The 60,666-nt window shown below is 46.3% G+C and overlaps 2 protein-coding genes across 4 annotated transcripts in view; one reads left to right on the top strand and one right to left on the bottom strand.

Annotated features, from left to right (window-relative positions):
- The first annotated feature begins 5,286 nt into the window (after positions 1-5,286).
- TSPO (translocator protein) lies at positions 5,287-27,513 on the top strand. 3 transcript variants are annotated; one of them, XM_068278159.1, is made up of 4 exons: positions 5,287-5,391; positions 18,680-18,869; positions 21,528-21,666; positions 27,089-27,513. In XM_068278159.1, exons 2-4 carry the CDS (start codon positions 18,688-18,690, stop codon positions 27,257-27,259), a joined length of 492 nt encoding a protein of 163 aa, XP_068134260.1. In that variant the 5' UTR covers positions 5,287-5,391; positions 18,680-18,687; the 3' UTR covers positions 27,260-27,513. The 3 variants fall into 3 exon arrangements, with proteins under 3 accessions (XP_068134260.1, XP_068134262.1, XP_068134263.1); XM_068278161.1 differs by having other exon boundaries at positions 5,362-5,386; XM_068278162.1 differs by lacking the exon at positions 5,287-5,391 and adding an exon at positions 5,401-5,421.
- Positions 27,514-38,355: 10,842 nt separating this feature from the next.
- TTLL12 (tubulin tyrosine ligase like 12) overlaps positions 38,356-60,666 on the bottom strand; it is a 52,974-nt gene continuing 30,663 nt past the window's right edge. The window contains exons 6-14 of the mRNA XM_068278158.1: positions 60,147-60,223; positions 59,450-59,566; positions 59,140-59,334; positions 52,340-52,451; positions 49,098-49,249; positions 46,400-46,481; positions 44,466-44,534; positions 43,217-43,355; positions 38,356-39,654 (exon numbers count right to left, since the gene is read on the bottom strand). Coding sequence (XP_068134259.1) covers positions 39,503-39,654; positions 43,217-43,355; positions 44,466-44,534; positions 46,400-46,481; positions 49,098-49,249; positions 52,340-52,451; positions 59,140-59,334; positions 59,450-59,566; positions 60,147-60,223 — 1,095 coding nt within the window. The 3' untranslated portion in view covers positions 38,356-39,502. The remainder of the gene's footprint in view (positions 39,655-43,216; positions 43,356-44,465; positions 44,535-46,399; positions 46,482-49,097; positions 49,250-52,339; positions 52,452-59,139; positions 59,335-59,449; positions 59,567-60,146; positions 60,224-60,666) is intronic.

The following is a 60,666-nucleotide window of genomic DNA, read 5'->3' as shown; positions in this document are numbered from 1 at the left end:
CGCAAAAGGCAATTGCTCCAAAATTGCTTTCCTGTACAGTGAAAAATTGCAGGAAAATCGCTTTTCAAAAACGTAGCGATTTTGCTAGCGTTCTGAGATTCCCAATGTGAATGGGACCACATACATGGGCAGCACGGTGGCGTAGTGGTTAGCGCTCTCACCGTGCAGCGCTGGGTCCCCGGTTCATATCCCAGCCAGGTCAACATCTGCAAGGAGTTTGTATGTTCTCCCCGTGTGTGCGTGGGTTTCCTCCGGGCACTCTGGGTTTCCTCCCACATCCCAAAAACATACAGATAAGTTAATTGGCTTTCCCCTAAATTGGCCCTAGACTAAAATATACATGCACTACACAATACATACATAGACATATGACTATGGTAGGGACTAGATTGTGAGCTCGTTTGAGGGACAGTTAGTGACAAGACTATATATACTCTGTAAAGCGCTGCGGAAGATGTTGGCGCTATATAAATACTAAATAATAATAATAATAATAATAATAACATGGGGTGTCTGACAGAGAGGTAGCACAAGGCAGCACGGTGGCATAGTGGTTAGCGCACTCGCCTTGCAATGCTGGGTTTCCTCCGACTCCCAAAAACATACAGATAAGTTAATTGGCTTGCCCCTAAATTGGACCTAGACTACAATATATGCACTACACCACAGACATACATAGATATAAGACTATGGTAAGCAGGGCAGTTACTAGGCTAAACTGAGCCAGGGCGAGGGTGTAAAAATTGCACACCCTTCCACCCCCCCCCCCCCCCCACCACCACCACCACCACCACCACCCCCATGGACTCACAAACCCTTACTCTTTAGGGACTGTCACACAGCCACGGGTCACAAGTAGATCTGCCTAGTTACTAGTGACCAGCCACTCATCCAGGAGGAAGCAGGGACCAGGAAACCACAGGCGAAGAGAGCCCAGATAGCCGACTCCTCCATGGGTGCCGCACACTGACAGCCTGCAGTACCGCTACAGGACATTAGGTGTTATATCACGCGGTGGTGACGTAATGATGACTTGACATCTGCCGCAGGCAGCCCAGAAGGAGTCAAGAAAGGTGATCGTGCTGGTAATCTTCTTTCTTCCTCCATTTGGCTGTACCGCACGTCACCGGCTCCCTAGCGGTTATGTCCTTCTGCCTGCACCCCCCTTCTTATACTTGCCGGTCTGCGCCCAGGGCGGTCACCCTATCCGCACTACCCAAGAAACAGCCCTGATGGTAGGGATTAGATTGTGAGCCCCTCTGAGGGACAGTTAAGTGACAAGACAATATATACTCTGTACAGCGCTGCTTAAGTTGTTGGTGCCATATAAGTACTAAATAATAATAATAGTGCAATGTTATGCATGCAAATATGATCATGCGATTTTACAGAGAAAAACAGCAATTCAAGTCTGCAATAGGTCCATAGCGTAGGGTTTCATTGGTTTCTCTGGTGGGGTCGCAAGACCAAGAAGGACACACTAGGAGGAGACCTGGTGCAAGGCTTATAATCTATATGGGACGGGAGAGGGACACAATCTCCTTGAGAAAGCAGGGTACCTGCACAACTAGTGGGGTCCATAAGAGGAATTCTCTGTCCCTCTTTGCCACCCCCACACAGTACTTCTGTCTTGGGCTAAGTATTCTTCTCCTCACTATGCACTTTTTTTTTTTTACACTATAGCATAGCTCCCAACTGTCCCTCTTTTGGAGGGATAATGCCTCTTTGGGAGCCCTGTCCCTCTTTCCTCCTCAGTTGTCCCTCTTTCAAGGCTTTGTCCCTCTTTTTATGTAAATATAAGTATTTATCTACTGAAATATGTGTTTAATTTTTTAAAGTTTTTGTTCTAAACTTTATTCCCATCTTTTCAATTGATATATTTCTTATTTTCAAATGTTAATATGAAGGAAAATGAACCAGGATATAAAGGACCAGTGTGATTTGAATTATAAAACAACATATTTTTCTTAAGAAATCTTTATGGTATGCGTGACTAGGGTTGTGCTGGGGCGTAATTAGGGGTGTGGCAGGGGGAAGCAGGAGATTTGGGCGCATGAGACAAGTGGACAAAAAGGGCGCCCCATTCACTCCCATTATAAATATCGTTTACCGGGCGCGGAACAGGGAGAAAAAGGCGCCGGAGATTATTAACGTTTTAACAAACGGCGCCCGGAGATTTTTAAGGATTTATAACTGTGCTTGTGATGATTTAACTTTACAAAATGAGCCCGTGACGAATAACGTTTATAAAGATACTAAATCACTATTTCTAAAACATTTCTAAAACATTATTATTCACCCAAAAAAATTAATTACATTTTTTTATTTACATTTTTTATTTATTAATGTCTGTAAAACATTATTATCCATAGGGGGTCTTAGGTTTAGGCACCAACAGGGGGGTCTTAGGTTTAGGCACCAACAGGGGGGTCTTAGGTTTAGGCACCAACTGGGGGGTCTTAGGTTTAGGCACCAACAGGGGGGTCTTAGGTTTAGGCACCAACAGGGGGGTCTTAGGTTTAGGCACCAACAGGGGGGTCTTAGGTTTAGGCACCAACAGGGGGGTCTTAGGTTTATTCACCAACAGGGGGGTCTTAGGTTTATTCACCAACAGGGGGGTCTTAGGTTTAGGCACCAACTGGGGGGTCCTAGGTTTAGGCACCAACAGGGGGGTCTTAGGTTTAGGCACCAACAGGGGGGTCTTAGGTTTAGGCACCAACTCGGGGGTCTTAGGTTTAGGCACCAACAGGGGGGTCTTAGGTTTAGGCACCAACAGGGGGGTCTTAGGTTTAGGCACCAACAGGGGGTCTAGGGGTTAGGGATAGGTACAGGGAGGGTTTTAACAAACGTAAATATAAGTTTCAGTTTACAAATAGGGAAGATTAACGTTTTAAGAATTGCCGATCTCATACACATTATTTAGTGATTTATAAATTCTTAAAACACTATTTCTAAACGAAATTCTACACAATATTTCAATAAACGATAATACTGTTTATCGTTTACACCATGCGCCCTTTTTTCCCGACGCCCTTTTTTGATGTACGCGTGGCAGGGGTGTGGCTTAAAGGAATTCTGTAGAGGGGGGTCGGGGGAAAATGAGTTGAACTTACCCGTGGCTTCTAATGGTCCCCCGCAGACATCCTGTGCCCGCGCAGCCACTCACCGATGCTCCGGCCCCGCCTCCAGTTCACTTCTGGAATTTCAGACTTTAAAGTCTGAAAACCACTGCGCCTGCGTTGCCGTGTCCTCGCTCCCGCTGATGTAACCAGGAGCGTACTGCACAGGCCCAGTATGGTCTGTGCCTTGCGCAGTACGCACCTGGTGACATCAGCGGGAGCGAGGACACGGCAACGCAGGCGCAGTGGTTTTCAGACTTTAAAGTCTGAAATTCCAGAAGTGAACGGGAGGCGGGGCCGGAGCATCGGTGAGTGGCTGCATGTGCACAGGACGTCTGCGGGGGACCGTTAGAAGCCCCGGGTAAATTCAACTCATTTTCTCCCGACCCCCTACAGTATCCCTTTAAGTGTCCCTCTTTCTCATCTCAAAAAGTTGGGAGGTATGCTATAGGCTGCTCCCTTGGTATTTTGTAATATTTATGCTCCACTTGGGGCTCTGCATAGGGAAGGAGGGAGGGAGGCACTCGGGGAGGGAAGTGAGCCGCCTTTCCATCATCAGGCACCTGTAGGCACGTGCCTACTACAATGCCTTATGGAAAACCCGGCCTTGGCTACACGGGAAAAACATACAGATAATTTAATTAGTTCCTTCCTAAATTGGCCCTAGACTATGATGGACATGTGACTATTGTAAGAATCAGTGGTGTAACTACAATTCATGGGGCCCCCTAGCGACACTTTGAAAGCCCCCCCCCCCCAAATGTCCACACCCCTTCCCTTGGTGCCTTTCACAGCCTTGTGGCCCATCCCACTCGGGTCATTTGTTCACACCCTTTCCCTTGCCTCCCCTTGGTGCGATTTATGGGCTTGGGACCCATCTCACAAGGGTCATAAAACAAGTGTGGCCATCATGATCTTCGTGATTATCATGATCATAACAAGTGTAGCCATATGAACACCTGATATGAAGTATAGTCCCCTGTATCAGCGGAAGGGAAGGTTAGTAGTTGGGTCCTCAAAACAGCACCGGGCCCTCCTGCAATCATGGGGGCTGCTCCCCTCTAGGAATAGATTAAAGGAAACCTGAAATTACTTAAAGCGTTTCACTTACCTGGGGCTTCTGCCAGCCCCCTGCAGCCTGTGCTGTACGGAACGATCCTCCGGTCCCCCCGCCGCGGCTAAGTTTCGTTATTGCCACTGCGCCTGCGCGGCCCTGGCCATGCGCGTCCTCTTTCACGCTCCCCTTGCCGGGAACGTCCTGCACAGACGCAGTACAAGGTTTTCTCGTACTGCACCTGCGCAGGACGCTCCTGGCGATTGGAGTGCAAACGAGGACGCACATGGCCAGTGCCGCGCAGGCGCAGCAGTTGTCGACTTGCAAGTCGATGATAACGAAACTTGGCAGGGGACCAGAGGATTGTTCCATGACGGCGTTGGCACATGGCGGCTGCAGGGAGCTGGCAGAAGCCCCAGGTAAGTGAAACTTTTTTCTCATTTCAGGTCATACCTCCCAACTTTTTGAGATGAGAAAGAGGGACACCTAAGCCATGTCCCTGCCACACCCCTGATCACGCCCCGCCACACCCCTAATCATGCATACCCTAAAGATTTCATAAGAAAAATATGTTGTTTTATAATTCAAACCACACTGGTCCTTTCTATCCGGATTCATTTTCCTTCATATTAACATTTTACAATTAGTAATATATCAATTTAAAGGATGGGAATAAAGTTTAGAGTCAATCAAACACATTTTTCAGTAGAGAAATATATATATTTACATAGAAAGAGGGACAAAGTCCTGAAAGAGAGACAAATGAGGAGTAAAGAGGGACAGGGCTCCCAAAGAGGGACTGTCCCTCCGAAAGAGGGACAGTTGGGAGCTATGTTTCAGGTTTCCTTCATTACTAAGTAATGACAACTATGGGAATGTCAAAGATATCTTTTTTTGGGGGGGGGGGGGGCACAACACTTGTGTGCAGTTATTTATAATTCAGTCCTAAAACACCGTTGTTTTTTGTTTGTTTTTTTAGAAGAGAAGAAAGTTTAGCTTTTGCCCACAGTTAAGATGGCGGGCGAACCCTGGTGACGACTGTGAGGGCAGTTGAAGCTGTCCTGTGAAGAGCAGAGCCCGGACCCCGCCCCCGTCACATGACTTGTAACATGCACAGCTGTGAGGCGTGTATCCCGCGGACCCCGCCCCCCTGGTCACACCCAGCTGTGAGTTGTGTCACGCTCGTCGCTCAGTGTCAGTTGCTGCGGATCAGGTGAGGTGAGTGTGATTTCTGGACTGCTGTGCAGAGTTGGGTGTGCATGCTGGGACTTGTTGTTCTGCATGCAGGGGGATCATATAACTAATATTATATTACTACCATCTATGTATGTACTGTTCTGTTCATCCCCTGTCTGCAGGCATCTGTGCTGGTCAGATGTAGCTGAGGGCTGAGTAACTATGGAGGGGCAACACTAGCAACTTATTTCCCATTACTTAATAACATAAAAAATTATATATATTTATATTTTTTTTGTTGTTACAGCAGTTTTCTTATTTTTAATGCAGGTATTTTTATTTTTTAATCAATGTGCAAATGCTAAGCTGTTAATGTTTTCAGATGATTGTGTGTAGTCCCCCTGGGTGCTCAGGTGCTCCCAAGTATTGCCTCATCCATTGGAATCCAACAGTCACCCACTAATTCATGTTCCCTTTGCTGCAGTTTACCATAAAGCCTCAGACCCTGAGGGAATCCTGAAGACAGTCAGCACTCCAGGCAAAGTAACCTCATTGGTTGTTCAGGGTCTATGGCTAAAAGTATTATGCAAGGAATACGCGGTTTGTTTTTGCAGCAGATAGATGGCTCTATAGATAATTTCTGACATGTCCGATCTCCCATTCAATCATTTCGCCACTCGATTTCTCATAGAAGTGAATAGAAAAAGATAAAACGGGCGAAAGATACGAGAATCGAGTGGTGAATCGAGCGGCAAAATCTATCAAGCGCCTGCGGGTACGAGCATCAATCGATACGCGCGGACGAGCGGTGACGCGCTGGCTCGATACTGGCGCAAAAACTGTCCGTGTAGGCCCAGCATAAGAGGCAGAGGATCAGCAGGACAGCCAGGCAATCTGAATTGTTTAAAACAAAATAAATTTGCCAGCCTCCATATCCCTCTCAGTTCAGGTATAATGGAATTAGAGGCAGAAGTGAGACTTTGCATGAGTAATTAGAGTTTTAAAGCTAATAGCTGCCAATTAATTAATCATTTGCTGGCAAATCTGATTAGCCATGTGCAGAGATCAGAGTCTCCCCCCAGCTAATGTAAAATCCATGTGAAAGTTGTTATTGGCTAATCTCTACTAATGCCGACTGTTGCTTTGCTGAAGTTCCCTGTGGATTGGGAGTTTCCTGGTTGTCTCCATAGAAAAGTAAGTGCTGCCTGATGACACAGTGAGCCCAGCAATGCATAGCAATCCTACAAAGACTTTCATACTAGGAGCACACCGTACAATTTCGTGTTAAATGGTTCAATAGATTATTTCCGTTTTGTTTTTCTGGTCGATTTCTCGTAGAAGTGATTGAAAATCTATAAGAAGAGATAAGAGAATTGAGCGGGAAATCGACTGAAAAAAACGCATCGTGTTCCTAGCGTAAAGATTACCTGAATTAGATAATCGTTCATGAAGGTGTTCATCCTGTGCCGCAAAACACTTTGAGATATGAAACTCCTTGTGTGATGCGCCTGCTCTTGGGGAAAGGTATATTGTTGTGCTGTAAATGTAGCCATACATCAGGCAACTTGGCAGCCGATCGACCATCCGATTAGTATAATTGAATCGGATGAAAATCGGTGCTGCCAAGCGCATGCCTGATCGACTATGCGACCAATTTCTGGCCGAAAATTGGTCGCATTAACCGGTTAGACATGCTGCATGATGTAGGGCCGACCTGATTGATCAGGTACGCGGCAGTAATGGCAAGCGATATCGGGACGAGTGACGCAACCTCCAACGCTGTCCCCCTTACTGTGCAATTGCAAGCCCCGCCCCCCCATGCCCAGTGGCACTATACATTCCTGTCCATGGCCCCTGATTGTCCTCCGCTGGCTCTGGTGCAGTCCTTCAACCATACACGTGCCCCACGTGGTTTCCGGAATAATTGGGCGTATCTGTGATGTAACACATGTACTTTGGCAACTGCATGGGGTGCGTGTATGGTCGAAGGACTGCAGCAGAGGACAAGCAGGGGCCAGGGAATGTATAGTGCTTTGGGCACCTGGGGGGTGCACATTGTACATTGGGGGGCAGTGGCGGATGTGTCGTCACAAGGCAGATTCCGGATAGATTTCAGCAATTGATCGGAAATCGGCCTGCGATGTATGGGCAGTTGATTAGATTTGATTAGAGAAGAGAGCTGTATCATTGGTCGAATGTGCCCATCATCGCTAGATTTATATGGCTACCTTAAAACATTTCTTTGCAGCTGATACAAATCCTGCAATAAACCTGCACTGTTTCTACTTCCTGCTTTCATGGAGGCAGATATATTGTTAACATCCTGTGCTTTCAAATGAGCTTTGTTTTATCTGCTGTGGCAGTCAGCTGACACGGGAGAGATCAAGTTACACTTGTGATTAGTCACAGATAAGGAGACATTAGACAGGCTAAACTCTCTAAATATGTACAAGGTGCATATTCTCTCTGTTTTCCTTCTGTCCTGTGCAACAGTTCAAGTCCACTTTAAGCTCACCTGCAGGCTGCTATCATATAGAAAGCAATGGGACATTATCTGTACCTGAATGAACTATTACTACATTATTACATAAAAAGAACTCAGCCAGAGGACTCGAGTGTCAAATAGCTGCTAATGTCCTCTTCAGGAATCAGGAGAGCTCTTGAAGGTGAAGAATGGCCACTTCAGCCATTAACTCTAAGCGCTCGTTCACACTGAGGGCGTTTTTGCCCTTTTTTTTTTTTTTCAAACGTGGGCGATTTTCAAAATCGCTCTAAGAATGCTTGTGCAATGATTCTCTATGACAGAGTTCACATCTGAGCGGTTCGTTTCCGATCCGCTCAGAGAAGCATGGCCATTTTGGGGTTGATTCCACCTCAATAGAAGGTATAGGAAAAACGCAAAACGCTCACAAAATCACTTTCTGCAGCGATTGCGATCGCTTTTTTTAAGAATAAATATATTGTATTTTCCGGGTCAAAGAGTTCACGTCCTGACTTGCGTCAAAGTGAGTAACAAAAAAAAAAAACTCTTAGAAAACCACTTAGCACAAAAACGAATCACCCACCCAAGCGCCAGGAACAGGGAAAAATAAAAGTCAAAAATCACCCACCGCTAAAGGCCACGCGAACGGAACGCAATGTGAACAAGGCCTTAAAGTGTGGACAGTCAGTATGGACTGCAGCCCAGGACACAGAGATGGTCAGTGTTCTGAGGATAAGTTAGAAGAATTCATGGAAAACATGTGGTCCATTGATAAGAAGTTTGATTTGTGCATCTCTGAAGGCAAAAGTATAACATGACCCTGAAGTGCCAATCAGAGAATATGAACTGATCACCTGATGAACCAGTAATGTGACTTTCCACTGTGTCTTTTGGACTGGAGGGCGGGCTTAGGCGCTAGGGGGTTCTGGGTAGAGGTAGCCGGTTCGAGTTGTCTTTACAGAGAAACTAGCATGTGTACGCTGTCCGCAATGCATCGCCAAGAGATCACCTTGACCGAGCCCCATTCCTTACCACTCCTGCTGGAAGCCTCTCTATCGTGTACTGGGGCATCATCCCACCCAAACACGGCAACAGAACAGGCTGTAGCCTTCCAATGCTTCTGTACAGCACCGGGCCCTGCACTGTGGCCTGGGGGGTCGAGTCTTGATTCCTGCAGGAAATATTCTTTATACGGATGTATGCACCTTAAAGGTAGTTATGCTGTTGCGTATCTTTTAGAGAAGAGAGGAAGTTCTGAGTTCAGGTTCACTTTAAAGAATAAATCTCGCTTCAGACCTCATATATAGCAGGGGCATGTGTGCCCCTGCTAAAATGCCACTATCCCGCGGCTTAACGGGGGTCCCTTCACCCCCAAATACCCTCCGTAAAGCGGGGGAGCGCTTCCGCATTGGGGCAGGGCTAACCGCCTCAGCCCTGCCCCATGCGCGTCTATCAGACGCGTATCTCTGCCTCTCCCCCGCCCCGCTCAGTCTTCCTTCACTGAGAGGGGTGGGGGAGAGGCGGCGATGCGCGTCTGATAGACGCGACTGGAGGCAGGGCTGCAGCCGTTAGCCCTGCCTCCAGGAAGGGAAGATTTACGACCAAGACTACGACCAAGTCTTGCGGGGGTGGGTTTGGGGGTGAAGGGACCCCCGTTTAGCGGCGCGATAGCGGCGTTTTAGCAGGGGCACACATGCCCCTGCTAAGTATGAGCTCTGAAGCGAGATTTAGTCTCGCTTCAGTCTCTTTAAAGGGAACCCGAGGTGAGAGGGACATGGAGGCTGCCATATTCATTTCCTTTTAAAGTGAATGTTTACCTGTTTTAAAAACAAAAAGTCAGATACTCACCTAAGGAGAGGGAAGGCTCGGTCCTAATGAGCCTTTCCTCTCCTCTCCCGGTGCCCGGTCCCGCGCAGGATCCCCCGTGGCAGTATTCGACCAGTTCGGTCAAATATTGCCACTTCCGCATGCCGAATGGAGCTTTCGGAAGGCTTCGGGAGCACTCGGGCTCCCAATGACGCGGCCGCTCCTTACTACGCATGCGCGAGCGCCCTCTATGACGCGCTCGCGCGTACGTAGTATGGAGCGGCCCGTCTTCGGAAGCCCGAGTGCTCCCGAAGACCTCCGAAGTCCCTGCGGCGGCGGACGCGAACGGGGGAGCCAGCGCAGCACCGAGGGCACCGGGAGAGGAGAGGGAAGGCTCATTAGGACCGAGCCTTCCCTCTCCTTAGGTGAGTATCTAACTTTTTTGTTTTTAAAACCGGTACCCATTGGCTTTAAACAATACCAGTTGCCTGGCAGTCGTCCTGATCCTGTGTCTTTAATGCCTGGTACCCACAATGAGATTTTCTGGCAGACTTACTGTCATATCGATTATTTCCAACATGTCTCATCTGATTTCCAATCGATTTTGTGAACAGTTCTATGGAAAATCGATCGGAAATTAGATTGGACATGTTAGAAATAATCTGCCAGGAAATCTCATTGTGTGTACCAGGCATAATACTTTTTAGGCATAGACCCTGAACAAGCATGCAGCAGATCAGGTATTTTGACTCTGCTGACTGGATTAGCCAAATGCTTGTTCCAGGGTTTTGACTCAGACACACTACTTATTCCAGAAGATCAGCAGGGCTGCCAGGCAACTGGCATTGTTTACAAGGAAATAAATATGGCAGACTTCTTTTTCCTTCTCACCTCAGGTTGCCTTTTAATAGCAGAAATCGGTCAGAATAGCAATCATTTCCCCTACTTGGCGCCACCTGATCTCAGATTTAAAGCAAACATGATTTTTTTTTTTTTTTTTGTAAACGTTAGAGACCTCAGTAGAGAGAAGCCACTGGATACCCTAGAAACTTCTCTGATCCCTCTTGAGCCCACCGCTGGTTGGCAGGACCCTCTTTGTGGCTGTGCTGATGCGAGAGGGTTGTAGAAGCTGCCATATTTCCTTTCAAGCTATACCAGTTGCCTGGCAGCCCTGCTGATCCTCTGCCTCTAATGCTTTTAGCCATAGACCCTGAACAAGCATGAAGCATATCAGGTGTTTCTGACATTATTGTCAGATCTGACAAGATTAGCTGCATGCTTGTTTCTGGTGTGACTCAGACACTACTGCAGCCAAATAGACCAGCAGGATTGCCAGGCAACTGGTATTGTTTAAAAGGAAATAAATATGGCAGCCTCCATATTCTTCTCACTACAGTAGTAGATGTAAAATGCTGTTATAAATAACACTCATATATGGTGCATTCATTAACCGTGACCAGCCTGCCACTAACAAATTCTCATGAAACATCCACCAGCGTTATCCAGAAACGACTCCGACTGATGTGCGGTACACACGACGCACGTTTTGCGGCTCATGGCTCCTCATCAGAGATTATATAGCGTAACGGACAAACCGATATACTGTACAGATACATTTGGTTGCACAGCCAGCTCCACACATTATAGATCACACCTTGTGATAGTAAATCAGGAGGAGGAGCCATGGTGATGAGGCCTCAAACACCGAAACGCGTAGAAAAATGTGTTCATTTATGTGGTTTCTCATTTGCGGTTTTCTCTGTATAAGTTTAATCGCAAGAAAATGCATCTAGACGTGTGTTTGAGAGATGAAACGCCTGCAAGCACATAGCTGGGAACGCCACACTGAGTTTGCTGGGGAAGATGCAAGCTCCTGTGGTTTGCAAAAACGCATACGTTTCCAGAAGGGTGTATTTGGTGCATATGAGGGTTCGATGGCCATAAATAACATGAACTGCTTGATCACAGTACTATATTGTATTACTATGTCAGACGCGCCACTATTTATAAATGGACATTAGATGCAGCATATTTTTTTGTTTTTAAAGCATAGCTGAAGTGAGTGATATGGGGGCTGACATTTATTTCCTTTTTAAACAATGCAGATTGCCTGGCTATCTTGCTGATCCACTGTGTCTAATACTTTTAGGCCTAGCCCCTGAACAAGCATGCAGATCTGATGTTTTTGACTGAAGTGTAAGGCCCCGTTCACACTGCACGCGTTTCCAGCCGCGTTTTGGAAACGCGTGCAGGTGGCTGACACGCACGACATCAGACATTGCATAGAGTGCAATGTCTGATGTTCACACTGCATGCGTTCCGGACCTGTGCGGTCCGGGAACGCATGCTGCATGCATTTTTTTGTAAAAACGCATGGCTGTCCCATTCACTTTTCAGTGATGGGATCAGCCACGCAACGCACACAAACGTGGATGGCGTGCGTTCGTACGCGTTGCGTTCCGCACGCATGGCCATCCGCGTTTGTGATGTGAACGGGGCCTTACTGGATTAGCCACATGCTTGGTTCAGGGTTCTGACTCTGACACTACTGCTGCCAAAGAGATCAGCAGGACAGCCAGGCAACCGGTATTAAACCTGAACTGAAAGTGAACTGTCAAAATAAACATACAGGTCAAGTTCCTTGTAAGAAGAAAATGGTGAGCTGAGAGGAACTGATGTAATATTAATTTGCAGGTACAGCATGTGTTTTATTTTACATAATTTTACTCTGTTTACGATCACTTTAGAATGGAATAAATATCCCTCTCCAAGTGTGTTTTAACATTATCTTAAAAGTTATGTTTTCTTATACTTGTGATGGCTTGACTATCGTTTCCACATTATTGTGGCCATGTGCACTGGCGAACTGAGGGGGCTATTCCGGGTGTCTGGAACCTCCCCCCTGCACTGTGTATTCAGCCAGGGAAGCCCGCATAATATAAACAGCCTCATTCTCCCTCCCTTTTAACTTCTGGTGCCTCCCTCCAGCTAATAGAATGAGAGAGGCAGCCCAGCTTCCCTCACAAGAAGATGCAGCCTGCAGTGAGAGAATATTGATTATGGAGTCCTGGACTCTCCACAGCACAGAAGTGTCCGACATGATGAAATTAGAGTGCAGGCAAGCTGGTAAATATGCACAGCATGATGCAGAGCTTGCCTGGACTCAGGGTCTGTGGGCAAACATCTGTCTGGTCTCTCCCCATTGTTATAATGACTGCATGTGTGGGTAAGGTGTTTAACAAGCTGAAAAGTTTTTGACAGTCCCTTGACTCCAGGAGGGCTTCTTTCTGACTTGTGTGAGAGACTGACAGGGACAGGAGTTCGATTACAGGCAAGTAGCCTGTGTGATGTGGGACTGCAATACAGATAAGTTCTCTGCTCCATCTCAGGCTAGTCTCAATTTCTCCACTCCTCTCTCTGGGCTAGTGCACGCCAAAATGACAATAGCAATCGCTAGCAATTTGTGAGTGTGATTTTGTGAAGTGATTTTCAGAGCGATTTTTGAATGAATTGCTCAAAAACATGCTACATGCAGTATACCTGCGATTTTGAAAAAATCACAACGCTGCTGTGGGAACACCCACATAGGGTAACATTAGCCAAGCGCTTTTCAAATCACTGTTGATTTGAAAAATGCTCAGAAGCATTCTTGGTGTGCACCAGCCTCCTTCATTCACTTTTGTTTCCCTCTTCCCCTAGAGCTGGCTGTGTGTTCTTGTCATACAGGAAAGCTAAATAAAAGTGCAATCCTGGTGAGGCAAAATATTATTATTTAGTATTTATATAGTGCCGCCATCTTCCGCAGATGCATATATCCCTGCATCATATGGGTATCGCTTGCGCTATGTGACATTATGTAGCATATTCCACTGAATTGTCCAAACTAAGTCTATCTCCTGTTCCTCTCTTGGGGAGTTGTTCCAGCGCTGTACCCCGTTCACATTTGCTGCTACCAGAAGCCCTCAGAAACACTCGTGTCCTTGAGTACTTCCAAAGATAGGCAGCTCCGTAATACGCCAGCGCACTTTTGTGCATGGGCAGTATGGAGCCACCTGTATTCGGAAGCACTCGGGGACATACGTGCTTCTGGACCTTTCAGGAACCCCCCCCTTAAAAATCCTGCGTTTGCCCCTGATGTGAGCTCTCATCCCACAGCCTTATACACAGTGGCGTAGCTAAGGAGCTGTGGGCCCCGATGCAAGTTTTACAATGGGGCCCCCCAAGCCCTCTATACATAACAATTGATACGGCGCACCAAAACCTGCCACTGTCAACTACAGTGTCAGAGGTGCAAGAAGGGGATGGGGAACAGTTTGTCAATGATTACCACTATTCAAAGTATCTGTCGAAGTGATTATTATGAGCACAAGACCAATTGAGAGCTAATACTGTAGTTGAGAGAGAGCCCTTCGGGGCCCCTCTGGCCCAAGGGCCCCGATGCGGTCGCTACCTCTGCACCCCCTATTGCTACGCCCCTGCTTATACAATATGTGCTTCATAGTTTTGTGTATCTCAAACTGCCATCAGGTGGCAGCAGGGAGCGCCTTGCATAACGTCTGAAAGTTTGCATAAGCAAAGCTGAGCAATGTCCGGCTGCTACACCCTATGACCTTAGACACTACAGGAATGTTTACTCTGCAGCCATTATCTAACCACCCTGGGGCTGCTGCTCCCAAATATGAATGCTTGGTTTAGCAGAGCTTTTATGGTTACAGTTACAGTGAGGGGAGATAAGGGGAGTCAGACATTGCTGGTCCTGCTTATCTCTGGAAGAAATTACCCATATGCATTTTCTACAGTGTCCAAGCAGTCCCCTTCTCTCTCCCCTCCCTGCTGCACCCAGAGAGCAGATCATTGCTTGGTCCAGCAGTGGCTGCATACTGTAATGGTTAAAGTGGGCCTGAACTCAGAACTTCCTCAGCATAATAACCTTAAAGGACATCCAAGGTGAAAAATAAACTGATGAGAAAAACAATTGTATCTATCCTCCTTCTCCTAAAAACTAGGAACTGTTAATTGCATACCTGATTTTTAACTCTTTCAGGCAGAGAAAGTAAAAAAGGAACACCGCATAGTGATTTGTGTGCTAGGCACTGTACATGCACGTCAATCTCATCATGTCACCTCAGGTATCCTTCTCAAGAAAAACATTTCTTTGTTAGGCCCCATTCACACTTGCGTTCTGTCACGCAAACGGACCGGATCCGCATCGGAGCCGGACCTGATACGCATGTGAGCCGTACAGCACCTATCCGCATGCGATGCGGATCCGGTCCGTTTGCATGCGTATTTCTTGCTGTGTGAACGCGGCTGCCATGCAGATCCGGGGGCAAAAAAAAGTACCTAAACTTGTTGGGGTCTGCAGAAGGTGCACCTGTAGAACCAGGTCCTCCACTGTAGGCCTCACCTCCACCTCCGACATACTGCCAAACCGCTCCAGCACGTCTGTCACTGCTGCTTCACTGCTGCCCATGTGTCCCCATCCGAAATGGCCGCTAGAATCCGCATAGGAAGTGGGGTAGAACGTCAGGTGTTTGCATCCTGTGTGTTCTGTGCTTTCCGTTCCCCATAGGTTTCCACATACGCATGGTGCAGTCAGGATCCGTTCCGGGTGCGTGGGCCAGATGATCTGGACCCGAAAAATAGCGCATATTGGAAAAGCCTCCGGAGTCCGGATCCGATCCGGCTCCGTTCTGTACGGAACGTACGTGTGTGAACATCCGCATAGCCTTTGCATTGCTATGCGGAACGTACGTTCAGTTTGTACAGTATAAGGTCCGGATCCGATCAGGCGGATCCGGTCAGGGAACGCTAATGTGAACCAGGCCTTACAGCTGATGCAAATCTTGGGATTTGGCGGATCGTTGCTAAAACCGCTCAGTGTGCACTGGGCCTCAGCCTCCATTCAATAGTAGATTGGTAGATCAAGTGAAAGATCAATATTTCTTCCATATATTAATCATTATCCTTTTGTCCACTCTACACCAGTACACAATGCAAGTAGCAATCACTTAGTTAATTTGCCCGAAGTTTTGAATCAGGATTATTATAACCTCTTCTGTAGCAATGTACATAGTACAAAAGTACTGCAGGGTCCCCAGTATCTGGAACCGGCGGGGATCGCCTGATGCCAGATACATTTGCTTGAGCAACCGTCCATAAAAGCACCCCCGCCTCCCCCCTGTGCTGTATCAGCACACATCATCAGCAGAAGCCAGCACTAGGGGAGGCGTGAGAGTGAGGAGATCTCCACTGGATAAGGTGAGCCAAGCTGCTGCTGCTGCTGCTCATGTTTATATATATATATGGGGGGGGGGGGGGGGAGGAAGTGGGAAAGACTCCTGAGGGGGGCTTAGGGCAAACGACACAATCCCTGTATTCGGCATGTTATGCTGGGAATACATAGTTCGTTAGTTTTGAGCCATTTAGATGGCTCGATAGATAATTTCCGACATGTCCGATCTCCTGTTCGATCCTTTCGCCGCTCGATTTCTGATAGAAGGGAAAAAGAAAAACGAGCGAAAGATAAAAGAATCAACTGCAGAATCGAGCGGCAAAAACGATTGAGCGGAGAATCGAGCGCCAGAAACGAACCGTGTATTCCCAGCATAAGACACAATTTTGGGGGGAGAAAAAGTTTTTCAATGCAGACTAATACGGTAGACTCTATGAATAGTCTTATCCCTGCTTTGCTCTGTCCAGACACCGTTTTGCTGGTCTGAGGTCTTCATGAAACGTCTCCCGGTCCTGCAGATTACACTTTATCTCGCTCATTCCTCGACAGAGTTACGAGGCATCAGAGTTAAGGACACGCCCGACACACAACTGTTCACACGAGATAAAAGCAGACGGGGTGTTTTCACACAGCCTGGAAGAGTTCTGGAGACTCCAATCTGCTCCACCTGCAGCTTTTGTGTAAAATTCAAATACATCACAAGGTTTTATTACACAAAATGACAGCTGGATAATCCGGAGGGACCAGTCTGCTGGTGGAACATGATTCAGGCCTAATGACTGGGGAACAAACACTGTACTGATTACAGCCGAGCCCATCACACCCAGGCCAATTACCAACACTGCTGCACGGGGAGAAGAGGGGGGGGGGGGGTAGTTCACAGATTATCCGCCAATCAGGATTCAGCTATTGACAAGGACTCTGCTGTCACTGGTCCCCACTTCACATGGAGCCTGATGTGAGAGGGGTATGTTTTAAACCATGCAGATTGCCTGGCTGTCCTCCTGATCCTCTGCCTCTAATACTTTCAGCCATATCCACTGACCAAGCATGCAGCAGATCAGGTGCTCTGACTGAAATGTGACTTGATTAACTGCATGCTTGTTCCAGGTGTGTGAATCAGACACTTTTGCAGCCAAATAGATCTGCAGGGCTGCCAGGCAACTGGTATTGTTTAACAGGAAGTAAATCTGGCAGCCTCCATATTCCTCTCACTTCAGTTGCCCTTTAGATTTAGACTAGATTTAAATCCGCACACAAGCGTGACGTCAATAAATGTTAAGGTGCCCATACATCAGGCGATGATGGGCAGATTCGACAAAGAGACCAAACTCTCTCTGATCCAATCTGATCAGATAGAGATTTGTCAGCTGCCCATACACTGCAGACTTATTCCTGATTGATTTCAGCATGAAATCTCTCAGGAGTCCACCGAGTCCACAGCCTCACCGCTGTTTCATTAATGTACAGTCTATATACAGTATGTACATGTGTGTGTATTTAAACATTACCTGCCCTGTGTCGCAGTGCCTGTCAGTCTTCCCACCAGTTGGATCAGCCTGAATATGCAATATCAGTCAGTTGCCATTGTAGTCTAATGCTGGGCATACACGGCTCGTTTCGCCGCTCAATTCTCCCGTTCGATCGTTTCGCCGTTACATTCTACAGTTGATTCTCTTATCTTCCGCTCGTTTTTCTTATCTTTTTCCATTCACTTCTATCACAAATCGAGAGGCGAAACGATTGAGCGGGAGATCAGACATGTTGTAAATGATCTATCGAGCCATCTATCTGGCTCAAAAACGAATCGTGTATTCCCAGCATAACATCGTTTGACTACATTTTTCATGCCACCTGTCTTCTGACAACAGTTCCTCGGATGCTTCAATCTAGCCTTATCTGACTTATCTCGTCTCTGTGTCTGGTGGGTATAGGCAAAGTATACAGGAGCCGATTTATCCAATCCAGTTGAAAGCTGCGTACTCACCGCTTGACTGGTCCTGCAACTTTCCCCTGACGACAGTCTCTAGTAGACACTTCTTCCTGTCGCTCTTTAGTCATCGCACAATGCTATGTTCACAATCATGCTTCTGTACCCACCTGGTGACGTTGTGTAAAAATCGCCGATCGTCAGGAAAATCGACAGATGGGTTCATAGCTTAAGGCAACTGGGAGCAAAACAGCTGTAAAGATGCAGCCGAGTCCCAGGATTCTGATTGGTCACTCTGGTCACAGTCTGCTTAGTTTTTGCTCCAGTTTTTCTTGCACTGGTTTTGATAAATCTACCCTGAAATTTCTGACACACTTTAGATCAGCCAGCTGTATAAGAGGCCAGGTAGAATCCATGCAAATGTGATGATTCACTTCAGTCTCATTTTTTTTTTTTTTATACGTGTGGTGGAAATTGAAATATCCAAAGTAGTACATTTATTAGGTCCCTGCCTGGCGGCATCCAGTAACTCCTTATTGCCAGTAGAGTAGGAGTTCCCTGCCTAGCACACAGCAGATCACATGACCCAGCCCACTTCCTCCTCTTTGCAATGCGGCTACCGCAGTGAACTCCATCCTTATTGGCTAGTTGACTCCAGGTCAGAGGTCACCCTGGACATTATGGGATGGAAGATTGGTGCTGGGGAAACAAAGCTCTGGCGAATCCCATCTCTATTCCTGATTTCCAGCTTAAACAAAAGCCTATTTGTGGGTTTAGCATCCTTGTGTTCCTCATTTCTGTCATAGTTCCAGTTTTGAATTCTGAAACTTTATTCCTTATCATATGAAGAAACAAACATTCTTGTTTTTCCTTACAGCTGTTACAATGCCTTCTTCCTGGGGTCCCGCCATTGGTCTGACGCTTCTGCCCCACGTGGGCGGCCTGCTGGGAGGGCTCATCACACGGAGGGAAGTGAAAACCTGGTACTCGACGCTGGTGAAACCGTCATGGCGCCCTCCTAACTGGATGTTTGGGCCCGTGTGGACTACGTTGTATACCGCCATGGGGTAAGTACTGCTGGGGAGGACTGTAAGCACACGAGAGCTGCATAGTGAAGGGCTGTGGGGATTCTAAGTGTGAGTCCTGCTGGGGGCCGGTCAATGATGTGAATTATCCAATGTTTTCTGGTCATGGTAGAGTATGAAGGTTCTAGGGTCCAGGATCGCTAGTCTCGATCTGTGAGTGTGAGGGTTAGGTAAGTGCTGCTGGCTGTTGAAAACAATAATCTGTGAAGATGGTTTTTATTTTATGTATAAACATTTACAAAGTAGTAAGTGTCTAAAGCAGGGGTCAGGAACCTTTTTGGCTGAGAGAGCCATAAACGCCACATATTTTAAAATGTAATTCCGTGAGAGCCATACAATATGTTTCAAACTGGGACAGTAGGGCTCACGTCCCTGTTGCCATGGTGATGTGTATACAGTAAATCTTCTGGGCAGTGGAAGTGTCAGACACGTCTTTAGCTTCTCTTGGGTTTCAGCAACATCCGCAATTTCCCCGAGAGCCAGACAGGAGAAATACAGACTAACAGCTTGTACAAATAGCTTTGACTTGGCGGTTGATTCATTTTGTAGGACGAGATCCCCACACTTTGGCCCAATAGGCTGCCTAAGTGACAGGCAGCCGATTGGGCCAATCAAAGTGCGGGAATCTCGTTCTACAACGTCACTATCGGGTCCAGAGTAGGACAAATAGAGCAGTTGTTAATTTTGAGGGGAGTGTGAGTAAGTTAGTAGTGCATGCTACAGCAGTAGTGTGCACTACTTTGAAAATGTTACTTGCGCTGCCACACTAAGCTGCGCTGCTTGAGCTGTGTAACTTAGTGAATCAACCCCCACTGATTTTGTATGTGAGCCAGATGCAGCCATCAAAAGAGCCACATCTGTCTTCCGAGCCACAGGTTCCCTACCCCCACTCTAAAGCATCCCAGAGTGAAAATACGTGAACTATTGTCCCTTTTTATCTATCCCTTGCAGTCAGAAGCCCAGTTATCTGCTTAGGAAAGTGTTTTATAGCTGAAATTTATCATCAGTGAGGGAACCTATTGCCTGACTGGGTCCAGCTGGAGAAAAACTGTCAGTTGCATAGCTGGATATTCACTTTTTCAGGCAGGGAAAAAAAAGAAAAGGAGCACAGCATAGGTGTCTGTGCTCTTGCCACTGTATTTACACATGTCTATCTCCTCACGTCACATGTCATCTCGGGTACACTTTAAAGCGGTAGGATCAGCCATACTATGCCAGGGAAAAAAAACACATATATAAGTAGATAAATACTTGATCTACTTACATAACACATGTATTATACTGTCCACATTTTGATTTCAGTGAATGTTATATAGTAAATTACGAGAATTCTGTTCCTGGTGGAGGCCATGTCTTTTGCCCACAGTTAAGGCTAACTCGTGATGTCATTTCTGCCCTTTACTTTTTTTCTTGTCTCCTCCAATCGCTGAGTCACCTCAGCCTTGCTTGTAAACACAAGTGAGTAGGGGATTAGGTTTCAGATAAGAAGCTGGCAGGGAAATAAAGGGAAGAGGAGGAATAGATTATAGATAAAAAGAACCCCCAGCATGCAATTCTTTGGCACAACTACTAAAGGGCCAGTGTTCCTTAAGTATGTGATAACTCCAAATCATAACAGCAGAAAGAGTTTTGAAAGTTTTGAATGCAGGATTAACATCTTCATCACTTAATACACTCAGACCAGTTGCTGTTGAAATTTGATTTTTATGGTGACGATACCGCTTTAACAGCCTTACGAAGCAGAGCAGTCTCCTGACTGACAAGTGCATCCAGCAATTGCAAAACCACAGATTTCATATTGTACCTTTTGTAGAATACAGGTAATTAAAAAAAAAATATTTGTGCATTTAGATGTGGGGTCCTATTTATAAAGAGTCTGAAAGGTATCATAAAAGTAAGGATTGTGTTTTGAAGCCCTGTATTAGTCGGAAATCTGATCGGTTAGGGTGGTGATTAGTGCTTTGATCGCCATACAGCAATTGCCTGAAAGTGATGATTTGCAGCTCCGTTCATGTAAATCCAGTCATGAATGTCCGGCCACAACCATTTTGTCGCCCTAGAAAAAGCAGTACGCAGTCCCCTGACTTGTATTGCAGCCGTGAGCCCCTATTCCTTGAAGCAGAACTACAGTCTGGCCTAACGCATAATTTCTCCCAACTCTTTGACTATAGAGCCTTCCTCTGACCCAATGTAATGTGTGAAGATCTTGATTCCTTCCTCCCCGTTACATTGAGGTAGCACTGGCAGCTGCCATCTTGTGTAATAATGTAATGCCCAGTTCATTCTGTAGGCAGTGCTATTTCTAGACTGCACAGTTTTTTTTGTTTTGTTTTGTTTTTTTAAATCTCTCTGCCTTGCCAACAGAAGCTCTCTGTGTTTATCTCCAGCATTCAGAGATATAAGAAGAATGGTGCAGTTTAGCACTGATAAGGCTACAGGAGGAAATAGAACTAAAACTGATAACTTTTTTTGGCCTCTTCACCTTTGTTCTTAAGAGAACCTGAACTGAAAATTAAAAGTCAAAATAAACATACACATGCCATACTTGCCTCTCGTGTAGTCTACTCATCAATCTTTCTCCACTGCTTCGTGTATCTGTGTTCTGTATCATCAGCATGTGATTGTGGTTCTTGTGTCTAGATACGGTTCCTATCTGGTGTATAAGGAGCTGGGTGGCTTCACCGAGGACGCCGTGGTGCCGTTGGGACTCTATGCCGGGCAGCTGGCACTGAACTGGTCATGGACGCCCATCTTCTTCGGCTATCACAAGATGGGCTGGGTGAGTAGAAAAGCCGTCATTTTCCTGCTTCCACGTCTGGCATAGAGCACCGACGACAAGGGTGCCGGCTAAACGGGATAACCGTATAACATAGTGTAAGATTTTCACACTGAAGTGGATTTTAAAGGACAACTGAAGTGAGAGGTACCGATATATATAGAGGCTGCCATGTTTATTTACTTTTAGACAATACCAGGTGCCTGGCTGGCCAGCTGATCTGTTTGGCTGCAGAAGTGTCTGAATCACACACCTGGAACAAGCATGCAGCTAATCCAGTCAGACTTCAGTCAGAGAACCTGATCTGCATGCTTGTTCGGGGTCTACGGCTAAAAGTATTACAGGCAGAGGGTCAGCAGGACAGCCAGGCAACTGGTATCGTTTAAAAGGACATAGATATGGCAGCCTTCGTGTCCCTCTCGCTTCAGTTGTCCGTCAACGTATACATATAACTTAAAGCAAAAAAGTCACATACTTGCCTTAGTAGATTAAAAAAAAAAAAAAAAAAAAAGTTGATCCCTCTGGAGGTTTGATTCCATGTTCCCTTCCGTAAATGAGCGCAGCTGCACTGAGTAGGTCACCTTGTGCCTGCACAGTAGCACGGAGTCGGACTGGTTTGCTGGGAAAAGTGCAGCGTTTTTGGCTCGGTGCTGCTGCACAGGCGCGAGGCGTCCGGCATGGTGCATACCCGCTTGTTCATGGACGGGAGCTCAGCCACCCAATACTCTTTGACAAGGCCCTATCCCAGGCATGGGCAAACTCTGCCCTCCAGCTGTTACGGAACTACAAGTCCCACAATGCATTGCAGGAGTCTTACAGCCACTGTCATGACTCATAAAGGCAAATGCATTGTGGGACTTGGCCCTCCAGCTGTTACGGAACTACAAGTCCCACAATGCATTGCAGGAGTCTTACAGCCACTGTCATGATTCATAAAGGCAAATGCATTGTGGGACTTGTAGTTCCGTAACAGCTGGAGGGCCGAGTTTGCCCATGCATGCCCTATCCGCTAGGAGGAGTGGTGGAGGCGAGGGGAAGACTCTGGATTATCCACTTGAGGCACTGGTTTCCTTTCAGGCACACTTAAATGAGATCACAAGTAATTAAACAAACTTTTTTTTTTAACAAGTGTCACGTACAGTAGCACATGGTGGGTGTTGCAGAAATATGAGTGAAATAGTCTGATTTTTTTTTTTTTTTATTTATTTTTTTTCCCCCTAAGGCAACCTGAAGTGAGAGGGATATGGAGGCTGCCATATTTATTTCCTTTTAAACAATACCAGTTGCCTGGCAGTGCTGCTGGTCTCTGGCTTCGGTAGTGTCTGAACCACACACCAGAAACAAGCATGCAGCTAATCCAGTCACACTTAAGTCAGAAACACCTGATCTGCTGCATGCTTGTTCAGGGTCTATGACTAAAAGTATTAGAGGCAAAGGATCAGCAGGGCTGCCAGGCAATCTGCATTGTTTAAAAGGAAATAAATATGGCAACTTCCATATACTTCTCATTTCAGCTTGGAATTGGGCCAAACATATGTCCAGCATTTTGATTGGCCCATTCTAAGCTGCATGCAATTTGCATACAACCCAAAACTATTACCATCTCTTTGATCTTTTCTAACAAAGACAGACTGTCAATAATCCTTCCCTATATCTTACAGAATGGTAGCAGCCATTATGCCTGGTTACATCATATCCTGTTCTGATGTAGCTGCACTTCTGAGGGAAGTGAAACATTCTGTTTGTAATCAGTGCAGCTGTCAGCCAGAAGCTTCCTACTATTAAACACGTGCTTATATTCTCAATCTATGTACGGTACATTTAATAGAAAGCCCCACACAATGGGAGAGCTCAGACAGTTCCAGCCAAATAGTCATGTGATAGAGTGCCAGAGTAAACCTATTAATCATTTTGGATACTGTTTTTATTCTTTTTTTTTTTTTTTTTTTTTTTTAAATTAAAGAAATGTTATAAGTTATAGTTATGTGGCAAATCTGATGGAGTGGGGGGATGGGACAAAATGGAACATTGAACTAGACTGAAAAGCAGAACTAGGCACACTTCCCCTGCTGCCTGTTTGCTTGTAGGAATGTGGTGCAACAGGAGAGCAGAATCTTCCCATCTATCTGATGAAGTGGCTTGCATCCGCTTAAAGGACAACTGTAATGAGAGGTATATGGTGGCTGCCATATTTATTTCCTGTGAAGCAATACCAGTTTCCTGGCTGTCCTGCTGATCCTCTGCCTCTAATGCCCCATCTACACGGCGTGATCCGGCGGCTATCTTCCCCATCCCCGCACGCGTCGGATTCGATACCCGCTCGTCACCGCCGGCGCCGCTTATCTCCCGCTCGATTCCCTGCCATTGTCCGCTCGCGAGGAATCGGCCGCAGCGAGATCGGACCTGTCAGATCTTATCAATCGAGCTGCGTCAGCGGCTCGATTGATAAGATACATCGGCACGTGTAGACCCAGCATAATGCCTAGTACACACCATACAATTTTCTGTTAAATTTTTCTGTAATTTAGATTTTCCGTAAAGTATTGGTAAAGAATGGTCATTATCTCTAGTGCATTGTCTTCTAGTTCGTGTATCTCATGCTGAATAGAACAATTCTTAATTGCTAGGCAGATAGATGGTCTATCTCCTAGGTTCTCAACGTGTGGTACGCGTACCCCAGGGGGTACTGCTGATTGTTCCAGGGGGTACTTGGGCTTGATATACTTAACTAATAATAAAAAAATGTAGAGTTTTAGAAAATGATGAATCTTATTTAAACACCAAATTAGTATTTTATTGAAATTGAAAGCAATGGTAAATGCTTGGAAATTGTTTAGAACCAATGATCATGCACTATGAATAAATATTTTATTGTCAAGGGGTACTTGTGATGTTTACTATGCTAGGGGGTACTTGGTGAGTACAGGGTTTTAAAAGGGGTACATACCAATAAAATGTTGAGAAACACTGGTCTATCTGGCAGGTAAATCTAATGCTGGGCATACACGGCATACTATCTAGCACAGTGTTTCTCAACATTTTATTGGTATGTACCCCTTTTAAAACCCTGTACTCACCAAGTACCCCCTAGCATAGTAAACACTATCACAAGTACCTCTTGACAAATATATATTTAATCGTAGTTCATGATAACTGGTTCTAAACCATTTCCAAGCATTTACTATTGCTCTTAACTAGCTAAAATACAAATTTGGTGTTTAAAATAAGATTTATAATTTTCTAAAACTCTACATTTGTTTTTCTTGGTTAAGTTTATCAAGCCTGAGTACCCCCTGGAACCATCAGAAGTACCCCCTGGGGTACGCGTACCACGTGTTGAGAACCTAGGATCTAGCAGACAGTGCTATATAGCACCGATCGATCACCGCTCGTCCCCGCGGGTGCTGCTAATCAGCCACTTGTTTCTTCCCATTGTTCTCCCCGCCGGTATGGAGCGCAGTATCGATCCAGTGGGATAGTGGACAGGTTGAATATTTTCAATCGAGCCATCAGCGGCTCGATTGATAATATAAAATGTGCTGTGTATGCCCAGCATTACAGAAAATTTGTATGGTGTGTACTAGGCATAATACTTTCAGCCATAGACTCTGAACAAGCATGCAGCAGATCATGTTTTTGACATTGTTAGATCTGACAAGATTAGCTGCATGTTTGTTTCTAGTGTGATTCAGACACTACTGCAGCCAAATAGAGCAGCCGTACTGCCAGGCAACTGGTATTGTTTAGAGACACTGAAGTCTCAAGAAAAACATCGTTTTATTTAAAAAATGTGTTTAATATGCTAGCCCTACCTAAACCGCCTCATTGTCGCCGCTGTTATTAACTAAACCCCCCCCCCCCCTTAATTCCCACCTCACTTTCCTCCGCAAAATCCACGAGTTTCTTGGTGGCGGATTTTGCTGCTAGAGGAGGCACAGCTATAAGCCGCAGCTCTGCCTCCTTGCGCGTCAATCTGCCGCGTATCTCCGCCCCTCTCAGTGAAGGAAGACAGAGGGGCGGGGAGAAGCGGCGATCCGGGCTGACAGACGCGCAGAGAGGCAGAACTGCGGCTCATAGCTCTGCCTCTCACGGAAGCGCTACCCGGATTGCCCCCCAGGGAGTTTGGGGGGATTTAGATTACAGCGGCGGGAATATGGTGGTTAAGGTAGGGCAAACATATTAACCTCCCTGGCGTTCTATTAAAATTGCCAGGGAGGCTGCGGGAGGGTTTTTTTTTTTTATAAAAAAAAAAACTATTTCATGCAGCGAACTGAAAGTTGGCTGCATGAAAGGCCACTAGATGGCACTCCGGAGGCGTTCTTTCGATCGCCTCCGGCGCCCAGAATAAACCAGGAAGGCTGCAATGAGCAGCCTTCCTTGTTTTGCTTATATCGTCGCCATAGCGACGAGCGGAGTGACGTCATGGACGTCAGCCGACGTCCTGACGTCAGCCGCCTCCGATCCAGCCCTTAGCGCTGGCCGGAACTATTTGTTCCGGCTGCGCAGGGCTCGGGCGGCTGGGGGGACCCTCTTTCGCCGCTGCTCGCGGCGGATCGCCGCAGAGCGGCGGCGATCAGGCAGCACACGCGGCTGGCAAAGTGCCGGCTGTGTGTGCTGCTTTTTATTTCATAAAAATCGGCCCAGCAGGGCCTGAGCGGCGACCTCCGGCGGTAATGGATGGATATACTCGTCCATACCGTCAAGGAGGTTAAACACTTTTTTTTAAATAAAGTTTTTTTTCTTGAGACTTCAGTCTCTTTAAAAGGAAATGAACATGGCAGCCTCCTTATCCCTCTTGTTACAGTTGTCCTTTAAAGGGAACAAGAGACGAATGCACCCTTGTGTATTTTACCATATATATCAGTAAGAACATTAGAGCAAACACTTACCCTGCTATCTGTTTCATCCTCACTGCTAAAAGTGTCTGTTATCAGCTGTGATAAGACTCCCGGACTGAGCATTCAGTCTGGCTTTGCAGGGAATAATTATAGCTGAGTCATAGCAGAGCCACAAGGGGGCAGGCTTGGGCTTGAAAAGACACCAGAGAAGACAGACTCAGCTATAATCTTTCCGTAGCAAAGCTAGACTGAGTGCTCAGTCGGGGATTCTTATCAGAGGTGATAACGGTCAGATTAATCAGAAAACAATGAAACAAAGAGCAGATTAGGTGTTTACTGTCATGTTCCCACTGATTTATAAGGTAAAATACAAGAGGGTGCTTCATCTCTGGTGCTCTTTAAGAGTGGGGAGGTACCCCAGAGCAGGACACCCTAGTATGCATAATCAAGCAGTTTTGACTATTGCAGGGTCTAACAACTAAAAGGGAAAAAAAAGTGAACACTGAATATGTCACTGTCCTATTCAGTTACCATCACTGATGTCACCCCTCTCCTGTCACTGATGTCATCTCTCTCTGCCCCATCAGGGTCTGGTGGATCTCGTGTTAATCGGAGGCACCGCAGCTCTCACCACCATCACCTGGTACCCCATCAACAAGACAGCCGGCCTCCTGATGCTGCCATACCTGGCCTGGCTGTCCGTGGCCATAACGCTCAACTACTGCGTCTGGCGGGACAACAAGGACAAGTCAGAATGAGGAGGAGTCTGGTTCGAGGAGGAGGATCTACAATAGAAGATGGAGAATGAGGATTTTGTGTTTGGTTTACTTTTTACTGACTGTTATATTTTTTTACCTGACCACGAATGTCTTCATACGTCGCACACCAGCACAACAATACTAACGTCCAATATTCTGATGAGATTCTCTATCTCTGAACAACATGGGTGCCTTATCTATGTCTGCCTGTTGCCAGTTGGCCAAATAAAACAAAACAAAAAGTAAGGAAACAACCAGTGGCAGTCATTTTATTCCAGTGTCAAGTCACCAGCTGTCACCTCGGCCCCACGCCCACCACATCACACAAATGAAGTGATCCTAAGGTTGAAACTGATACTTATCTACGAATGGGGAAGCCTTTGGAAGATGCTCCATGTCCTCCTGGCCTCCACTGTTGCTGCATGCAGACCCCGGGAACATCTGACAAGAGCTTGTCCGATCTGATCGCGACTGCACTTCTTTCTTGTGCGAGTGCGGCCGTGCCTGTGCAGTAAGCCAGAGCCGCTGTAGTGAACATGGTCCCGATCTTTTGGCTGGTGCACACCGAGCGGCTTTTTCAGCGTTTCTGCAGCCGCTTGCGGCTGCGGATCCGCTTGGTCAATGTATTTCAATGGGGGTGTTCACACCAGAGTGGGAGGCGTTTTGCTGAAACGCATACTCCCGGGGTGAGGCATTTTTTGGATTGCGGAGGCATTTCTGCCTCAATGTTAAGTATAGGAAAAACGCAAACCGCTCTGAAAAACGGCACTTCAGAGCGGTTTTGCAGGCGTTTTTGTTACAGAAGCTGTTCAGTAACAGCTTTACTGTAACAATACATGAAATCTACTACACCAAAAACGCTTCACAAAACCGCAAAAACGCTAGCTGAAACGCCGTAGAAAAATAAAAAAAGCGTTTCAAAATTTGCTAGCATTTTGCGGATTTGCTAGCGGGTTTTGGTGTGCACCGGGCCTTTAAGAGGGTCCTGGGCAGCTTCTATGGTCAGGATGAAGATGAGGGAAGCTTCTGCAGGATCCAGAGGCCTCTCTCTAATCTGAGGGCTCGTTTCCACTGTAGCGGTGCGGAATCGCCTGGATTCCACCGCTGAAGAAATCGCATGCGGCTGCGTTTCCCCATGCGGATTTACCCGCGATTTCGCATGGCAAGGAGCCAGGCGAATTTAACCATGTCACTGCCTGTGTAAAGTTACATTGCCTTTCATGCGAAATCGCGGGGAAATCCGCATGACAAAGCCGCATGCGATTTCCCTATTGAATACATTAGCGGCGATTCGCCCGCATTCCTGCCGCACGCGAATCTGCACGACCCTGTCGTGCAGATTTTCCCCGCACCGAAAAACGCCGCCGCACACGTGGAAACCGCCCCATCCACTAACATTAAGTATGCGAATCCGCATGCAGTGCCCGCATGCGGATTCGCTATAGTGGAAACGAGCCCTAAATGTTTTTTGATCTTGATCTCTTCCTCTATCCACCTTCAGAGTAGCGATGAGTGAGATGTTTGTAGTTCCATCTTGCATGCAAATATTATGCTAATTGAATGCCTATCAAATCCACTTCCTGCTTTTCATTGACCCAGTTCCTTGCTGCATACAATTTGCATGCAAGCCAGAGTTATTAGCATGTCATTTGACCCAGAGCTGCTTCAGTAATGGCAGCATGTTGCATCCCGGGGAGGCCACGCTGGAGAGGACTGATGACATGCTGGTCATTATTGCAGCTTGGAATTAAACCAATCACAAGCCTTAGCTAATTTCCACTGGTCCAATTCCAGGCAGAATGAATCTGCATAATATTTACATATCCACATCAACCTGAAATTACGGGCGTTTGACCATCTTTCGGCTCACACAACTGAACAAAGAACATCACTGTGGTGGCATTAAATTGCACCTGAAGTGAGAAGGCATATGGGGGGATGACCTATTTATTTCCTTTTAAACAATGCACATTGCCTGGCTGCCCTGTTGATCCTCGGCTTTCGATACTGTTAGCCATAGACCCTGAACAAGCATGCAGCAGATCAGATGCTGTGACTGGATTAGCTGCATTTGAAAAATTGAAAAAGAAGACCGAGAGCCCAATATAGTGTAGTATTGTGTGGTTCACAAAATAAATTATAATTAATATAGGAAGTATGCTCACAAACAAGGGTTACCATGCAGGCAACCACAATCAAAGCAGGTGGGGAGAATTAGAACCTGACCACACTCTGGTTTAAGAAGTTGCTCTCTGACGAAAGGGGGAACACCCCTCCACCAAGGGTGGACAACACTAAATGCAGATATTTGAACAGAGGTGCCAGAAAGGATAAACTATCTAAAAATCATTTAAAAGGGGGAAGCAATGGTGGCCTTACCTCCCTTGTAGCTTAACAGACAAAAGATCGTTATTTTAAGTTCCACAATGCAATGCGCTTTGCAGGCAACAACCCCACTTCTTCAGGCAAATAATGGAGAACACACCTATGAGTCTGTGCCGTAGCCAAGCGTGAGTAATTACACAACGCACTGCTACTCCAGCTATTCAGGGGGGCCCCAAATGGAGGGCGGATGATGTTGACCCCCTTCCCGCAGTGGCACCTATACCTACTACCTATGCTGGGGAACTAATACCTGGCTACCTGTATTGGCAACACCTATACCTGGCTACCTATACTGGATATACCTATATCTTGCTACCTGTACTGGTGGCACCTATTCCGGGGCAGGAAAAGTGGGATGCTAATACAAATATGGTATCATTGGATTCAGCAGAATCGGGGCTTTTACAAACTAGCATTTTTTTGACAGTAAATGTAATTCTTTGAAAAAAATTCACTTTTTTTAACATATTACTCAAATTTAATCTTCAGAAAAATTACAAAATTTTGTTTCAGTATTCAAGCCCAATTCATTACAGAGAAATATATACATATCGTATTTCATGTAAGTTTTCTTGTCAAAAATCCTAAGTAAATCTAATGAGTGCAAAATATCTAAAAGCTGCTTGGCAGTAGATGTTCGCGTTTAGGAGAAATCTGCTGGCAAGGAAAGAGTTAAAGCTTATGAAAATGACAACCTTTGTCTTCCTTTAGTAGAGTAGAACTGGTGTACTTTTCTCATGACTGTTGCTTTTTGCTGGTGTGTCCGTATTCGGCAGCGTTTAGGAAAAGCTGTAATTCACCAGTGAGGCTGTTTTGTAATCTATTGTTTCCAGAGATCAGCAGAATACTCTAGTCTATAACACGAATAACGAGTTTTACAATGGAAATATGCTTACTATTGCTCCACACTCCATTGGCCAGTGGAGGATTAGATAAGATTGTTAGTGCAGGTTATGCAAGGATCTTTCTGCAGCCACCTACTGGCGGATCAGCATATATAGACACATACTTTCTAGTCACATGAGATTGAAGCAGTGTAAACAGTCTGTAATTCTTTCTCCCTCGCCAAGGAAAATTTCACTGATATAACATATTCCGGCGTATAAGGCAACCCCCCTACTTTTCCAGTTAAAATATAGAGTTTGGGATATATTCACCATACAAGACTACCCCTCTTCCAACACACACCCCTGTACCCCACATCATAAAAATGATAGAGAACGGGCATTACTGGGTGCTGCATCACCGAGGGGGGAGGGCTGTGTTCTTAGTTTTCAAAACCCATCATCCCTGCATTGTGCCAGAGCTTTACAGCTGATGGGAATCCCCATGTAAATAAAAACAAAAGTCAGATACTTGCCTAAGGAGAAGGAAGGCTCTAGTCTTAATGAGCCATCCCTCTCCTCTCCCAGTGCTGCGCTGGCTCCTCCGTTCTCACCCCGCGCCGAGGGGACTTCGGGAGCAGAGTCCTCCCAAAGACAGGCGGCACACGTGTGAGTGAGTCAGAGGGCGCAGTGTAGAGCGGTCCGTCTTCGGGAGCACTCAGGCTCCCGAAGCATTTCCGAAACTGCCGAATACCGCTACAGGGGAGCCAGGACAACAGAGGGGGGGGGGGAAAGGGGGCGCTCAATGGGACCCAGAGCCTCCCTCTCCTTAGGTGAGTATCTGACTTTAAAAAAAAAAAAAACCCGGTTCCCATTCACTTTAAATTACATACCCGGTGCTGCAGCCATCAGGGAAAGAAAAATCCGTTTCCAGTTAAAGGTTTCTGCAATCCCTATATTTTTTTTTGCCTGCAGCCACTCAGGTGAGTAGCAGAGCAACTTCCTGGTTCCGGTTCACGCTGACGTGGTGATGTGTGTGCTCCACAATTCAGTGTGTTCCTCCTCCGGCAATCTCCAGCGTGAACGCACTAGTGATGGGCTCACAGGTAGAAAACTATCTGAATTTGTGATTCTAATGAAGTTTAACCTCCTGAGCGTTACACCACTCAGGTTTTACTAGTTTGTGCCCCCCAGAGATCCCATGCCTGAAAACTCTTTAGCTAGCACTAGGCTAGCTAGTACAAATGCCCAGCACCCCCCGATCCCCCATTTATACATTACCCAGCCTGGGTCCAGCAATTGGCGCAGCCTCCCGCACAGCTGGGAAAGATCGCACATGATGTCATGCGCAAACCCGATCCTCCCCTTAGCGAGACCGAGGCTGCGCGATCGCTGGATCCAGGCTGAGTAATGTATTAACTGTGATATCGGGGGGCGCCGGGCATTTGTACTAGCTAGCCTAGTGCTAGCTAAAGGGTTTTCAGGCATGGGAGACTCCTGGGGCCAGGAAGCAGTATTCCCGACAGTGTCGGAAATACCACTAAGGTGGGTAATGAATACTCGGCCGAAGCTTAATGAATAATTCTAATGAATAAATTTAATTATCTAAAATAGACTGGTTATGTCCTATTAGACCATTATTATTTACTTAATTGGCTCATTAGAAATAGAAAAAAATTGTTGATTCCCATGCACCTTGTCAACGAAATATAATAATTCAAAACTAGAGAAAAGATTGACTCTTGGGTGCATGAATTCTAATAAATACTTGGTCAGGAGGAGGAAGTGCGCGGTGTTGAGTCGTGGAATGCTTCCCATTGGCTGCATGCAAACGTGTAATACACATACAAGCGCACAGACATCTGGGTAATTAACACCCCACCACCCCCCACGCACACGCCTGCCTCAATTAAGCTTCATTAGAATCACGAATTCGGATAGTTTTCTACCCATGAGCCCATAACTAGAACGCACTCGTCATCGGTCAGGTAATCCCCGCACCAGCAGCTGCTCGCATGATGCTAATGGTTTTGCAGGAACCTCTAACATTTTTCAATTGGAACCTTCCCCCGATGCTGCAGCACTCAGCATGTAATTTAACCTCCCTGGCGGTAAGCACTGGCTATGCCGCCGGAAGGCACCGCTCACGCCCCGCTGGGCCGATTTGCATAATTTTTTTTTAGCTGCGTGTGCAATGCGATCGCTGCCGCTACCCGCCGATATTTGTCACACTTCCTGGCCAATCAGTGCCAGGCAGCGCTGTGGGGTGGATCGGAGTCCCCTTTGACGTCACGACGTCGATGTCATCCCGCCCGTCGCCATGGCGACGGGGGAAGCCATCCAGGAGATAGCCCTCCGCTGAGCTATCATCAGACTTTGTCTCGCTACATGAAAATTTTTTTTTTTTTTTTAAACGGATTTGCTGCCCCCCCCCCCCCCCCCCCCCCCCCCCCCGGCGGATTTTTAGCAAACCGCCAGGAGGGTTAAAGCTTTTCCCGGTTCAAGTAGTGACACCCGGCGTAAAAGACGACCCCTTAATTTTCAGATGATTTTAACCACTTCGGTACCAGCAGCCTCTACCCCCCTTAAGGACCAGAGGCTGCTGGTACACTAAAACGCAGCATACCGACGAATCGCCGCAATAATCCATCGATCACACTGCTCTGTCCCCGCCGCAGGCTGCTCTCTCTGCCGTCTCTATGACGGCAGAGCGCCGGTCCGGAGCAGCTTTCATTGGCTCCTGACCTTGTCACTCAATGTAAGCCAATGGGATTGGCTTATAGTAATGACAGGGCCAGGAGCCAATGAAAACTGCTCCTGCCCACAGTGCTCTGCTGTCATAGAGGCGGCAGGGCAGCACATTGCGGTGGGTAGAAAGCGGCGGGAACGGGCAGTGAATGGGACGTAGAGCTTACGTCTGGTCAGAACCGCAGCGCCACCCGCCTGACGTAGATTTAAACTGCGTTGGTCCGAAGTTGGTTAAGGGGTTAAAATGTCGTATTATACGCTGGAATATACGCTAATAATTTACATAAACATACATCATTGGAAGGTTATCAAATGTCTCCATTTTAATTTACAGCCCTTTAACTTGAACTTAAACTGAACGGAAACAAACTAATTTAACTTGCCTGGGGCTTCTACCAGCCCTCTGCAACAGCCTTGTGCCCGCGCCCCGGGATTATCGCAGACTGCACAGAAGTGCAGTCTGCTTACTGCAACAGATACATTGCAATGTGACAAGTGTGAATGGCTCCTATAACATAAGAACCGTTCCCTCTCCAATTAGCAATGAGCGGAGAATGGACAACAAAAAAAAAAAAATTAGTCCAGTCTCCGCTCAATTGGGAACACAGCCTAACACACAGAGCTTTCCACTGAAGAACAAAGTGCTGTTTACAGTGGGATGCGAAAGTTTGGGCAACCTTGTTAATCGTCATGATTTTCCTGTATAAATCGTTGGTTGTTATGATAAAAAAAAAGCCAGCTAAATATATCATATAGCAGACACACACAGTGATATTTGAGAAGTGAAATCAAGTTTATTGGATTTACAGAAAGTGCACAGTAATTGTTTAAATAAAATTAGGCAGGTGCATAAATTTGTCATTTTATTGATTCCAAAACCTTTAGAACTAATCATTGGAACTCAAATTTGCTTGGTAAGCTCAGTGACCCCTGACCTACATACACAGGTGAATCCAATTATGAGAAAAAGTATTTAAAATAGCATTTTGCAATAAAGTTATGTGGACTGATGAAACTAAAAATTCTGTTATTTGGGCATTACATGCATGGTGGAAAAAGAACACAGCATTCCAAGAAAACCGCCTGCTACCTACAGTAAAATATGGTGGTGATTCCATCATGCTGTGGGGCTGTGTGGCCAGTGCAGGGACTGGGAATCTTGCCAAAGTTGAGGGGCACTCAGTATCAGCAGATTCTGGAGACCAATGTCCAGGAATCAGTGACAAAGCTGTATCGGGGCTGGATCTTTCAACAAGACAACCCTAAACACCATAGCTCCCAACTGTCCCTTTTTTGGAGGGACAGTCCCTTTTTCAGAGCCCTGTCCCCCTTTCACGCTCATTTGTTTCTCTTTCAGGACTTTGTCCCTCTTGCTATGTAAATATATATATTTCTATACTAAAAATGTGTTTGACTCTAAACTTTATTCCCAACCTTTAAATTGATATATTACTAATTTTAAAATGTTAATATGAAGGAATATGAACCAGGATAGAAAGTACCAGTGTGGTTTGAATTATAAAACAACATATGTTTCTTATGAAATCTTTATGGTATGTGTGACTAGAGGCGTTGTGAGGGTGTGGCCAGGGGTGTGGCTTAAGTGTCCCTTTTTCTCATCTCAAAAAGTTGGGAGGTATGCTAAACACTGCGCAAAATCCACTAAGGCATTCATGCAGAGGAACAAGTACAACGCTCTGGAATTGCTATCTCAGTCCCCAGACATGAATATAATTGAAAATCTGAGGTGTGAGTTAAAGAGAGCTGTCCATGCTCGGAAGCCATCAAACCTGAATGAACTAGAGATGTTTTGTAAAGAGGAATGGTCCAAGATACCTTCAACCAGAATCCAGACTCTCATTGGAACCTACAGGAAGCATTTAGAGGCTGTAATTTCTGAAAAAAGGAGGATTTTTGTGGTGCCCAAATGTATGCACCTGCCTAATTTTGTTTAAACCAGGGATGTCAAATCGGTCCTACGAGGGCTGAGATCCTCACACATTTTTGACACAGCTCAAACTAATTGATGTCTGAATCAGGAAAGGTGTGGTCCATCAGGTAGAGCACATTCCTCTCTTTCTCAGTCCATCCTAAACACTGGCATGGATCTGGCCCTCCAGGCCTGGAGTTCCACACCTGTGGTTTAAACAATTATTGCACACTTCCTGTAAATCCAATAAACGATGTCACTTCTTAAATATCACTGTGTGTCTCCTATATGATATATTTAACTGACTTTTTTATCGTGACAAGCAATGATTTATACAGGAAAATCATGACGATTAACAAGGTTGTCCAAACATTCGCATCCCACTGTAACTGCTATGCTACTACATTTTTTTTTTGTCAATTTTTATGCTGTAAATCTTTTAGAGAAAAGAGGAAATGTTGAGTTTCAGACCACTTTAAAAACAAACCAACACAAAACCTTGTTTTTTGTCCCTTTTATTTCCTTTAACAGTCCTATAAACAGAACAAGAATGCAGAAATGTTTGACAAGTAATGGCTTCAAATAGCAACTGTGGTACATGGAGAATTGCATATGGCTGCCGTCATGTTCTGCCTGCAACCTACTAACCTGACCTCCTCCACGCTGTAACAAATTCCCTCTACACATGGCCAATGAGGGGCTCATCAATCCAGCCTGCACCCAATGTACTGGAGCTGGGAACTTGGCCAATTTACGCTGACAGGATGTGCAGTCAAATGGCCCAATTACAGACTACCCATCATTTGCATTATGCTTGCATGCAAGCTGGAATTTCTGCCATCCCATTTGCTATTTCTAGTCCAAATCTCTCTAAAATCTGCCTTCAAGTCCCGCTGTAAGTTCTTCATGTATTGTGGAGGTCATGTGACAGGCGAGGGGACACCATCTTTATGCCCTTCTAGAATGCGCTCACTGCTCGGCATCATGCTGATCCTCTGGCCTCTGTAGTGTCACAGTAACATCAGCCAGGGGAGGAGGATTAGCATGAACTCTATCAGAGTAACATGGATAGTGCTGGCAGCCTCCATATTTCTCTACAGACTTCCTATGAAGATACTTCCAGAAATCTTTATAAACACCCACCATATAGTGTAATGAAGTAACTAAAAACAACATAAAAAATGACAAACTTTGCAATAAGCAGCGCAGTGACAAAACCTGCCTGTCTGTTCTGTGTCCTGCCTTCTGGGAGAGGGTGTGGCTAGGAATATCTTTTGGGAGGGATGTGGCTAGGAGCACTGCTTGTGTGAGAGGGTGTGGCTTAGAACAAGGCCTTCTGGAAAAGGGTGTGACTAAGAGCACTGCCTTCTGGGAAAGGGTGTGACTAAGAGCACTGCCTTCTGGGAAAGGGTGTGGCTAAGAGCAATGCCTTCTGTGAGGGGGTGTGGCTAGAAGCACTACCTTCTGGTTAGGGATGATCAATGAGATGCAAATTGTTCCAAAATTATGCAAATTTTTATGCAAATGTATGCAGTTTGAAAATAGATCAATTTAAATTGGTTCATTTTCATGCTGCATAAATTTGCAGATATGCATATTGTTCTGAGTTGATGCAATCATCCCTACTTCTGGTGGAGGGTTTGGCTAAGAGCACTGCCTTCTGGCAGAGGGGGCAGCTAGAAGAGAGATTTAGGCTTGAGCTGTACATATTTCTGCTCCCATTGGCCAACCGTGGTCATGTGATCTTGGCCGCAGATCTGTGACATTTGGCCAATAAGAACAGCTTAGTGAGGCAGTCCTTTTGTATGCAAATATATACAGCTTGAAAATGAACCAATCGAATTTTACATCAGCAGGATTTGATTGGTTCATTTTCAAGTTGCATAAATTTGCATAATACTGCATCAGTTCAAAATTATTTGCATCTCATTGACCAGAGCTAGTAAAAAAAAAAAAAAAAGCATTAAGCCACACCCATAACTAAAGTCTTACCCCCCCCCCCAATCAGTAACATCCCATCTCCAAAAAAAAGCCAGTATGGGAACTCTCATTGGACTGTTAAGTGCCGCATCCAGGCAGAAGTCCAATAACCTTACAGGTGGAGAAGAGAAGATTCTCCCCTCGATAGGGACGCTTCCTCTTCTCCAGCTTCTCCCAGCAGTGAAGACCGCAGCAATTGTCCCGTCCAGAGATATCCGTCCACCTGTTCCTCCCGCCCTGCTGATCACCGCTCAGAGGGGCTGGCGGCCATCTTGACAGATGGTACGGAGGACACTGGCTGATGCTCACCATGGCGGATGACAAGAGACCGAGCGGGGGCTCGGGGGAGGGAATATCATCCATTCTCCCCAGAACTTAGTTTATTACTGAAAAGGGGGAGCTTAGAGCTTCACTCTGGGCCCGTTCACACTTAAAACCGCAGATTAGCGCGGAAAAAAATCACTGGACACTGCGGCGATTTTGGAGCGATCGCGATTAGCGTGCTGTGCACGCTAATCACGATCGCTAATCGCGGAATGCTCGTCGCCGGCAAACCGATGCATGCAGCGCGGTTGCGGTTATCGCTAACCGCAACCGCGGCAGTGAGAACACTGCCACTCGCTACATTGAGTAGCGGTTCTTGCAGAACCGCTAGCGGTTTGCCGTGAGCGGGAATCGCACAATTCCCGCTCAGGTGTGAATGGGCCCAAAGACTACAATACATGACATGCTAATAATTCATTCTAAGTTGGTGGAATTTGTATACAGCTTGGAAACGGGACCAATCAGATGCAGCAGCGATCAGCCTTCAAGCGGCATAAACTGATCTGTTCTAAGGTCTCCTGGATCCACTTTTTCACTTGGCCTCATCAAGCAGAGATGATTTGTAACAGCTATTGGGGCTGGAACCCACCAGAAATCACTACAGCGCTTTTAAATTGCAGCATTGCTGATTGCAGCGATTCCTCGGGCGATTGCGTTTTGCTGTGATTATGAAACGCTGTACAGTAAACTGTACAGAATAGCTCTTTTATTCCATCTCAAAAGTTAAAAGAAGAACAGCATGGTGTATAGCAGTACAGCGACAGCTCCGCTGTTTCGGGTCATCCACCCTTTTTCAAGCTGCAAGAAGCATAACATCCACGGATGTTATGCTTCTTGCAGCTTGAAAAAGGGTGGATGACCCGAAACAGCGGAGCTGTCGCTGTACTGCTATACACCATGCTGTTCTTCTTTTAACTGTTGAGATGGAATAAAAGAGCTATTTTATACAGAGACGGTGCTGACTCAATTGGGACTGGATTCTGTTTATCACCTGAGAGTGCACGGGTGATTCGAGTCTTGGCACGTCAATTTTTTTGGATTGTTTCCCCCATTGGTGCATACCATACACGAATTTACAGTAAACTGTACAGCACTTCCGATTAGCTTTTTTTTTTTTTTTTAAATAAACTTTATTATACTTACCAGGTGACCCTATGTCCAGCTTCCGTTCATAGCCCCACCCCCTAAAGGAAGAGGTCATGTCATAGGTGCTTCTCTATAACCAATTAGAGAAGCGCCTGTGACCTCTTCTGCAAGGGGCGGGGCTATGGACGGAAGGACACCCAGTAAGTATAAATAACTATTTAAATTTACAAATGCTCAAGCCCCAAATCGCTGCAAAAATCGCTTTTTGAAGCGATTTTGCCGTGCTTCTATACTAGGCATTGAGGGCTCAAAATGCTGTCTGTTCTGCAACTGCGATTAACCCTAATTGCAATAGTGGGTTCAGCCCTATCTACATACATTTGCAAAGCGTTTTTGGGAATCGCCGGCGATCCCAAAACGCTGCCAAAAATGCCCTAGTGGGTCCCAGCCTTTACTTCTCTAACCTAGCTGTTGGGTCAGCATCTATACTCACAGGAGTAATGGCAGTTAGGAGTCTTGGCAAGTGGAAAAGGTGCAGTGAAAAGGGGGAACCCGGAGCCAGTCGGCAGCCGTTGGGGCGCTGAAAAGTAGCATTTTTTAACATTATCTGTTTTGAAAGAAAATATGGTAAGGATCTACATGAATAAATATAGGAGTAGAATGTCAAAGCTGTCACTGCTCCTTCAAATATTTATGGGCGGTCTTTGTGAAGAAAGAGGCGGAGCTTAGTGTGGACCAAGGAAGCCAGAAGCAATATATAGCCTTTAGAGAAACTGATTTGAATAAGGCTGTAATTCCTAGAATTTACCACAGGGTGGCGGTGTCTGACAGTCTGGTCACACTTCCTGGTGTTACAGCTTCATGTAACATCTCTATGATTTGGGCTACACACAGAGCAAGGACAGGCTGGACTCGGATTCGGCTGGTTGTACATAGTCTAGGAAGCTGATAAAAGGCAGCCGGCGGTTAAAGGATCGCCGTCACGTGACAGTTCTCAGGCTCGTCCAGGAAGAGAGTGCTGAAGATGTCGTTGAAGAAAGTGGGGTGGTACTTGCAGGCGCGGGCACAATCTGGGTTGAAATTGACTTCCAGAATCTGTGGCTGCATCACCCGGCGGCCTGCGGAGAGAGCATACAGAAGTCACTGCGATCTCTCGTTATTGGCAATATGAAAGATGGAACACACTGCATACGGGGAGAGATTATCAGCAAATTGTGGGGGTACAAACCAGTTAGCAAGAACTCATTAACCAGAAAAAAATTCTGGCCTTGCAGGATGCATACATTTCTGTTACAGTAACCTCCCTAGCGGTATGGACAGATTATTCGTCCATAAAAACATGCTGTAAACAGTATAAACGTGCATACACATCAATACTCTCCTGCACTGTATACTAGACCCTTGCTTGACATATTTTGGCGAGTTACAGGGAAAAAAAAGTTTTACAAATAAATGTTATCCCTTTTTGCACAGAAATCCTGGGGAAATTGAACGCCTACCTCCCCTGGGGGTTACACACCTTGGGTGGGGGAAGCCTCCGGATCCTATTGAGGCCTCCCCCGTCCCACGGCGGCAGCGATAAAGCTCCCCGAACAGCGCGGATGTAAATATTTACCTTCCCAGCTCCAGCGCAGGCGCAGTATCGGCTCTCCGCTCAGAGATAGGCGTAAATAGCCGATTGCTGTCGGCCCGCTCTACATTATAGGCGCAAGAACCCGACAGAGATCAGCTATTTCCGCCTATCTCCGTGCTGAGAGCCGCAGCAGCGCCCCCGCTGGAGCCAGGGAAGGTAAATAAATCAGCGCTTATCAGGCTTGTCAAGGGAGGATTACCGGACACTTCGGGGGAGCCAGCGCTGGACTGCCTGCAGCTACAGGGGAGGGGAAAGCCTCATTGGGACCCTGAGGCTTCCCCCTCCCGAGGTGAGTAACCCCCAGGGGAACTTTTTTTTTTTTGAGAGACCGAAGCCATAGAAATTACCTCTTTTTATTGCCCAGTTATTAAGCATTAAGATCAAAGTTGATTTGCCGCATTCCCGCAGCAGAATGAGGTATTTATTCCCCTGAAGCCCCCGGGGCAAAATTCTGCGATCCTTCTGCTGCGCTTGCGGACAGAACGCATGCAGCAGTATGCAAGCGCATCATACTGCTGCACAGCGCCTGTGATGTAAACAGGCAGAAGGGCTGTCTATGCCCTTCTGCCATTCTTGCATGTTGCACATCATACGCGCTTCCAAATGTACACAGAAGTGTGTCGTGATGTGAACGAGCCCTTATTCCCCTGAATTATAACGTAATCTCCGTCATTACATTATATAGTCAATACTGTTGAGTTCTGCAGTTAAATGCAAAGCCCCTGTAAATGCAATCTTCACCAGTATGGCAAGCCCCGACACTGCTGTCAACATCCTGTCCCAGCATGCCACACCCCTACAAAACATGCCCCCGCCCCCAGCTGCACTACACATAGTGTCTGCCCACTCACACTGGCATTCAGGGCAGGGCATCCACATCACCCTGTCCTGTCTCGCCACTGCATTGCCGCACATTAGCCCCGCTGCTTCGACAAGGGCACAGGGCTATGGGGAAGGAGGAGGGGAAAAGGCTTGGCGGCCTCTCTCTTCCAGAACCCTCCATACTATGGACCATGTGGTGCTGATATAGCTAAGGCTAAAGAGCCCCACATATAAAATGTGCATACAGTTCTCAGAATTAATATATATTAAAGTGTAACTTTCGGGCATAAAATAAAAAATCAATTCTTTACTTTTATCTGGTAAACAAGTAATAAGGATGCTAACCAGGCAATCCAAAAGTTAAAATCACTATTACTTTTCTTGTTTATAAATGATCATTCCCCAGTTTACCTGACTCTTATTTGGTATGTTGCCGCACAAAGGAAGTTGCAGGGCATGCTGGGTTGTCTTTTTTTTGCTTCTTTATTTCCCCTCAGACTTAACTAATTGTACAGAAGCAAAAAAGGACAACCCAGCATGCCCTGCAACTTCCTTTGTGCGGCAACGTACCAAATAAGAGTCAGGTAAACTGGGGAATGATCATTTATTAACAAGAAAAGTAATAGAGATTTTAACGTTTGGATTGCCTGATTAGCATCCTTATTACTTGTTTACCAGATAAAAATAAAGAATTGATTTTTGATTTTATGCCCGACAGTTAAAGTATATGTAGCAAAACATAATTTTACCCAGTTTAAAAAACATTTTTTTTTCTTTAAAAGTATTCAAAATCTATTTTCTCAAAAACTGCAGGGTCTTTTTGGAAGGTTTTATTTTTTTACTTGTTTCCACTATTCTCCCGAAGATACCTGGCAAATTTGGTGAACACTGCATTTAAAGGAATACTGTAGGGGGGGGGGGGGGTTTGGGAGGGTCGGGGGAAATTGGTTGAACTTACCTGGGGCTTCTAATGGTCCCCCGCAGACATCCTGTGCCCGCACAACCACTCCCCGATGCTCCGGCCCTGCCTCCGGTTCACTGTCACCAGGAGTGTATAGCACAAGCTCAGTATGGTCTGTGCCTGCGCAGTACGCTCCTGGTGACATCAGCGGGAGCGAGGACACGGCAACGCAGGCACAGTCGTTTTCCGACTCTAAAGTCTGAAATTCCAGAAGTGATCCGGAGGCGGGGCCGGAGCATTGGTGAGTGGCTGCGCGGGCACAGGACGTCTGCGGAGGAGCGTTAGAAGCCCCGGGTAAGTTCAACTCATTTTCCCCCGACCCCCCTACAGTATCCCTTTAAAGAGACACTGAAGCGAAAAAAAAAATATGTTATAGTGAATTGGTTGTGTACTATGAATAATTACTAGAAGATTAGCAGCAAAGAAAATATTCTCATACTTTTATTTTCAGGTATATAGTGTTTTTTTCTAACATTGCATCATTCTATAATATGTGCAGATTACACAACACTCAGCATTCAAAATGAGTCTTTCAGAGCAGTCTGTGAAGTAATGACCTCTCCTCTAGCAGAGAAAAAGTAAATAGTCCAGGAACAGTTGAGCTAATAAAAGTCAGATAACAGCCCTCTCCACGACTAACTTAGTTGGAGAGCTTAATGGCTTGTTTGCATAGAGATAACAACTGGAGTTTCTCAACTCTTTCTGTACTGGAAACAATTACACTGATGTATCTGATCTTAATGTTTTATTTCATAGCTGTACTACACATACAAATAATATCATCATGTTTTTTTCGCTTCAGTGTCTCTTTAAGGGGGCTTTGTAATTAACTGTGGAAATTGGCATATTTACTCGAATGTAAATTGCAGACTTCCGCTGAAAAATGAAATTTTACTGACTTTACAAAATCGATTTTCTCAAAAACTACAAGGATTTTTGATTTTTTTTACCTGGCAAATGATGAAGATTGCATTAATGTGGGCTTTCCCAGTCCCTTGGAGTTTACTATTAAGGGATTCTACTGTATTTTCTGAAAACTACTACATAAAATCTTTTTATCATAACGGTTTGTGGTGCTGTTGGAGAGATTTGCTCACTTCCTGTTGTACCATCGGTAACAGGAAATAAAGGAAATCACTCTAACTGGGACACAGACAGCAAAACAAGATCAACATCTAGATCTGGAGAAAGAATGTGTGAAGTTCTGTCTGAAGGTTCATACATTTACACTGAAGTGTTAATCTGTAAGGGGAACTTGTGGTACCTTCTTGGTCGGTGTCCCACTTCAGCATAGAGTCGATGGCGTAGATTGCGCGGGATGATGGGTAATCGCAGATACCGAGTGGAGCGGGTTTGGAGCAGGCGGCCTGGAAAAGCTCTCTGAATGCTTTGAACAGTTCAGCCTAAAGATAGAGAATAGATGCCATTAAAGCCTAAATCCAGGAACCATCTTCCTTTCTTCCGACTCCCCTACCTAACAGAGAGATGTACCCACCGAAACTTACCTTATACTCACCTACGGGGGTCCTCAAATCCACAGAGACGTCAGTCGGTCTCTGATTAGACATGGTCACTCCCCGCCCCTCCCAAGCCACACCTCCCTCCATTCAAGGGGATTGAGTGACAGTCCAGGACCACCCCCTCCCTTCAGCAGCATTTTTCAGAGTGCTGTGCTGCACTGGCCACACCCCCTCCAACAGAACTTACAGAGGAACTCCAGCCTAAACAAACATACTGTCATTAAGTTACATTAGTTATGTTAATGAAAATAGATAGGCAATAAAATCTCTTACCCACACTGTTTTAAAAGAACAGGCAAATGTTTGATTTCATGATGGCAGCCATCTTTTTGGTTGAAAGGATGTGACAGGGAGCATGAGACACAGTTCCAACTGTCCTGTGTCCTGAGCACCTCTCCCAGTTGCTAGGCAACGTGAACAACAACATAGGAAATCCCACCATGCTCTGCACAGCATCAGGGGGAAAAAAGCGCGGGCTTTTTTTCTTTGATGGGTGGAGCTTAGCTAAAAATGCAGCTAAAAATGATGCTTTGGTAAGAAAAACAAAGTTCTGATGCTGTGAAACTGTTAAAGAAACACCAAGCCTTTTCAGTGCTGCTGAGTAGATTTGTAGTCCGGAGGTTCACTTTAATATGAGTAGGCAAGTGGCTAACAAATTTTCTACCACCTTCCAATCAAACTACAAGTAAAGAGGTGCATAGACCACGCCTACCTAGAAGACACTAAGAAAGGCTGTGCTAGCAAAATGACATCAGTGGATCAAGTAGGGAATGGTCATATGATGTCATTGCTACTTTACCTGGTAATGTAGAGTGTGTGTGTGTGTGTGTGTGTGTGTGTGTGTGTGTGTGTGTGTGTGTGTGTGTGTGTGTGTGTGTGTGTGTGTGTGTGTGTGTGTGTGTGTGTGTGTGTGTCTAGATCAGGGGGTGGGACCTATGGTGTGTTGCAATGGCCCCTACTGATGTATGAATCGCCTGGTGTCTGTGCGCTCACCTGTATGGACTGCCAGGGGTAATCGGGATATTGCTTCTCAAACAACGTGATGAACTCATCGCAATGCACCTACAAAGCAAACAGAAGAGGGAGACGAGCTGCTGTTACAAAGATATGCACTAACATGGGATGAGAGGTGGAATTAAGAGAACTGTAGTGAAAATAACAATCAATAATATTGCTTATTTATTTTTACAATATAGATTTATAAATGACTCAGTCAGTGTTTGCCCATTGTAGAATCTTTCCTCTCCCTGATTTACATTCTGAAAAGTATCACTGGTGGTGACCTCTTTATCCTGTCAGGTGTATCACTACAGAATGTTAACTGAGAATTCCTAAGTCAGCAAAAAATATGGCAGCCACCATATCCCTCTCACTTCATTGTCCTTTAGCGAGTAAACGACCGCTCCATGCCAATTGGCGTGAAGTCCTGGGGCGGGGTTTTGCAGGAGATTAAACGCGCAGATGCGCACACATCTCCGCTTGAATAACAGAGCTCCGCTCCATCATCAGTCTCCCAGCGGCGATTGCCTTGTCTATTTACAATGCACAGCGCTGCAATCTACAGCAGTGCTGTACTGGGGACAACCATGTGACACAGCTGTCCCCCTGGGAGGCACAAGAGCGATCGGCTGTCATAGGCTGATGCGTGGGGGTTGGAGGGGAGGGAGGGGAGGGAGGGCTGACTTGCTATATTAAAAAAAAATAAAAAATTGAAATTTATTTAAAAAAAAAACCCCCAAATAAATACATAAAAAAAATAAACAAACAGGGTAGAAGGGATCAGAGCCCACCAACAGAAAGCTCTCTTGATGGGCAGAAAAGAGGGGGAGGCCGGGAGGAATCACTTGTGTGCTGAGTTGTATGGCCCTGCAGCGAGCCCTTAAAGCTGCAGTGGCCTAAATTGTAAAAAATAGCCTGGTCACTAAGGGGTGTAAGCCTACGGTCCTCAAGTGTTAAAGTGAACCTAAACTGAATGACAAAAGAAAAGTTTCTCTTACCAAGGGCTTCTACCAGCCCCCTGAAGACGTCCTGTGTCCACTTTTCAGCGACTGGACAGTCGATCGCCATTGTGCTGTGCGGCCCTGGCCCGTGCTCCCTTGCTGGGAGCGTCCAGCGCAGTACACTCCCACTGACGGCAACGTGATCAAGGATCCAGCGATGGGAGTGTGATCCTACTGTGACAATCCCGCCGACGGCAACGTGATCAAGGACCCAGCGACGGGAGTGTGATCCTACTGCACCTGCGCAAGACAATCCCACCGACGGGAGTGTGATCGAGGATGCATGGCCAGGGCCGCGCAGGCGCACTGGTGATTGACTGGCCAGTCGCTGAAAAGCAAAACTAAGCCACGGTGGGTGACCGGAGGATCGTTTTTGTCATGGCATGTGCCCAGGGGGCCCCAGGCCCCCTGTTGAAGCCCCAGGTAAGTGAAACACTTTTTTTTGTCATTCGGTTAAGGTTCACTTTAAGTGTGAACTAACTAACCCATTGATTAGCATTTCTCAGCTGAAATAATATTTCTGTGCAGAAAACGCACATGAAAATAGACAAGTGTATCTCCTGCCTCATGTTTTTTGTACAGAACAAGGATGAACATCAGCTGCTGTGATTAAAAAGTCTGGCCATATTAACCACATGCTTGTTTCAGGTGAGATTCAGACACTACTGCAGCCAAATAGATCAGCAGGGCTGCCAGGCAACTGGTATTGTTTAAAAGGAAATGAATATGGCAGCCTCCATATCACTCACTACAGGATCCCTTTAATAGGTTCAGTCATGCTTATACCACATGCGCCCTGTGGTGTTCTTGAGCGATTGTCATGTGACCCTCAGATCTACCATACACTACCCCCTGCCAGGCGCTGCCATTAGCCGTTAGTCCTCCATCTTGCTGAATCAGAACATGCAGGAGAAAAACTTGGCTCACCTGCTTCAGCGGCACATTCGCAGCATAATTCATAACCGTAAAATGCTTCTCATAGTCGTCCAAATCGTCCAGCGAGAACGCCCTGTTGAAAAAAGCATCATATCAATTCTGTCCTGTGTCCCCACTAGACACACCTCCCCCGCACCTTATACAGAGCAGAGCCTGAAGATCAGATACTGCCAGCCAATGAGAGGGAACTTCAGAGGTGGGGCTACTGTTCAGCCATCTTGTTCAGGCAGCTCAGTCAACAGGAGTATTGCCAAACGCTAGGATTAGACTGAGTGTATGTACTTGCGGATGAGCCATCATCTGTCTCTCTATTTTACTAACCCTGGCTATAATCCAACATCAAAAAAATTAGAGATTTTGCCATAGAACTGCAACACCTATGCTCAAGATACTCACTTAAATTGATATATGCACAGCTGGTGAATTGGTGTAGCCAGTAAGATTACATATTAGAATTTTTTTGCACAAAATTGGCCATATACACCTAGTACCTCTCAGTTGTAAAAGTGATTCTTTATTGAACATACAACACTGCCGGTAAACACCTTACACGACCAAACCACAGACAGCAATAAAACCTATTTCTGCGCAGAAATTGAAACATAAAAACCAAGGAGCCAACCCACATATCCCCTAGTTTAAGCTAGGCGTGCATGGAGCAGAGAGTCAAATGACGGACTCCATGGACACAAGCTTAGAGTATTAAACTAGGGGATATGTGGGTTGGCTCCTTGGTTTTTATGTTTCAATTTCTGCGCAGAAATAGGTTTTATTGCTGTCTGTGGTTTGGTCGTGTAAGGTGTTTACCGGCAGTGTTGTATGTTCAATAAAGAATCACTTTTACAACTGAGAGGTACTAGGTGTATATGGCCGATTTTGTGCAAAAAATTGTAATCTATAATCCAACATCACCCAGGAGAGAATAGTATATTGAAACCGCACCACAGAAGAAACAATGAATTTCAGTCCAGTTGCTGGGTCACTTATGATGCCCCAAATTATTTGGAAAGTCAATTAATGAAAAGTCGTTTGGATTAACAAATCAGACAATTGTGGACATTTGAGGTAAATATCAGAGCTCCCCACTCCAGTACTTCCTGTACCCCTCCCCCCATATCGCCAACCCTGCACACTTTGCCAAGCTCAGTATTCAGTACTTCCTGTGCCCCGCCCCTCACCATCGGCAGCACGTACACCTCAGCAGGGCCAAGTACTTCAGCACTTCCTGTGCCCTGCCCCCCACCATCGACAGCCCCGCATGCTCTGCCGAGCTCAGTACTTCAGCACTTCCTGTGACCCATCCCCCACCATTGGCAGCCCGTATGCTTCAGGAGGGCCAAGTACTTCAGCACTTCCTGTGCCCTGCCCCCCACCATCAGCAGCCCCGCATGCTCTGCCGAGCTCAGTACTTCAGCACTTCCTGTGACCCATCCCCCACCATAGGCAGCCCATATGCTTCAGGAGGGCCAAGTACTTCAGCCCTTCCTGTACACCCCAACATAGGCAGCCCCACACACTCCAGGACGATCAGGAGATGCAAGCAGGAGAGGAAATTCCTCCAAAGTGCTTAATTCACTAAGAACTGTTCGGTGAACAGTAGAAGTCTAACCGGCTGTGGAATAGGTCTGACAGAAAGCTGTGTTGTGCTATAGTGATGTTCTCCCACTTCTGGCCCGAGCTGTGCTGATTCTTCAGGTGGTCTGCCTGAAACATGAGCTTTTCTTTATCAAGAGCTGCTTGTGACAGTGTACAACAGTAATAGGCACCCTGGCATCCCTTTAGATCTGCATGCATGCCACTAGAGGGCCCTCTCTCTGTATCAATCTATAGATCTGCATGTCTAAAGGCATACAAGAAAGCCTCTATGAAGAAGCCCCGCTCCTGCATCTTGTGTTTTTCTACTTTCTTATGTCCCACCTGGCAGTATATTGGGACCAATGGGGTTAGGAGCAGGACGGGGTGGCTCCTCCTATTGACTGGTTGCTTTGCCTGTTCATTTTACAGAATGGTTGTTTGTTAGTTACCGACAGCTCCAGGCTGGACATACCAAACATCTCACTTGTTTTACTGCACGCGGTAATCTTTGTGAATTGACAGTTATTGAGCCATTTACCCCACAAGTCAGTAACTGACCTCACTAGTCAGTCATGTTAGTTTTCTATGCAGTGACGTGTAAACTGACACTTGTGCAGCAGCAGTTAAAGAGGAACTCCAGTGAAAATAATGTAATAGAAAAAAAGTGCTTCATTTTTACAATAATTATGTATAAATGATTTAGTCAGTGTTTTCCCTTTGTAAAATCATTCCTTTTCCTGATTTACATTCTGACATTTATCAAACGGTGACATTTTTACTGCTGGCAGGTGATGTCACTGGAAGTAGCTGCTGCTTGCTTTTTTGGCAGGTGGAAACAGCCATTTCCCACAATGCATCAGGGTTCACAGACAGGAAACTGCCAAGAGTACGTACTCAGAATTTCTTTGTGGGAGGGGTTTCACCACAATATCAGCCATACAGCGCCCCCTGATTGTCTGTTTGTGAAAAGGAATAGATTTCTCATGTAAAAGGGGGCATCAGTTACTGATTGGAATGAAGTTCAATTCTTGGTCACGGTTTCTCTTTTAACGCTTTACCAAATGTGCTAATGCTTAGTGAATTGAGCTCAATGTGTAAAAACAAGAATATCTACCTGTTGGCAAATCGCAGCCAGAAGACGTCGTAGGCATAGAGCCGCAGTGGCTGCACAGAGCGCAGGAGGATGATATAGCGGACATCGAACTTCACCAGACCGACATCGTCCCGCTGGAAGAGCACCGGATCCTCGATGTACTTAGACACCACCTGATCAATCAAGGGGAAATAAGAAAATAGTCACGACTATAAAATACCTCCCAGTGTCCATTCTATTACAAAAAGAGAACCAGTCTAAAAGCATGTGTTTCTGATAATCTGACTCTCCACTAACATGTAAACGTTACCAGCCTGGCTCTGCGATTGTTCTGGTAAAGTATTATTATTTATTGTATTTATAAAGTGCCAACATATTACGCAGCGCTGGACAATAAATATATACAATGATAGAAGGATGACAGACATAACAAGGTTATACACATAGAGCAAAGTTATACAAGGCAAATGGTACAAAATACATGATCATGTGATATGGGCTGGTTGGGTAGGCCCAGTAATACAAGTACGAGGCTGTCATAGGAAAGGAGCACATGATCCTGTAGACTACACTAGGGAAAGGAGGACCCTGCCAGAGGCTTACAATCTAAGTATGGGAGCATTTCCACTAGCTGGATACTTTTCTCATCGCGTCTCCCGGGACAACACGGAAGTCCGGGTGTGGCTATACACTACACTGCTGGTGGAATCGGATGCGTGCTGCAAGTAATCTGCAGCATGCAATCCATGTTTTTTCTCGCATCACTCCGCAATGGCACAAGAGCAATCAATGGAAATGACTCCACTAACATGCATCGGTTGCAAGCGCGACACAAATTCACGTCTAGTGGAAACAGGTCCTATCGGTGAACTCTGGATATCTAAAAAGGTATTTCATCTTCTCCTCGGATCCAGGACTACGCGCATAACATGTCTGCATTCAAGGTGGCCAATGACAAACTAATCTGACCAGCTTGCATGCACAACAAATGCGCCAACTGCACACATCCTGCCCATGCCGAAAATTCCAGTGCTGAAAGTCAGTGGGAATCAAACTTAAAAAAAAAAAAAAATTAGATACTTACCTGAGGAGAGGGAGGGCTCTGGGTCCTAATGAATCTTCCCTGTCCTCTCCCGGTGCCCTCATCCCAGGTTTGAATCCCTCACCGTGGGGGACTTCGGAAGTCTTCGGGAGCCGAGTCCTCCCGAAGACTGGCGGCTCCGTACTGCGCACGCGCGAGTGTGTGAGAGAAGGCACTGGTGCGTGCGCAGTACGGAGCAGCCAGTCTTCGGCTCCCGGGGACTTCTGAAGTCCCCTGCGGCAGGGCATAAGAGCAGTATTTGACCAAATTGGTTGAATACTGCTCCTGGGAAGCTAGCGCTGTAACGAGAAGGCTCTATAGGACCCAGAGCCTTCCCTCTCCTACGGGGTATGTGGCTTTTTTTTAGGTTTGATTCCCATTGACTTGAAAGGGGAGATTGCTAGCCAATACACCGCGTGCTGCCCTTCTGGCCACCTTCCCCCAAAAGGCCTGTAGATGAAGCCGCTGCCCACTAAGAGCAACAATCTCCTAAAACAGCTTTTTCACTATATTAAATAGTGTACACCTTTATAAAAGAGAATACAGTTCCCAAACAATACAAGTAAAAAGATTTGCGTAAATGAATAGAACGTATAATAACAGTTAAAGGGAAGGTCCAAGCAAAATAAAAAAATGAGTTTCACTTACCTGGGGCTTCTACCAGCCCCCTGCAGCCATCATGTGCCCTCGTAGTCACTCACTGTTGCTCCAGTCACCCGCTGGCAGCTTGCCAACCTCGGAGGTCGGCGGGACGCAGTGCGTACATTTTTACGCATTCCAGCTAGTGCAGGAACATTAACACATACATTTTTACGCATTCGTGGTTCAATGCGTAAAAATTTACGCATTGAACCACTAACGCGTAAAAACGTATGTGTTAATGTTAGCGTGAATGCGTAATAATGTACGCAATGCGGCCCACCGACCTCCGAGGTCGGCATGCTGCCAGTGGGGGACTGGAGCAGCAGTGAGTGACTACGAGGGCACAGGATGGCTGCATGGGGCTGGTAGAAGCCCCAGGTAAGTGAAACTCATTTTTTTATTTTGCTTTGACCTTCCCTTTAAAAGTAACTAAACACATGAGAAACCAGCAGAACACATGCAGAATAGGTCTTTAGTTCAAAGACATAGTTTTAGATATGACGGTATATTTTCTACCAGTATGTCATGTACAGAAGTGATAGCTCTCCTGTCGCACTCAGCACATTTGGCGCCACCTAGTGGTGGTTTTCCATTTTGACCAATTTGTTACAGAGGCTAAGTTCAAAGTGTACTTTATAGAACCGGAGGTGAATCTTGGGTCAAAAGTAAAATACTTACCTAAGGAGAGGGATGCCGACGCTCTGCTTTGCCACTGCCTGCGCCCCTCTTGTGTATCGTGACTGCGCTCCTCAATGCATGGGCAGCTCCAGAGGCTACTCTCTTTTTAGGTAAGTATTTAAAGGACAAGTGAAGAGAGAGGTATACGGAGGCTGCAAGGTTTATTTCCTTTTAAGCAATACCAGTTGCCTGACAGCCCTGCTGAACCTCTCCCTCTAATACCGTTAGCCATAGCCCCTGAACAAGCATGCTGCAGATCAGGTGTTTCTGTCATTACTGTCACATCTGACAAGATTAGCTGCATGCTTGTTTCTGGTGTGATTCAGACACTACTGCAGCCAAATAGATCAGCAGAGCTGCCAGGCAACTGGTATTGTTTAAAAGGAAATAAACATGGCAGCCTCCATAGTCTTCTCACTTCAGCTGTCCTTTAAACCTCACCGCACTAATGTTAAATAGTGAAAATTGCAAACACAGCAGCATGTTAGTGCAAACTCTATGCAGCTTCAAACTGGGCCAATGAAACACACTCGCTGATGCGGATTGGCTCAGTTTCAAACTGCATACAATTTGCAATAACACTGCATGCAAGCCAGGTTTATTAGCATCTTATTGGCTATCTCTGCTAGGAAGGAGCCCAGTAACATCGGGGTACCCTCTTTAGACTGTCAGCCGAGACAATCAGGAATGATTGAGGAGAGAAATCTGACATATGTGCGGGCCGCAGGAGTCAATTACCGGGAGAGCGTTTCTACGGACATTGTGCCATTTTCTGAGACGCAGTTAGCGGGGGATTCACATTACTCTAAATCTGTCTCGTGTTTTCTTTGTCGGTCTGACCAATGTTCAGCATTGCACCAACCTTGGGCGTACTCTCCCGCTGCCGGATGATGTAGGACAGGTTGGTGGTGACGTGGGTGTCCAGGCTTCTTGCCAGATTCCACGGCTTGCAGATCCAGTGGTTGTTCTCACCGCTGTAATTATAATAAACACAGAATGACATCAATGACATCACAGGTGCTTACAATGGGCGGAGATACGTGCTCGATGTCATCACAGGTGGTTACCAAGGCGGAGACACTTACAGACATCAGAGGTGGTTACTATGGGCGGAGACCCATGCTCAATGATATCACGGGTGGTTACTATGGGCGGATACATGCTTGATGACATTACAGGAAGTTGCTATGGGCAGAGCCACGTGCTTGATGACATCACTGGTGGTTAATATGGGCCGAGACACTTCTCCATTCTACTTTGATGGCTCTTAGCCAGCTAGCTTTGCCAGAAGTGGTGGCAAAAAAAAACCCTACCAAAGAGAAGGCTGTCTGTACAGGGAAATCAGCTACAGAGAGGACGGTAGCAGCATCAATTTTTCCCAAAGGTATGGAAAACACTATGTCATGTTGTCCTGAGGCCAAGGAGCAAGAGGAGGGGGAACTACAGGTGTTAAAGCAGAAATCAAATGTCACTGCCCCATCAAATATAGAAAAGAGGCGGCACACCACTGGCTGCAAAAAGTTGCTTGTTTTGCAGTACGACACATGCAGATCATGAAATAGGGGCTATGTTCCCCATTGAGCCCATCTTTGCCATAAAAAGAGGAAAAACAATACAAGATGTGGTAAGGAATGTTGCCACAAGACCCAAGAACAAATTGGTCATCACAGGCAGTTCAATAATTAAAAGGGGACACCATTTGTCACCCGTACACTGGCCAAAAAATTTAAAAATTAGAGGCAGACACTATTGCTCCACGTTAGGGGTTGTTTATGGTTTAAAATGCCCTTGTGGTCTCATGTAGGTAGGGGAGACCACCTGTCCAGTGCAGACCCGCATACAGGAAAAAAAAAAATATTTCAAAGTATGCAAAGATAGTTATAATACCCGTGTCTAGACATTTCAAGGAGGCAGGAGACAGCGGCATGCAACTAAAATGGTGTGTACTTAACCACTTGAGGACCGCCCCCAGCCGATGGGCGGCGGCAAAGTCCGGGCCCAAACGACCGCAATACGCCCATCGGCGGAGGGGGGCTGCGGGAGTGGCTATGCGGCGATCGCGTCATTCGTGATGCGATCAGCCGCCGGGGACTCGCTCCGCCCACCGCTCGTAGTAACCCGCCGGCCGTTCGGAAGCGCCGGCGGGTTACTAGCACCCGGATCGCCGCTGCACATATGTATAATAGGCTTTGTAATGTATACAAAGCCTATTATACTGGCTGCCTCCTGCCCTGGTGGTCCCAGTGTCCGAGGGACCACCAGAGCAGGCTGCAGCCACCCTAGTCTGCACCCAAGCACACTGATTTCCCCCCCCTGCCCCCTGATCGCCCACAGCACCCCTCAGACCCCCCCCTGCCTACCCTCCAGACCACTGTTTGCACCCAGTCTCCCCCCTAATCACCCATCAATCACTCCCTGTCACTATCTGTCAACGCTATTTTTTTTTTTTATCCCCCCCCCCCTGCCCACTGCCCCCTCCTGATCACCCCCCACCCCTCAGATTCTCCCCAGACCCCCCCCCCCCCGTGTACTGTATGCATCTATCCCCCCTGATCACCTGTCAATCACCCGTCAATCACCCCCTGTCACTGCTACCCATCAATCAGCCCCTAACCTGCCCCTTGCGGGCAATCTGATCACCCACCCACACCAATAGATTGCCCGCAGATCCGACATCAGATCACCTCCCAAGTGCAGTGTTTACATCTCTTCTCTCCTCTTAACACCCACTAATTACCCATCAATCACCCATCAATCACCCCCTATCACCACCTGTCACTGTTACCCATCAGATTAGACCCTAATCTACCCCTTGCGGGCACCCAATCACCCGCCCACACGCTCAGATTGCCCTCAGACCCCCCCTTATCAATTCGCGAGTGCAATATTTACATCTGTTATTCCCTGTAATAACCCACTGATCACCTGTCAATCACCTATCAATCACCCCCTGTCACTGCCACCCATCAATCAGCCCCTAACCTGCCCCTTGCGGGCAATCTGATCACCCACCCACACCAATAGATCGCCCGCAGATCCGACATCAGATCACCTCCCAAGTGCAGTGTTTACATCTCTTCTCTCCTCTAAACACCCACTAATTACCCATCAATCACCCCCTATCACCACCTGTCACTGTTTCCCATCAGATTAGACCCTAATCTGCCCCTTGCGGGCACCCAATCACCCGCCCACACCTCAGAACGTCCTCAGACCCCAGCCCTGATCACCTCGCTAGTGCATTGCTTGCATCTATTTCCCCCCTCTAATCACACCTTGAGACACCCATCAATCACCTCCTGTCACCCCCTAGCACACCTACCCATCAGATCAGGCCCTAATTTGCCCCGTGTGGGCTCCTGATCACTCGGCCAAACCCTCAGATCCCCCTCAGACCCCCTTCCGATCACCTCCCCAGTGCATTGATTGCATCTATTTTCCCCTCTAACCGCCCCCTGAGACACCCATCAATCACCTCCTGTCACCCCCCTAGCACTCCTATCCATCAGATCCGGCCCAAAACATCCTGTCATCTAAGAGGCCACCCTGCTTATGACCGGTTCCACAAAATTTGCCCCCTCATAGACCACCTGTCATCAAAATTTGCAGATGCTTATACCCCTGAACAGTCATTTTGAGAAATTTGGTTTCCAGACTACTCCTCACGGTTTAGGGCCCCTAAAATGCCAGGGCAGTATAGGAACCCCACAAGTGACCCCATTTTAGAAAGAAGACACCCCAAGGTATTCTGTTAGGTGTATGATGAGTTCGTAGAAGATTTTATTTTTTGTCAAAAGTTAGCGGAAATTGGATTTTTATTGTTTTTTTCACAAAGTGTCATTTTTCACTAACTTGTGACAAAAAATAAAATCTTCTATGAACTCACCATACCCCTAACGGAATACCTTGGGGTGTCTTCTTTCTAAAATGGGGTCACTTGTGGGGTTCCTATACTGCCCTGGCATTTTAGGGGCCCTAAACCGTGAGGAGTAGACTAGAAAACAAATGCCTCAAAATGACCTGTGAATAGGACGTTGGGCCCCTTAGCGCACCTAGGCTGCAAAAAAGTGTCACACATGTGGTATCGCCATACTCAGGAGAAGTAGTATAATGTGTTTTGTGGTGTATTTTTACACATACCCATGCTGGGTGGGAGAAATCTCTCTGTAAATGGACAATTGTGTGTAAAAAAAAATCAAAAATGTGTCATTTACAGAGATATTTCTCCCACCCAGCATGGTTATATGTAAAAATACACCACAAAACACATTATACTACTTCTTCTGAGTACGGCGATACCACATGTGTGACACTTTTTTGCAGCCTAACTGTGCTAAGGGGCCCAAAGTCCAATGAGTACCTTTAGGATTTCACAGGTCATTTTGAGACATTTGGGTTCAAGACTACTCCTCACGGTTTAGGGCCCCTAAAATGCCAGGGCAGTATAGGAACCCCACAAGTGACCCCATTTTAGAAAGAAGACACCCCAAGGTATTCTGTTAGGTGTATGATGAGTTCATAGAAGATTTTATTTTTTGTCACAAGTTAGCGGAAATTGATATGTATTGTTGTTTTTTTTCACAAAGTGTCATTTTCCGCTAACTTGTGACAAAAAAAAATCTTCTATGAACTCACCATACTCCTAACAGAATACCTTGGGGTGTCTTCTTTCTAAAATGGGGTCACTTGTGGGGTTCCTATACTGCCCTGGCATTTTAGGGGCCCTAAACCGTGAGCAGTAGTCTAGAATCCAAATGCCTCAAAATGACGTGTGAATAGGACGTTAGGCCCCTTAGACTACCCCACGGGTTGCTCTGGGGTAGTCTAATCAGAAGTGCCCAGAATCATGGTCAGTTTTTGCCTTATTTTAGTTGGTAGCTTGTAGGAGTGCCATTGACCGTTTATGGACTTATGAACATTCTAATGGCTTTAGTGGTTCACATAGATTTGCATTTATATTTATGTCACATGAAGGGTAACATGTAGTGTCACTGTTAAGTTGTCACTGTTCCGCAATACAAGCAACTTTTTGCAGCCAGTGGTGTGCCACCTCTTTTCTACTTTTGGTTGTACGGAGACCGTAAGAGCAATCTGGTTGAGGCTAGGCCAGGCATGGGCAAACTTGGCCCTCCAGCTGTTACAGAACTACAAGTTCCACAATCCATTTGCCTTTGAGTCATGACTGTGGCTGTCAGAATCCTGCAATGCATTGTGGGACTTGTAGTTCCTTAACAGCTGGAGGGCCAAGTTTGCCCATGCCTGGGCTAGGCACTGGCATACTCCCAGGCATCTACACCTGGGTGCTGGCTCCCTGCATTCTTCCTTTCCAAGTAACCGCCCAATCACTCTGCTCCACTCCCAATACGGTCATCAGAGAGGGACAACAACATTGTATGAAAATGTTGTGCAAATTGTTTGCAGCTTATAACGGTGCCAAGACACTTCCTGCTGATTTTGATTGGTCCCATCACGAGCTGCACACAATTTGCAAGCCTGTAATATTGGCCTTTCATTGATCATCTCTCTCCGAGTGGCACGATGATATCACCTACTCTGGCTGGGAACATTGGTTTATGTCTATGGACACTGATAAACTGCATTTTGGTTTATTTTTTGTGTATGACAGATCTTTAGCTGCACTGTACACATTGTAATCACATCTCATTGGGCAGGCTGTCTGACTTCTCTGGGGTGGATGTCACCTCACTTCCTGTCATGTGACACCAGTGGCTCTGGCAGTGATCTCCACTTCCTATGCCCCTCCCAAAGTGTATTTGTTGTGCATTACATCTGATGGAAATGCTAACCAGAGGCCTAACTATGTGGGGAGGGCACGACTTCTCACCCGATTTATTTTGATACAAGCTCAGCCTCCAGAGCAGGTGTGGTTGTGGGCGCACTTGTAAACTGAGTAACTGGCAGCTCCTAAGTTCAGTAAACTTCTCAAATTAACTTCCTCCCCAGCATAAACATACAAGTCACAATGAACTCTGCTAAAACATATACTGCATCGTAATGGCGGCAGACTAAAATAATATATACTAGAGTGCTCTCCCAAATACATATCCCTATTCTAAATGAAAAAATAAAAGCAAATCTATCTGATAGAACTGACCACTTTGAAAGATTCTGGCTCCCCTGGATACAGAATGCAACTTTGCCTGGAATCAGAAGTCTTTTAGACTCCTTCTGAGGACTTGCCTCCTTCTGCTGTAACTGGATTGCTGAATGACCTATCAGAATTTATATGTACATTTCCTTCCTTCTCTTCTCTATCTGCTTCAGTTGTGGATTTAATGCACGGATGACCACTAGTTTTTAGTTCTTCGTTATTTAGTTCCTATTGTTCAGTTTGATCATTTGATCTGTTCAGCCGGAACCCTTACTAATTCTCTCCATCTTGCCATAAATAGGGTTTTGGCAAATATTAAAAAATGATATAGGTAGCATAACATTTTATGAGTAACTGTATATGGGAATGTACTGTTAACGAGATGTACTATCTTTATACCCATATGTATCTATACTTAATCTTGGCAACCAGAGTATTTTTGACACACATTTTGTACTGTATGAATGTTACACTTACTCTGAACAGCTACGTAATAAAGTTTTGAAACTAAAAAAAAAAAAAAAATAAAAAAAAAAAATCAACCTCCTCCTAAAGCAGAGGTCTCAAACTCAGTTTACCTGGGGGCAGCAGGAGGCAAAGTCAGGATAAGGCTGGGCCGCATAAGGAATTTCACAATCACGGTGCATCGCCGCCTCTGCCCGCCCCTCTCACTCTTCCTTCACAGAGAGGGGCGGGGAGAGGCGGCGATTGACGTCAGGAGGGGCAGAGCTGAAGCTGAAAACTCTGCGCCTTCCACGAAATGCTGGCGGATTGCCCCCCGGGGGCTCTGCAGCCCTCGTTTAGCGACGGGGATGCGACGGATTACTTGGGAGCACTGAGGCGAACTATAAGGAAGCTAGCGAGGGCCACAAAATATTGTATCGAGGGCCGCAAATGGCCCGCGGGCCGCGAGTTTGAGACCCCGGTCCTAAAGGTTAGTAAATGGTGCGGGCTTCTTGGGGGCGGCAGCGCGTATTCACTTATCTATAAGTGAGCATCTATTCTCTCTATCCCTGTACCACAAACTGAAATACACAGTGTGATGTGGTGCGCCCCCGGCCGCCACAATGCATGCCGGGAGATGTAGTTCATCAATGCAATTAGATTACTCCTCCGTCCCTACTGCTCTGCAGCAAAGGGACATAGAAGATGGAGGCCTGCATAAAGACGGGGGGCTACGGAGCGGCCCACTGTAGGTAACACTAGGAGGATTGTTTTATATATACAGAGTCGCCAATCGGCAATAAAATATTTTAAAAGCAGCTGAAAAATGGAGGGTATTGGTGGACATACAACATTTCTTAATCCAAAATAATCTGCAACACGTTTTGCGGGACAATCACCGCTTCCTCAGGCTAGGTACAAAACAGGAGCAAGTGAATCAGTGCCAGGAAGTGTTATAGCGCATCTGTCGGGACACTATGAAGATGGCTGCCATGGGATATCGTATGGTGGTGCGTTATTTGTAGTTACGCCAGACACTAATGTGTGGCTTACTAAATAGAACAAAAAAAAAGAATAAAATGGCAAATAGCACAATATAGACTCACCGCTGTTCACGCTGTTTGAAGTAGCTGATGAACTGCGGTAATTCCGTCTTCAGGTTGAATGTACGTGGCAGCCATTTTGGGCCCTCAGCCCCGCCCACCCTCCGCGAGACGGATGCCAAGCAATCCTTTACCGTCAGAAGGTTCTCGCACGGGAACTGGTTGAGCAGGACGTGAGGACGCTCTTTGCTGAGTGCTCTGGAGGAAGCAGGAAGTAAAAACCTCATGAAGAGAGAGTCGCTAGGATAAAGGAATAGACAAGTGGTCTGTAGGGGGCGCTATACTCCTCCGCTAATGTCACAGCTCTACTCACTTGTAGTCTTTGAAGTGGGAGAAGTTGAAGAGGATGTCGGCCTCTTTTTCATCGTTCGTGAACACAAACCGTGGATGGTTGACGCCGTTCATGACCTGCTGCATATCTGTGTAAACCCTGCGGACACAAAAACATGTGACTTAACACACTGCAAAGGAGCTAAAGCCAACATGCTTTGCTCAGTGTTACATAAAGAGGGGAGGAGGTAAGGTGCATACACACCCACAATAACTGTCGCCCTTAAAGGGACCTGAGCACCTCGTTTATAAAATATATAAAAGGAACCTCCCCCTAAGACAGGTTTGTAGATGGACTGTGTCGTGTATGTGTGTGGGGGGCACTTACCTTGGGAAGCGGGTGCTCCCTAGGTCCCCTGTGTTTATGCTGGCCTCTATCTTCTTCCAGAGGGACCCTCCGCAGATTGAAGCTCGCTGCGGTGTCGCACGACCCTGACCACCACAATGCATGCTGGGAGATGTAGTGCTTCGATGGGAGTACAGCAAACATTGCGATGGCGCGGGAGCAAACAAAACCGCCAGTGGCACTTCAAACTCACAGCTGCAGGTCCCCCTGGAGAAGATGAATGCCAGCATTAAGATGGGGGCTGGGAAGCACCCCACCACCCCCCAAAGTATGTAATGCCTGCCAACACTCCCCCCGCCATGGCACACCCCATTTTCAAACCTCCTCAACTTACTTGAAGATTTTACTCTTGTCATGAAGTGCAGGCTCCACCGGATGAGGCAGGGTCTCTTTATTCTCAGCAAAAATACCCTAAAAAACATAAAACAAGAGAAAAAAGTATCATTAGGCAGACGTGACCATGCAATGGCTCAGTGGTTAGGATTGCCGATGGCTCAGTGGTTAGGACTACCGATGGCTCGGTGGTTAGGATTGCCGATGGCTCGGTGGTTAGGAGGTTTGCTGTTGGCATAGTGGTTAGGTTTGCCGATGGTTGAGTGGTTAGAAGGTTTGCGCGATGGCTCAGTGGCTAGGCCTGGAGGACTGACTACTCTAGCTGCCTAACCACTATGCTGATCCTCTGAATCACAAATTCAGGACCAACATATTAGTATTGACCTACGGTTTACAATAACTGCAGATGCGTAACTCAGGCGAAAATATGACTAAATATCTATCAACTCTTCTGCCCAACTATCATCCAAACTTGCTCTGTTGGACGATAGTTGGGCACGTGAACGTGTGACTAACGACTA

This window comes from Hyperolius riggenbachi, chromosome 3 (assembly GCF_040937935.1).
Source record: "Hyperolius riggenbachi isolate aHypRig1 chromosome 3, aHypRig1.pri, whole genome shotgun sequence".
Lineage (NCBI taxonomy): Eukaryota > Metazoa > Chordata > Amphibia > Anura > Hyperoliidae > Hyperolius > Hyperolius riggenbachi.
Note: the sequence above shows the minus strand (reverse complement) of the source record. Positions and strands in the feature narration are given on the sequence as shown.

Bases quoted from the DNA above. Each gene is read 5' to 3' on its own strand.
- TSPO (XM_068278159.1), top strand. From the start codon at position 18,688: ATGCCTTCTTCCTGGGGTCCCGCCATTGGTCTGACGCTTCTGCCCCAC. The intron at 18,870-21,527 runs GTAAGTACTGCT...TCTTGTGTCTAG, and splicing joins ACGTTGTATACCGCCATGGG to ATACGGTTCCTATCTGGTGT. The intron at 21,667-27,088 runs GTGAGTAGAAAA...CTGCCCCATCAG, and splicing joins GCTATCACAAGATGGGCTGG to GGTCTGGTGGATCTCGTGTT.